At 46.5% G+C, this 72,089-nt stretch overlaps 2 protein-coding genes and 1 long non-coding RNA gene across 3 annotated transcripts; 1 reads left to right on the top strand and 2 right to left on the bottom strand.

Moving 5' to 3' along the window:
• Window positions 1-11,675: 11,675 nt before the first annotated feature.
• LOC135392052 (uncharacterized) lies at window positions 11,676-12,750 on the top strand. Its single transcript, XM_064622690.1, is given in 2 exon segments — window positions 11,676-12,329; window positions 12,331-12,750. Coding segments are annotated over 2 exon segments (1,074 nt in total).
• Window positions 12,751-23,225: 10,475 nt separating this feature from the next.
• LOC135374356 (uncharacterized) lies at window positions 23,226-24,449 on the bottom strand. The gene is made up of 3 exons (XR_010416857.1): window positions 24,423-24,449; window positions 23,579-23,671; window positions 23,226-23,271 (listed from the first exon to the last, which is right to left on the bottom strand). It is a non-coding gene; the product is annotated as an uncharacterized LOC135374356 (long non-coding RNA).
• A 17,505-nt stretch (window positions 24,450-41,954) lies between these two features.
• LOC135392046 (uncharacterized) lies at window positions 41,955-42,849 on the bottom strand. The gene is made up of 2 exons (XM_064622675.1): window positions 42,313-42,849; window positions 41,955-42,230 (listed from the first exon to the last, which is right to left on the bottom strand). Exons 1-2 carry the CDS (start codon window positions 42,847-42,849, stop codon window positions 41,955-41,957), a joined length of 813 nt encoding a protein of 270 aa, XP_064478745.1.
• Between the last annotated feature and the right edge of the window lie 29,240 nt (window positions 42,850-72,089).

Here is a 72,089-nt window from a genome sequence, read left to right as displayed (position 1 = left end):
CAAGGCATAAATCTCTGACATTGCAAGTTTAAAAGTAGCACGGTTTTGCCTTTGATTGTTTCTTACTTTCACGACAAGATGCGGGAGAATAATTTTTGCTTTATTTTGCTCCCCAGACTTAGGCTAATGTGAGACACTCAGAGGACGTTCTTGTTCCGATATAACTTAAAGAAGCATTAAAGCGGTATTTAACATGGCCAAAAACTGCTGTCATCTTGTAAAGCAGTATGTGAAAAGCATTCCCACAAAATATTTCTGTCCAAAGTTGTTTCACCATGGTGCAATTAATTTGGAAAATCGCTGCCGCGGTGACAGGCCTAAGCGCTCTAACTGCAGACCACACCCACTTTACTGTGACGTTGGTGGTAGAGAGCCCCTCATTCGTTCGCAGGAAAAACTGTCTGCTACGAACATTGCGAGCTGTTTCTTGTTGACTTCTATTCGTTATACGGTTTATGTCACGTTTTCTAAAAACAGCAAAGCATATATGCAGCCTGAGAAAATAAGATTATGATCACAAGAGTAATATATCCGTGGCTTCTGTGCAATCTCAGAATTCACAGTAGCAGAAAGCAAGCGATGACGGCGGTATTGTGGTGCCACCTGTTAGCCACTGAACCAACTGCGCGGTGAAAACGGTCAAACAGGCTTCACACTGTCGGGAAGCACAGGGTTTTCGCTGTACAAGCGCAGTTAATTTCGGGCTGCACAACTCGTTCTTCCCGTGGTGTCTGCGGTCCCAAAAAATCGTGGTTGTGTCGTAGACAGCCTTCAAGCCCTCCGTTTCTGACATCACGTAGCTGGAGAACACATGGTGTCTCCGAAGCGGTAGCAGACGCTCCGACCTGCGCGATGTTGCTCACCTCGATCATGTGATCCCAGGTCCAATGAGGAGCGTCCTCACCACTTGCGTCACATAGTGACGCGCGTGGTGGCGCTCATCACGTGCCTATTATGAAGGCGAAGGAGGGTGTTTCGTGCACGGGAGGTTCGGGGAGCTATTGCAGGCGTCCCAATTTCGCTAGGGTTGCACTAATTGTGGGAAAACTGTGTTCGGCCGCCTAACATTCCATACTGACCAGAAACAAAGTTGTGGGCCTCTAGACTGCTCCTTTAAAGCACACAGGCAGAAGAACCAACCTACACAGGTGCGGTGGAAGTCTGTGGAAAGGCATCACTGAAATGTTAGGATCGGACGTCTCAATGCCTCTATCCTTATCCCTATACTCGAATTCATAATCTCTCGTACATTCTGCGTAATCACAATCCTCATAATTGTCGCTTTCGAAGAATCTCTGTGGTGTTTCATCACTGGTGAGGCCCCTGCTTCTCCACAATCACTTCTTGTGCGAAAACGTGCTCCCGGGGAAGTACTCGAGTGTGTGGGAACCTCAACCCTGAAACCCGGGGTGGTTGAATAGCCAACACACCGTAACCCCAAAGAACACAAACACAGCAATTACGGAACGAAGAACAAGGTTTATTGGCTTACATCAGAACCTGCTTGCCGTCCGGACCACTTCCCGGATCCACACCTAGGTGACAGTCTGACAGGGTGACGGCCACACGAATGAATCCCTCACTTTTCCAGAGCGCTCGCTGTTCTTTTATCTCCAATGCTATCATCCAGATCTCTCGTGGAAGTTTCTAGGTCATCAGCGGCTGTCACAAGTACCATTGCCATCTCTCGTTAAAGGGACACTAAAATGCAAAAACAAGTTCGCTTCAAATTATGTTACACACTATTTCTTCAGCTCACGCATCAGGCATACATCGAGTGCTTTTAGTCCAGGGTTGCGGAATGGGATCACGCATTCCAATTCCATTCCAAGGAATGACGATTTGTGATAATTCAATTCCTTTCAATTCCTCGGAATGAAAAGGTATGGTCAATTCCCACTCCTGGAATGACTGGGCAACCCCATTCCATTCCTTTAATTCCACCAATGAAAGAATTTAGCACCAGTAACCATACTAGGTAGCCCAGCAGTGCTATAGAGGAGATTGGAATTACCCAGCACGGAAAAAGCACAAAGACAAGGTTATTTTCACCCTCCTCCTCCTCTTTGTTGGCATCATCATTACGGGAGTTTTCCACTAAAGTAACTGGTGCAGGTGATGTGGGGTCGCCGGCCTCACACTAGTGAAGCCAAAATCTCAATTTTATTTTTTCTTAAAACCAAGCCAAACCATTGCCCTTGACAGTGTGGCACCCAGACCATTATATTCCAATTCCGTCCCGCCTGTGAAACAAAAGCATAATTCCATTTTCCGGACAGTTTCTGCGATTCCAATTCCATTCCGGGCTCTGATAAATCTGGAATGATTCCAAAATCATTCCAACCCGGAGTGGCAACTCTTCAACCCTGTTTTAGTCCATGCTGCGAGTGTTAATTTATTTACAATTTATCTCTGATAGAGATAAATTGTAAATAATTTTGTAATAGAGATTGGTCGCTTGGTCGCAGCCATGCTTATTGTGCTATCCGCATTGACCATAACCACAATGGATCTTTCACAGAATCCTGCTCAACAAGTCATCAGACCTGACTCATTGCATCAACACAGGCCAGCCAGAACATGAAGATGTCACTCAGTGGGCTCTGAAGGAGCTGAAAGCAACATCGCCAGTCACTGCACATAATTTTGTGCCCACTCACCTGTGCTAGGACACCTACATTGACACGAGCTTCACCTTTCACAGTTTTTCAGAGGTTGGTGATCTTTCCTTTGTTTAATGGTGTAGTTCCTGGACTTTGTGAAACCGCGCATTCTTGACGTCATTTTACGACCATGGCGTGAAACTCCAAACTCTACAAAAAGAAATTAAGTTGATGGGAACTCAACCATTGTCCGCCATCCAGGATGCCAAAGAAGAATTCAAAACATACAACTCGAATGTCTCTGTCCAAATGGATTAAAGGGACCGTGAAAGGTTATTTAACGAGCATACGATCATTATCCATTAGTTCCTGTGTACTAAAGCATTCAGTCTGTGAAGTATGAAGTAGGAACTGGTTCAAGTAGCAAAAATATATGTTAACCACAGGTGTAAAAGGCAGCTGCTACGACCTGCTTCCGAGGCGAACTGGCCGTGACATCATACACAGCGCATGTTGCCAATTCGCGGATGAGCTTTTGCGAGCAAATTGCAAAATTTGCAAGCATATTTGTATACTTTACCATGGACTATGTTTTAATTTTGTATGGAGACAAGATTGTATCTAACTATGGACACAGAATCCTAGGAGAAACAACGAACGCTCGCTGTATAACGAACTACAAAAACACTGGAACTCTACTGTAGCTGCAGCTGCAGCCAAGTGCCGATGAAGTACGCGACAAAAATACTGTGCTCAGCTGACTGCTGTGAGCTAGCTGACTCGCTGTAATTTTTGCAGGCAATCACGCAGAGGCGACATATAATGTACTCTGAGAAGAATTCAGTGCCTGCATCACGAAGCAGGACAAGAAGGCAGCATGGGAGGAGATAGTGACTGTCCTCAGTGTGCGCCACCCACAGTGCTCACAACAATCCCAGAGCTTAGATGGCAATAGGAAAACTTCTTCTCGCAACCCTTCTTGCTGCATATTAGGGGGGGGGGCTATCGTGAAAAATCGGATTTAACCCGAAAACAAAGAACCCCTACCTCATTGCTGGTAGTGATGTGGGAAATGAAATAACAAGCCCCTTCCCAATAAAGATTTTACTATGTCATATTTTAAAGTATTATTGTGTCCTATATTAAAGTCCTATGGTGTCCAATGAGGTCAAAAGAGCTTTCAGGGCAGAGCATTGGTGGGCTGGATTTGACCAGGGACCAAGCAATTTTGAATGTGAGAAGTGAAGGAGGCTTGCGCATACAGTGAGCACATGTGTTACGTGGGTTTCAAGAACCTTCACATTGCTCGGTAATGAACTACTTGTGCACCACCTCTGAGCAAAAATGTCATTTGGAATGAAAAATCTGTTTCAATGTAACCCTAATGTAATGTAGTGCACCCTATCGGCAACCACGATGATGCTGGGTGCACGATTATAAAGCGTGAACCGCATGGCCCGAAAAGTGTTCTTTCTAAACCGAATTCAGGACCAAACTTTTTCTGAAGACAGAATTGCGGGCCGGATTTGGCCCGATGTGGCCCAGACAGATTTCTCCTCCGAAATGGGAAGTTACACGAACCGAAAAAGTAGGCAGCATCCAATGTTTATTCAGCCGGAAGGAGACCCATAGCAACGATGACGTAGCAATTGGATGGGCTGTTGTTGCCCTGTGTGCGACTTCTATCCCCACGACTGCAGGGATTATCTCATTGAGCTGGATGGTTGAAGGGCGATGTGCCCCAACGTCAGAAGTCCTCGGCCTAAATTTGGCTCGCTATTTAGTAGCATGCGGTGATGCACAGAAAGAGTTCGGTCTCAATTTCGGTTTGTGCTGTTTTTGGATAGTTTTTCGTGCCACGTGGTTCAGCCTCAGACTTGTGCCCGTTACTCGAAGAAAGTAATTTGTGTGCCTCAGAAAAAAAAAGAACAAACAAGGAAAGGTTCAACAGTGGAATAGCTGAGATAACAACAAAAACAAAAACGCCTAGGATAAGGAGATCTGTATGTGTACTGTATTTATCACAAGGGAAGACGTTGACCTGATTGTGGAAGAGCATTGCGTGGAACTTCTCCATGACTCAATAAACCTCCAAATCTTCAGGTACCATCACACTGGTGTAGGAAGGGATTAGAGAGAGAGACCCTGAAATTCCAGAACGTCATTACAATGACCTCCGCTTGCTATAGTAGAACAGCAACAGCCCAACAAAGGCTGACAGCAACAGGGGCTTGACTTGGGGCAGAACATCTAAAAGATAAGCTAATACCTGCCGGAAAAGTAATCAATTACTGAGTAATCGATTACTCAGAAAAGTAATTGATTACTCGAAACATTACTTTGACAGTAAAGTAACTGATTATTCGAAAAATTGCTCAGAAAAAGTAATTGATTACAAGTAACGCAATTACTAGTAACGCGTTACGCACAAGTCTGTTCAGCCTTAACAATGCACGCATTAAACCAGTCTGCTGCAAACCTTCGCACCATGTAGTTGTCCAGTTCTTGCTCCGCTCCACGCTGAACGAACCTCTACACGTGTACCAGTTTGCTATAAGCCCACAAATGTGAAATCCTTTCATCATCACGTTTTTGCAGGGTTATTTGTGGCCCTTGTGCTTCCAACACAATGAAGGTGGCTCCTATTTACAGGATGTGGAGGTGATGTCCAGCCACCGTCTGTTATGGCACAGGCGGGGAGGACTCCCCGATCATCATGGGTGTTCAGGACAGTATGGGCAGCCACAGGTAAGTACACTCATTACAAGCATTGGTACTAAACAGTGCCTAGCAGTTTGAAAACACACATTTTGTGACACAGACGCATGTGTCACGATAAAATATATGTTCTACAAGAGTACCAATATAGCATACTGGTGCCACAGAATAGCCGCATTCTGCTGCTGCTTTTCCTCAAACAGTTGAAATGTAGCCGAAAAAAATCAATCCTTTTATGAGAACACTTCAAAACAAGGAATATGAGTGCTACGTGTACTACATACATGATCATACCCAAGAAGAGTCACCATTTTGGAAACAGGCAGGTACCACTCAATCGTCAGGAAAATCGTTACAGCTCATGGAATGTATGCGCTACTGCAACTAAATGGCAGTAGGAGATAATGTAACTACACTCAGTGACATATGAGCACTCGAAACTCCCAAGATGCACATGGAAGTACGCATTAGACGTGCAGCAGAAAACGCGTAACATCTGTTCCTATTCCCTGTCAGGGGAATGCATTTCCAGTTGCCATTCTAGCATATTGAACTGCCTGGTTGTCTTTGGAAGCTCTGCAAATCTTAAGGGGCAGGGCTCTTACTTTCTAGGTTCTTTTCTTCTGTTCTGGGGTTCTTTGCAGGTCCTCCTGGGGGATTTTTTGTGAGCGTCACTGGTCCTTCTTCCATTAAAGGTACAATGGACATATCATTGTAAAGCCTCTGCATATTTATTTGCTCGAGTTTCTTGGCAGAAACAAAGATATCTCAGTAAGGACAGTTGATAGCTCTGCCACGAAAAGTCCACACTGAGAGCATGTTCATAAGCAGTGGCATACAGTGTGCTGTACAACTCGTGACATGCTCTGGTTTCAGAACATCTACATGTTCCACTTTTTGTTGTCTTTCCCACATGTTTATTAGTGGTGCCAGCACAGAGAGACTGTCTAGGAATTCATCTCCTGTCACTTCTGAGGCCAGTTGTGCTTGCTATCGCCTGCTGTAGTTGAATCTCTTGGGCCATTTTTTTACTGTGACATAGCTCTCTTCTTGTTTCTCCAAGCTGCTCGAAGTAGTGGTCACGTGGTATTAAGCATGGATAGAGTCGGACTTTTTCGGGTAAAACCCGATATCACCCGAATTTACCCCCGAATGACTGACTAGGCAATCGGGTTTAACCCGAAAACTACCGGTCAGGACCCGCCATCGCGCAGCAGTCCTCGGAAACAGTGGCAGAAGCAAGCGCCGCCTTGGCGCCGAAAACGCCTTCATTGCGCATGTGCGTCGTAGCGCGGGCTCTGTTTTGTTTTTTGTTTTATTGTGCGGAGGAGACGCGCGCGTTCGGTAGGGCGTAGTTTCGTTTCTGTGCGGCGTTTCATTCTTCGTGTCATGGGCCGGAAAAGAAAGAGTCTTGAAGACTGGACAGCGCAGTACGAGGACTTAAAGATCGTGAAGAAAGGTGACGGCGAAGATGTGCTCGCCTGCCGGTTCTGCCATTTAGTGCTTCCATCAGATCCGTCAAAGAAGCCCTATGATAGGATTAAGGAACACCTCGCATCCGCAAGGCATGGCACGCTCAAAAGGAAAGTTGATGGAGAGCAGACACTATTTGATGTCTGCTATCGCCAGCTGGACAGGGAGAAAAGTTCAGAAGGAGCCATCCACGAGTTCGTGCTCGCGATAGCGAAAAGCGGAATCAGCCGTGAACACGCTGATGGACCACTCGGCGAATTTGTCCGGAAATACTGCCCTGCTGCAAGAACTATGCCAGCAAGCCACCAGCTCCGTCGTAAACAACTGCTGGAGGTGTTCGATAAGCACATTGAAGACATTCGAGATGACGTCAAAGACTCAAAATTAAGTTTTATCGTTGACGAGTCACCTGATATAATGGGATACCCGACTGTGAATACGCTAATCTGTTTCTACAGCCACCAGAAACAGCAAAAGGTCGTCTACCTCGTAGACGTAAAGCGACTGAAGCTATGCAACGCATATGCCGTCGCAAATGTGCTTCGCGAAGTGTTGACATCCCTAGGCAAGTCGTGGACAGACGTGATAGCGATTTCAAGTGATTCTGCGCAGTACATGCAAAGGATGGTGAAAGATGTGAACGACAGGGAAGCGGTAAAGATTCTGCACATAAAGGATGTGCCTCACTTGATACACGTCGCTGTCGGAAATGCGATCGCTTCAGAATGCGTCAGGGACCTCCAGCAGGTTGTCTTGAAGTTCGGCGCCCTATTCAAGCACAGCAACCGACTCTACCAGGACTACCAGGAGTTGTGTAGCTCCAATGGCATCCCACTCCCTGATATGAAAAAACCACCAGCAATCGTACCGCAGCGGTGGTACAGCTTTTACAGATCACTGAAGGTGACACTCGAGATGTGGGACTGCCTCACAGAGCTTGTGGAAGCACACAGTGGTGGTAACGCAAAGGTGGAGAAACTGAGAAGCCTGTTGACTGGCAAAAAGCAGGAGCTATATGGAGCAGGTGTCCTAGTTCTTGAAGTGCTCGAACCCATAACAAAAATTCAACGAGAGCTGGAGAGTGGGGAGGTGTTGCTCTCACAGTACAACCATCTTGCCAATGTAAGACTTCAGGAAGTCCTTGCTGGCATTAAAGCCAACATTGGCACCAGTGACAAGGCCCGCCTCGTGCTGGGAATGTTGCCGAAGGATGTGAGAACCACTGTCAAGGCAGCTTGCCATACATTTTGCAACCACATCCTGAACAAGTGGAAAGATACCACAAGCAGGAACCTATCGGGCACTGCAGAAATGCCATCCCAGTTGGAAATGTGGCGAAAGGCTGCCGTGTTAGACAAGGCCTTCACAGCATCTATGACGAGGGGCTTTGATTCCTACAAAGAACTGTTTTGCCTGGTAACAGATTGTGGCGATCAGCTCAAGTCTGAGTTTGAACAATATATGCTGGAAGACCCTCCGACAAATGATGACTTCGTAGTGCTCAACTATTGGAAGTCTGCATCATCTAGGTATCCAACCCTTGCATCTGCAGCTCTGTCGTTACTTTGCATCCCAAATGGAAGCTGTGATGTGGAACGAAGCTTCAGCAGGATGCGGTACATGCAGACGCCACAAAGAACTGTGATGGATGACGAACATCTGAAGGCCCAGCTGATATTACTGGTCAACAGCTGCTGAATACCTTATCAGTGGTTTTGTTATCACTATAAGTTGCAAAAAGTTAATGTGCAATAGTGGACTTGCAGTGGAGCATCATTACTGTAAAGGATTTTGTCTTTCACAACTTTTTGCATACTGCATTGAGCCTTTCATTTGTAACCACCCACACAACAGCAGCATTACAAAAATTTGTAATAAATAAAGAGTCTTGCACGCAGCTGTTTGGGTGTTACCCATTTACTCTGACATTTTTTAGTTTTGGCAATTTGTAAAGATAATGTTTTTGTTGTTGTTTTTTTCACCCGAAAAGTACCCGAATAAACATATTTCGCCCGATTTCACCATGTTTCCTTGTTCACAAAAAAAAAAACGATTTCCCCCCCCCGAATTTTGACAAAAATAAAACCCGAGAAAGTCCGACCCTAAGCATGGATCACACACGTGTCTAGATCCTGATCACAGCACAGTGTGAAAATTTGTTTTCAAGGAAGGCGCGCTGACAGTTTTCAGTGGAAATGAGTAGAGTGAAGCCTGTACTACAGCACTGCACAGTTGTATTCTTAGACCCAGGTCCGGCCAAGCCCAGTTTCTGTTTGATGTGCCCTCCCTGGCATGGCCCAATTAATTCACACCTGGCCCCGGCTTGGCCCAAGCCAGAATTATTTCTAAATTTCCAGGCCCAAGCGACATTACCGAGACCAGGCTGCCCATGGGGCAGCCTTTGATTAGATGGTACACCCTATCGTATAAGGTGAAGTGTGTCTGGTTGAGATAAAATCGAAGGAGAATCATTATCTCCTCTACGGTGAGGGAAGTGTGGGCTGAAAGGGAGTTGTCTTTTAATTAGCCGTGATTCCGCCACTGTCGTCGTCAGCTTCCTGGGGACGTTTGTTGGAACACGGGGCATAGTTTTGACTTCAACAATGCAGTGACCTTGGCACACGAACAATGGTAGGGACCCAGAAAGCTTCTGGAGTCTTGGCAAGTGCGCATTAGCCCTTCAACCTGTAACAAAAACCGTGGCTCCCTTCATGAACTGTACTCCCGTCTCCTTAAATAGCGACTGTTTTTTGACTCTCGCATTCAGTCTGGCACTGATAACGTCTGTCGTATGACTGACGAAACGTCTTATTAAACACTTGTTAGTTGTTACGTTGAGTCGGCGCTTTTCTTTATTTTGTAAGTAATGTGTTTTCTGAGAGGTCGGAACTACCATTAACACAGCGGCTGGAGTCGCGTTGCCAAACAAATTCAAAACTGAAACCCAAATGAACGAGGTATTTCCTCCTTGCAGTTATTATATTCATTCTGCTGTGTTAGTATACAGGTAATCTTTTTTGGCAGTTGTAGGCTTCCTCGTACACGATTTTTGTCGTCCAGCAACCTGAAGTATTGATTTTGGGCTGTGAAAATAATGGCCAGTCCATGAGCAGGATGTAACATGTTGTATATGATGAGTGAACATAGAGAGTACAGTATGCTATCGTAACGGCCTGCTTGCACAAAGCTTTTTGAGTGCAACAGCACATCATATGCACTTGGAATAGGTTTTCTCAGCCGTAGCACAGAAAATATATTCACGAGACAATCCTGGCTCAACATACCAGTGAGGACTTATTCGAAATTTTGTCCGTTCAAGAGTTTGGTTCTTAGCCGCAAAACAACAGTGGTCGAAACTAGACGACCTGCCTGTGATGGTTTCCAGAGCGCAGTAGCTCCCATATTCATTAGACGGAAAGTTGTGCACCCAACTTGGAGGGCTTCAAGTGCTTCCTTGTGTATTGTTGCATGAAAGTGGCTTAAAGCAACCATTGGGTGGCAAGATGACGCCGTGGTGTACCACCTGCAGACAAGGTCGAAAAACCATGCTGTCATTTTTGCTTCATGGGCAAAACTCCCTGCTCTATCAAATAACGGATTGCAGGAGGAGCCTCACGGAACATCTGCACAGCAATGCTCACTTTCATTTTACTGAAGTGTCCGCTGCTGATGTGGATGTCTCAGAGCCTATTCTGAGGTAATTGCAACTGTCATATGAAAGAACTGCTGCAACGTCACTTATGGTAACAGTTGCCCCAGGAGTGTTATGATCCTTTGCTGTCCCTTCTCCTAGAGCAAATGTTTCCTCATGAAGCAGTTGACTAGGAATGTTCTTCAGAACATGTGTGGATCAGCCCTCAAGAGAAGTTGCCTGCCTTCAAGATGTGGGTGTACAATTGAGCAGACAGTTTCTGAATATCTGTGGCTCCAAAATCCGAGCCAGCGCCACACTGCATGGTTAGCTGCGCCTACGTCGCTTGTCACGACTAGTACTCTCAAGGATATGCTAAAGCACAGTTCAATCAACTGGAAGACAAGATCTTTCAACATGCTTGCGTCGAGTGACCATCCAGTGAAGTGATAAGCAATCACTTGCTTCCGCCCTGAATTCAACCCACCAATCATAAATATGAGGGCATGGTTGATCACATCCACATTTGATTCTGGCAGAGCACCACAGGTCCGAGATACAGCGAAAATGTTCTGAACTCCGTTGCTTTCCAACGGTCCAGTTCCTCTACCCCTCTAGGCTTGCGTTGGAAGAAGGAAGGGAAGTTTTTGGCACACGCCCTGAGGTGGTTGCTGAGCAAGGCATGCTGACTTGCACTTAGGCAGTGTGGACGGATTCCTTGAACCCAGATGACAAGAAGCTTACGCATGACACCTAAACAAACAAGATGCATATAGTCTGCTGGGAATAGTTCAATGATGTCGCAATCCAGTGACAAAAAAGGCGATTCTCCTGTGTGATGTTCCGGCTGGTCTTGATTGCGAAAGGATAGGTTGTCACGTTTCGGTGCGTTCAGTTCCGGGAAAGTTACTCTTCTGTTGTTGTACACTCCTTTCTGCGTACACTTCTCACAAGCATAGTAACCGGTATGACTTAAGGTCCGTTCGATTAGGGCTGCACTGCTTGAACCAGTTCTCGGCAGTGTGGGGGTGTTCTGAGCCCGTGCAGGCTCAGTGCAACACCAGCGCCGCCAGAAAACGAATGTCGAAGTGTCAATGTCGTGCAGGCCTGTGTGCGGGTGGTACGGGTCATAAGTGAGGCCCAGTTTACGTTTAGTTGTTTGTCTTTTCTGGCGTGATTGTTGCAGAGAGGCTTCTGTTTGTGGACTGAAGCAAGAAGCCATGAACACCTCGGCAATTGTTCAAGCCACTATGGAGCTAGCGGACTCCGACAGCGAAGAGTACGACGAGCTAGTGACGATGATGGCGGTAAGCCTCGTAAGAAAGGACAGGAATCGGATACCGAAGTACTATGAGACTGTCGTGGGTCGCTACTTCGGCTTGGAATGCAAGCGACTTTTTTGACTCTCTAGAGATACGTTTTAATCGCTTGTCGCTCACTTTCGTGCGTCGTCTTATTTTCCCGACGGCCCTGGATGACGACCGCAAATCAGGGCCGAGAAAACCTGCCTCATTCTTCTAAGTTACATCGGCAGCCAATGCAGCATGTACTCTGTTGCCGACCGTTTTGACGTTTCGGAATCATCGGTGCACATGTGCGTGTACAGAGTGCACAACTTTTTGCAAAGCATCAGCGCAGGTGTCATCTGTTTGCCCGACCAACAAGAATGGATTAAGGCTGGCTTTCTGGCAAACAGTATGGGCAAAGGGCCACGGAAAACTGTAGGATGTGTGGACGGATGTCATATTGAAATTAACAAGCCGGCAGAGTCCCCACAGTCATACTACAATCGTAAGAAGTGGCCCTCACTCCTTCTACAAGGTGTGTGCGACGACAGAAAGCAATTTATTGACGTTTTCATTGGGTTCCTGGGTTCGGCACATGATGCCAGAGTGCTTCGTGAAAAGCCCACTCTTTGAAAATGCTCCAGCAAAATGCAGCAATGGCTACCTCTTAGGTGACTCAGCATACCCACTCCAGCCGTGGCTGCTGACACCGTATCGTGACAATGAAGGTAGCTTCCCCACCTGGAAGAAGCGGTTTAACAAGTGCCATTCACAGCAGTGAGTGGCCGTAGAGAACACGTATGGCCTGTTGAAGCAACGCTTCAGGACGTTGTATCTTGTTGACGCTGCTAGCATAAAGCAGTGCTGTTTGACCATCATGGGCGCATGTGTTTTGCGCAACATCTGTAATCAGGAACATGACTTTTTGATGAACAAGAAGTGTCCACACACGAAGAAGTTGGAAATGACGAGGAAACCAACATCCAAGTTGAAGTATTGTGAGAGCCTGCACAAGTCAATAGCACAGAACCAGTGCTAGAATATAAAGGAGACCCAAATCCTAACTCTGACATTTCAGTCAATGTTTCTGTTCTACGGGGTGTCTCAGTTAAATCCACGGGCTTGAAATACAAAGAGAGCACCAAAAGAAAAAACAAGCAGTACTTTTTGCTACTTTAGTAAGAAGCAGGTACTACGTCACAAGTAGAGCCCGTTTCTTACTCAAGTAACAAAAAGTGGCACTCATTTTTTTCTTTTATCGCTTTCGTTGCATTTCAAGCCCGTGGATTTCACCGAGACACCCTGTATACAGGGTATCCCAGTAAAAGTGGACCAGCGCGCTTCACAAACACAGCGACAAAACAAAACTGGAGGCTATATTTACGATACTTGAGTAAGAAACAGGTTGTACTAATTATGTAGCACCTGTTACTTACTCAAGTAGCATAAAGGTAGCCTCCAGTTTTCTTTCGTCGCTCACTTTGTCAAGCGCGCTGGTCTGCTTTCGCTGGGACACACTGTATGTTCTGTGCCTTTCGGCTTTTGTAACATCCAATAATTGCTTTTTGCACTGTAAATCCTGTTGTTATTAACTCTGTTTCGATATGTACATAACCTACATGAATAAGCTCTAGGGTAATTGTGTGTGTTCTTTTCGATGGCTGAGACAAGGCGTTCCAGCAGCATTTTCCTGTCAAAGCGTTCTGCTCGGTCCCTCTGATCTTTTTCAAACGCTTGCAGAAGGGCGTCAAAAGGTGTTCTGTCTCTTCGTCGCCTCCTCTTACAACTTCCTCCGTCATTTCCTTCTAGAGGAGCTTTACGTGGTGTCTCTGGTTCCGGTGGCGGGGTGCCGGAGCTTTCTTCGGTGTCTGTGGGATTGCTGGAATTGGAGTGGACTGTGAGCTTTGAAACCTCAACACAGCATCAATAGACCGTTTTTGGGTTAAACACGATTTTTCCCTGAATTTGCACCCCGAATTGTCGGGTCTGCTTAGGGTTAAACCCGATTTCTACTCATAAAACTGCATCTAAGCTAGGCCTCTCAAGGCAGTGCCTCCACAGCTGCGGAACTCTATGCCATCCTTTTCTTTCTACAACACATTGCTGATTTTACACCCCGGGAATGGGCAGTCTTTACAGACTCCAAATCTGCACTTCAAGCAATTGAAAATTCCGGCATACGAGGCCCATCCGCACCCCTAGTCACAGACGTGTTAATGGCTTACCACACTATCTACGCCGCAGGCCACAGGCTAGTTCTCCAGTGGGTTCCAGCCCATTGTGGTGTCGTGGGGAATGAGCAGGCCGACCGCGCCGCAGAAGCAGCACTCTCGTATCGGAAACGGACCCGTATTTTCTGCTGAGAGGAGACCGCCGTTCAATTCTGCAACGCCTAGTGACACCCCTGGCTTCCCGCCAACGGACAACTGACATTCTTCCCCCCTCTATGTTGAACAGAGTTGATCCCACGCTCACTTTCCGCATGCCACGAAACGCCTCTCGTCAAGATGCTGCATTAATCCACCGAATGCGCCTCGATGTGGCCTTTACAGCTCAGTGGCGTTACCGCTTGAGACAAGTTGACTCTCCCACCTGCTGCCGCTGTGGTGCTCTTGAGGATCTGGAGCATATTCTTCTTCATTGCCCTCACTACGAACCTTCCCGAACCACACTCTCAGAGTCTCTTCGTCAGCTGGGCTCTCGCCCTTTCTCCCTATCGAAATTGCTTGGTCCCTGGCCCAATCCAGCCCAGCAACGCTCTGCGCTCAAAGCTCTTCTGACATTCCTGGACACCATCGGATTTCGATCGTTATTGTGAAGGGGCTCGTTATTTTATTCCCCCCATTCCATCCAGCATCGGGGTAGAGTATCGCCTGTGGCGATGAAACTCCCCATTCTCCAAGGTCGCAAATAAAGTTGTTGTTGTTCAAGGCAGTGACATTTTAATTTTTCACAAAATACACGGTTGACCTCTACTGCTGACACGGTGGATAAACACTAAAACGGAACGTTTATTCTGCAATAGGAGATATGCGAAATAGCGCCATCTGTCGAGTGCGCCGCTCCCGACCGCCATGGCTAAGGCGGATCTCTCACGAGCTGCAGCGCGGCTTGAGGGGATTCCGCTAAAGAGGAATCCACGGCCGCAATTTTTGAAGCACGGCTTCTCGGTGGAGTACAGAACATTTCGGCGGAATGTACGAATGACAAACTGTTCAGAACTCTAGTCTCAGCAGCAGAAATAGTCCTACAGTTTTGCGATCGATTCCATTTTCAGCCAGATCTCACACGGCATTTATCATCGACGTTCGGCATTTGCATTTACTTTGTTTTCTGCAATACTTCACTTTTTAGTTTTAGCTGATATTGTGATGGTAAGATTAAATGCGATACTGGTCTTATAAAAGGGAATATTTTGATGCAGGAGTTTTTCATACCATTTGCCGCACCGTGCCGGGCAAATTCTTTCTTAATGTTTTGAGATTGTGGTAACCACGCCACGGTTGTAGTGCTGCTGCATTTGGTAGTTGTGATATATAATTAGACGGTATAGTACTAAGTTAAGTTTCAGATTTAGATGCTGGAAGGTATCTGGTTCTATCATTGCTGCTTGCTCTCCTTAAGCCACGACTTGACCCGTTTGTCGAGCATGTGACTTCATGACCAACATTTATTTGTTATTTAATAAATCAATATTTGATCGACATAAATGCCATGATTCTGAACCTGTAATAAGAGTGGTTTTATCCTACGTAGTTCAACTACAACAAGTGATCTTCCTTAACACACACACAAACACAGATAAGATTTAAAAGCAAATATTCATAGATAATGTCCTATTCTCGCGTTCTGGCCTATTTAGTGGCTTGACTAATTTCTTTTCTTACTTTCCCTTGTGCACGAGAAACTGGAACACAGTAGAGAACACATGTAGAGACCGCAAATTATTGTGCACATGCTTATTTGGAGTTAGGATGTACGTCAAGAGAGCGCACTAGGTACATATGCAAAACAATATTCCAATCTATCACATTTGACAATTCACCTGCGGGTTATGATATAATTCACCATAAGTTCAGTGATTTTACAAAAAGAGTCAAATCAGGATCACTCATGTAACATTATTTGTCTGCATCTCAGGTTCTGCATCATTGGTGCATAAACGAGCGGCAAATGTCCGATTCTAAAGTGACTGCATACTCGTATTAATTCTGAATGATCGAGAATGTTAAGCTTTACTCGTTAAGCCTTAGTCTGGTCCGATAGTAGCCTCAACTACAGGATACTATTTCAGGTTTTTTCTTCATGTCATTTTCTTCCTAGTGCTCAGTTCATTCCTAGTGCACAGCGATTCATGAATACGCACCCTTTTGTCGTTTTATTCCTCTCTGCTACAGTTTCGCGCAGCAGTGCGGTGACACCTTCATCATTACTAAATAACATTGTGTTTTGTTCTTCAGAGTTTCGACGTACGCAGTCCTTTTCACGACAAAAAGTTGTGGTAATCAGACGATTCTTTACTAAGCAGAACGAAAAGCTTGCATTGTCGTTTACACTATGCTGCTGCCTTGCTGCACAACAAACTTTTACTAACGCAGTGGTACATGAGGCGCTTACACATAGGATGACAACAGAAGCCCTTTTTAGCTGCCACTATTCAGTCAAACTTACTCAGGGGCAACGCAAACCGTGTACACGGAACAGCGGGGCCATGCTTTCCAAGCATCGCCTCGACGAAAATGGCGCGAGCGCGTTTCCGCTAACGGGCAAGAGAGGGCGCTTCATTTCGCATATCTCCTATAAAGCCCAATTTCTCACTAAATTCGCTCTGATGGTAATAATTCAGCTGATATTTGCATGAATTTTTGACATTAAGTTATTGACCAGTTTTTTTACCTCCAATTTAAAAAAAAACAGCCCCTACTGATTTGCCCCTACTGAGATAGTGTGGCACTTACCGGAATCCACCCTTTTTTCCAACTAGCTCTTTGAGTTCCTTGTAGTTTCCTATCAGAAACCGGGTCTTTGGTGCTGTCCACAGCTCTGATTCTGTTGCTCCATGGGAAGACCCTTGCTCTTCACTACTTGGAGGTGCAGCTGCAGCCTGCACAGGTATCGTCGGGGTGGACATGTACGCAGCCTGCTTAGTGCCCGTGAAAAGGACACAGAGGACGGTCCCATCTACAGTTAGGAATGCAGAAAACGCAGTGGATATAGGGTCACAACCGATGTTGGGAATTTAAATCCGGATTTAGCTCCATCCAAAGGCGTGTGGATTTGATCTGGGATTTGTTTAAAAACAACAGCAACAGGATTTGAATTTGGATTGAAACATGTTTTGACAGGGGATTTACATTTTGATTGAATCACGTTCTCAACGGAGGTGGCTGTGAATTCCTTCAACCTCCTCCATAGAAAGGCTTCAATTTTGAAGCCAGCGAAATTCCAAATTGCAAAGTTAGCAGTCAGTCAGGTCTGAAGCTGATATTAACTACGTTCTTACGCGGGCACACACATTTAGATGAATGAAATGTTTGGAGAGATTGCATTTGGAGAGAATGACTGAACTGTGCACCATACAGTCGTTGTAACTTTAAATATCTGTTCGCGTTACAGTTGTTGTAACTCTAGTTACCGTTGTTAGGAAAACACTAAACATGCAACTGACACTGGCAGCCACGTGTGTGACATACATGGCCAAACAGCACAATGCACAGCAAGCCACGTATCCAGTGAATTGCGGTCTTCCGTCTACGGCAAAACAAAAAGCTTTTCACAAACACGTATTTGTCGATATTCGCGTACTAACTGTGCATTGTGCTGTATTGCGATGTCTTCCCCGTCAACGTACCTGGTGCTTTGTAGGCATAATAGTTGTTCCCGTTGTGCAGAAGGGAGCCATCGCTGTTAATAACTGGCGTGAGCGAAGTTTCCACGCCATTCAGGTTAACGACAATACTTTGCGAACAGTTGTCCGCCGCCATTTTCCAACTGCTGCACCTGCTGCACTACCTCTCGAGAAAGTGCAACAGTTCGCTGCACCAGAGGTGAACTAGGCCTGCACTTTTTCTAAACGAACGCGAAAGTGCAGGGGGCGCCTGGGTGCACTGGCGAAACGAACGGGCGAGTGCAGCACCACCATGAGCTGGTTCAGGCAGTGCAAGTGAATTAACGGACCTTTAATTTGCTTCAAAAACCTCCTGGCTGGAGCATCACATATTATCGCTGTCAAATGCACGGTTATGTGAGCACCCTTGTGAGGGAAGCCCTCTTGAAGCAGCAGAGAGAGTTCATAGAGAAATGGGCGTACAAAATTGTTCACGTTCTTAGGCTTTCCAGTGCCGCAGTATAGGCTTACGATGAACGGGTCATCATTCTCAGAATCAGTTACCCTGCACAATATGGGCCCGAAGCATTTACTGGATCCTTTGAATAATGGCAAACCATCCACATTGGCTTGTAACTGTATGTCTCTGGGAATTTTAGTTGTCAAATTCCACTTTCCTTTGATTCCATTAAGAAGGCCAAAATGCATGAAGGACCCATCTTCTGCAGCACTTGCTTTCCTTTCTCTGTGGAGTAAGCTACGACAGTCTTTTGGAACGTCATGTCCATGACGTCGAAAAATCGCCATTATAGCGTTAAACATTACATGTGAAGGGTGGAACTCGGAGTAGAACTTCCGCAGGTCTGCATAGAGGTATGGGCTAGATGTACGTGTGGGATGTCCCTCTGTACATGGTGGTAGCATTTCCCCACATGGCAGCTCTGCTGTTCCTCCGTGTGCTTGTGGTGAATATGGAGTTGATGGAGGGGATGTATGTCCTCGTGGTGGTGTCTGGCGATGCGCCTCAAATGACGCACTGTCGAAAGGAGAATCGGTGCCCTCCGCAAATGAGCGTTAACATCTTGCTTCGAAATCTTCGTTCTTGGTAGGGAAGGAGCTAGTTTTTTTGTTCTGCGCGGTCTGTTTCAGGGCGAAAAGTACGTATTAACCGATATTAAGGCTGCGGGCAGCTACAGCTTAAGCGGGTAACAAATACAGTAATCCCTCGTTACAACGAAGTCGCTTTACTCGAATTATCACTTTATTCGAAGTTCCCCTGTGCCCCGTATAAAGCGCATGCAGTTCTAACCGGGTCATTCGAAGCATACTGTCGCCCGACTCCACATTTTACGAAGCGCGAGCCGGCCCGTATGCCGCCAGCTCCCGCAGGACTCGCGGAGCGGTGGAGATGCTGGGCGCTGGGCAGTGTTCTCTGCGACCGTTCTTACCCTCGTAGAGAAGAGGCGAAAGTTTCACACCCTCTCCTCTTTTTTGCACGGAAAGGGTAGCACGCGCGTTCCACTGTTTCCACTTCGCTCGATCGGCGTCTTGCTCTCCGCGCAGTTCCCGCGTTTTCCAATGGCTCCACTGAAGATCCTGCGGAAGTGTAAGTCGCACTAATTAGAGAAGTTGAAAAGGCTACTATGCCTTTTGTGGAAGGAGCTGGCGGCAGCTAAGATAGGAGATTGCTTTGCGCACGCCGGATTTTCTAGGGGTCGTGTGCACGATGAACAAGAGCAAGCCCCAGACATAGAGGACTGCGACGGTCTCCACAGGCGAGCGCATGAGCTCGTCGGACAGGAGGCGGACTACGACTTCTCTTCGTTTGCACTTGAAGATGCGGACGTACCCGTCGTCTGCCCTACCAGGGACGAAGATATTGTGAACACTGTGATAGGATGCCGATGCGAAAGTGACGATAGTTCGGATGATGAGCTCCGGAAAGTTCCAACGCGGGACATGCTCCGTTTGATCCGCAATAAAATTGAGAGCGGCGGTGGTGACGACGGCCTCATGCGGTGCGTGCACAGACTTGAGCAGGCCCTCCTGACGCCCAACAAGGCCGCGTGTCAGACGCAGCTCACCTCTTTTTTGTAATGAAATAAAAGTGCTACCATACTGACAACTTCCCAAGGTATGTGTCTTTTGGGATACCGTTGTTTGCGTGCAGTTCGGGCACCACTGGCAGCATTTTTAGCCGTTCCCGCATTTATCGAAATATATTCACATTCTTTTGTGTCTGCTGCACACTATATAAGTTTGTGGCTTCGCTGAACTTTGTGAAGATGAACTCAGGCACGTATCGTGAAAAATACTCAAGTGGAGTGGTGTCATTTTCATCTGTGACAAATCCGTCAGTAAAGTGATGGTCCTGCTGGGGCTGGTAGTTTTCCTTTTTCCATTTGACGCTCGTTTTTACTGGCTAGTCTGGCACGTCCTCAGTCGAAGCATGGGATGCAAGGTGTGGTGTGCAATACGAGCGAACAAGCAGCAACATCAGTGTCGACATGTTGCTGAACAATATCGTCATCTTCATCGTTTCCGTCTTCAATGTCTGAGATATCGCCAGCTGAAATCTTCATGAGAAGCTGTTCAGCGTGGGAAGCGGACTCCTTGTGATTCTTCTTCTTGTAAAATGTTGAACAAGGAATTGAAGCATTACCTGAAGGGCAAAAACAAGAGAGGCTGAGACTTAGTGCCGCTGGCACGCTATGTATGCAATTGGGGTCCATACTGATTCTATTACATCTTTACACAGATTCCAACTTCCTGCATCAAATAGTTATATCAACAGGATCTCTAAACATTACTAATCTGCCCGCAGTAAGCCTTATAGAAATTGAGAAGCCGGGCTTACCTGGACAGCCGCTTGAAGACGACGCCATGATTGCTGTTTTGCATTGTGCTTGGCTTTCAATCTCAGAGATGGTGCTGTTGGACTGATGGCGGCAGGATTAAATGTCCACAATTGCGTACAAGGCGTCAAACTGGCCAGACAAGTGCATGGGGCCTTTCAAAACGAAACTAAAGCCAATATACACAAATGTGTACGTGACATTCGAAAGGGATAATGCTGCCGTGGTGGAGCTCGCATGTGCTAAAACAGCCTGTGAAAATCTCTTCCAGGCTAGTAATGAACTTAAAAAGATACACTGATGGATAGAGAAGGCCACCAAAATCGCAAGCTTTGCTTTGAATGTTGCTGTATTCAGAGACTTTCCGTCAGAAGCAGCAGGTACCGGTTTATCAATGCAGATGCAACACTTTGTTTTCAGCACACACTTCTTTGCTACGTAGCCTGCTACGTAATAAATAAGTCCTGAGTCACTTCTTTGGATGTTGTACGGATATCCTGGAGTACCCAAGTTATCACCATCAGGTGCATCTCCAGCTTCGAGATTTAGTTGGGCGACGTCAATCAAAAGTTTCTCCTTACAAGAACGTGCTGCCTTTCACACTACTCAGAAATGAGTTGATCATGTCCTCTCCAACATTTGACCCAGTTACACTCTTTGCCAGATTGTAATAAGTGAGGAAATTCACAGTGGTCAGGAACTGTTGTGGTGTTGGATGGACATTGCACCCAGGTGACCGTCTGACAATCCCGAAGAAGTTCTAAATTTTATCCTGGCTCAAGTGGGATGACATTATGTACGAGTACGCAAGCTTTGGGTTGAGGTAACTAGGGAGTTCTAGAGTACCGGTGATTGTTAGTCTGAGTCCTTCAGCCGTTGAAGCACTCAAGAATAGTTCCTTCTTTGCAGTCCTTTCCCATTCAGTCAAGTAGTCTAAGAAAGCTGCAAGCTCGTGCTGTGCTGATGAATGCACCTTCAGCGCTGCTTTCGGAAAGCGAGATGTCGTCACCATAATGAGAGATCTCATACTCCTACAAAACAGAGCTGTGACTAGTTCAAGACTGCACAGTAACATTGTTCTAATTCCAAATTCTCTTTCAATAATAGCTTCAGACACTAAAGCCACTGTACAGATCACAGTGGGTCCTGTCAAAACTGCAAACTGTAATCCTGCTGCATATCTGCTGCAGTCAAAAACAGCAGAATACAGCAGAAGCGCTGTGAATTCAGATGCTCTGCTGTAGGCAGCAGCTCTACAGGAAATCACTGTATCTCTGCTCACAGCTCACACTGTATCTCTGTCCACACACTCTGCTACACAGCAATGCTGCCACATTTTGCTGCATTTTTGCCATAAACAGCAGTCCTATAGCACATTAATGTATTTCTTCTGTACACAGCAGTGGTCCCACATTTTGCTGCATTTTTGTCATGAACAGCAGTCCTATAGCATATTAATGTATTTTTGCTGTACACGGCAGTGATGCCACATTTTGCTGCATTTTTGCCATAAACAGCAACCCTGCAGCATATTGGTGTATTCCTGCTGCAATACAGCAGTCCTAGAGCATTTTACTTATTCCTGATGAAAACAATGACCCTGCAGCAGCTTATTCTTCATTTTCAGTTTTTTTTATTCAAATGCTGAATCTTGTCACAAACAATACGGTTGAAAGCTGAGTCAGTCATTGCTTCTTGCCTCGTGGCTCGCTTGCTGTTCGCATGTCGAACGTATTCATGGTAGGCACCTAGAAACAGCAGAAATTATAGTGACAAAACAAGTAAGATTGCTGCAAGTCACTTGTAATATCGACTGCAAGATGCATACCACGTGCCGCTGCCAGCTTCATTGGGCTGAGTGCAGGCTTTGCTTCCCCTCCCTGCCGGTTGCATTTCACTTGCTGTCTGTCTGCGATGTGAGAAGTGACGTCCATACCTGGGCTGGTAGCACCACTCCATGGCCAATATGTACCTGCAGTGAAAGCAAATGCCAGTGGAATGCTGATTGTAACTAAAATGTGACTCAATATAACTTCAAATAAGATGCTTTACCTCATCCTCGACTGCAGCAAACAGCTGTGGCTGTGCAGAACCTGTAAAGAAGGTTCGTTATTAAGATGTCCATTGTTATGGTCAAGGTCAAAGTTAAAACCTATCTATACCAGCCAGGTTATTCTTCTCAATATTCTCCATTTGTAAGGCTCTGTTGAGCTTCCGTAGCTCCTCTACTTCCTTCTTCAGCTTTCGGTACTTTCGCACTATTATTTTGTGCTTTTTATAGAGTGATGCATCGGATGAACTCGCACCCTAGAAAATAACAATATCACAATGAAACACCTGTACTATGACACCATTTGTCGCAATGCTAAAGCATGTGCCACATGTATTCCCAACAAAAATGACAACACAACAGATTTCTGAAATTTAGATACACACACCTTGTGGCTGTCGTTCTTCTTCTTTGGCTCATTTTGAGCAGCCATCTGAAAGTTTTCGCTGTCCTGCAAATTCACAGAAAACACATGTATTGCTCAGAAGATAGTCTTGTGAAATGTAGAGAAAGGAGAAACGGCAGGGGGTGCAGGCCAATGGGTATATGAAAAAGTACATAAATTAGCAGAGGCACAGGAAAGAAAACACAAACTACATGCTCATTTCATTAATGTGTCATCTGTTTTCACATGTGTACAGTGGTAAATCACTTAAGAGATAAAGCACAACACATAAAAGACAACACCATGATATCCTTACATAGTAACCTGCTGCAGCAGGAGATAATTCTTCCCCAGATGCACTGCTTATACTGGTCTGCCTGACATATCCTTCTGCATTCCTTTGACCCTGTTGTGTCAGCGGTGTAATTTGTCAATCTAATGACCTGAAAGATGCCTCAATCAATAGACTTCTTCAGGACAAGAGCCAACGAGAATGTAGCCAGTCAGGTGGATTACAAAACTAAACCCCGAACTTTTCATGACCGACGTAGAGTGATTAATAGTTTTGTGCAGCTTTACAGAATTGCTACATGAAGCAGCGTACATAGAAGCATTTCTGGTACCGCTGGCAGAATATTTTTTGCTGGCGTATAAAATTATTAGTATCACTTAACTGGCTTAATGAACGTGACTATAGAGCGCCAGCGGTGATCAAATGCAAAAGCTTTGTAATATGATCACTATGCTCACCAGGTCCTGATTTGCCAGTTCCCTGCGCTTCTCGTTCATGATATTCTGCCACGTACGTGTCCTATTCGCTGTGGATCGCAACAAGTCCTGTGCCTATAAAAAGGATAAAAGGCTGAAAGTGAAACACTTATCACAACACAACCTGCAGACAGACGTGGAGCTGCTTGAATTTTGTGTCAATAGCATCACAGCAGCATGAAATAATCAATAACAAGCAAATATGACCTATATAAAATCACACCCTTCAGGGTATTCTGAACAAAGTGTATTTACCATACCCCAGTACACCGCACTTCGGCTTTACTCTAAAAGTTCAATGGAACGAAGTATCCGAGCGATTATGATAAAAAGTACATATTTGGCACCGTTTCGGTTCACATTCGCAAGTTCTTATGCAAGAACAACAGATTGTCCAATGAGTCTGGCTTTAAGCACGTTCGACGCTCTCGAAAAATGTAACTATCGGCTCTAAACTGAGAAAGCGAGCCTTGCAAGTTTGGAAAAGGCACCAGTTTTACAAAATATTGCACGATGTCATATACGTGGCACCTCCCAAGGACAGGTGTGCCGCAAATAACAGCTTCGGTGGATTAGTCTTTGCCCCGTTAGCATGCTGATCCCAGATTGTGGGTTCACGTATTAAAGAACATTTAGGTGAGCAAAGGCATTGACGCACACAGGCTACTATGGTGTCGCTCCAGCTCACTTGTTACGCAACGTAAACCAAGATTATTATGTAACACGAACCATGAAACGGTTCTCAGTATGTCGACAGCCTTCAACACGCATTCGGCGGCTAGACACAGAATCACATGACTCAGAACTCAACGAGTGAAAAACTTACCAAAGGTAACCTACAGGTGGATTGTCCTTCCTAGAGCTGGAATCCAGGGTGGTGCGAGCTGGGCTGTCTCAGCGCGAATATATACGTTGTGTGCACGACCGTTGTGTGTGGTCCTTCTTGGTTCCGCTTTGAAAGCCTTTACAAAGGCTGTTTGAAACGCAAGCAAGAGTTAATCGATCTCATACTCCAAGACCCCAAACAAAAACACGGAAAGGTCGTGACAGCGACAATGCCTTCGTGGTAAAGCGGACACACACACTGAAGCAAGTTCCCGTGATTCCACGCGAGCCTCGAAGGCAAGCTCTCGAACTCACGACGTGCCAGATCACTAAATCCCTATTCAGTGGCTTTTGACGACAGCAGGCAGAAGGTACTACTCCTTTGAGTTTTTTTTTATGTGTGTGTGTAACTCGTTCGCCCTGCCTCCAAATTTACCTTCCCAAATTTTAACAAAAAGGAATGAAATTCTTCGTTGGCCGAAGAGAAATAATTGTTTCACTTGCAAAAAGGTCAAATATGGGGACAATGTAGCAGTTCAAAGAAAAAACAAGTGGGTATTTCTTCTGTTATACGACGATTTTTTGCCCAGTTAGTTTTCAGGGTTATTTTGTTTTTGCCTTAAGTGACAGTGATGCAAATTGGGGTGGGGGTGGGAGGAGGTAAAATTGAGGTTTACCCCAAAAATGCAAGGCCCTAATCATGTGGTGTGTGAGTCAATGTAGATTTGAAGTTGCAAGGAAAAAAAATTGCTAGATCGCATCCCAGCTCCACTGGCAATTTGGAATCACTCATGGTTCGACATATTGTTTGCCTACGTTTATGATATTTTTGCAGATGCAGTTCCCCGGACGAGTTTGTTGTTCCGCAGATTCAGGTTTTGTTACATCTTTTGCCTCACAAGATGGCGTATATGGAGGCCAGCTTGTGGATGGATTCAGTAATGTAAAAGCCTGCGTCTGGGTGCACAGAATTGTGGTGTTTGGGTCGTCCCTCTGTGTGCCGAGACCCAGGATTTTACATTATCGAGGCTATTGACTCATTTGCCTGATTTTTGTGTCTGTGACACCCAAGGTCTGTGGCTAGTCATTGTGAGCATTACCGACTACAGTAAATTAGAGTAGGTAAATGGTCCCTCATTGTTTGACATTTACGAGCTGTTCTGGCCATTTAATTACACGACACAAGCTATCTTAAGTGGGCGAGGCAGCATGCTGTTAGATGCTGCGTCATTACTCACCGTCCCGTCGTCCGGAAAGTGTGCACCCATCACCCGGCAGTGTTGCTGCAATAGCCCTCTCCCGCAATTAAGGTGATCCCCACCCCTAGATGAGATCGTCCGGTTTTCCTGAATAATGGCAGTCTCGTCCTCCAGCAGAAGCGGCTCATCTGCATGCTCTTCATCACTTGCGTCCACTGTCCTCTGCGTGGACTCGAGAAGCACCTAGATTTGTGGAAAATACAGGAGAATGTTTGTGCATGCTTCAGGTCTATGCATAGATCGAGAAGTTACCCGTCAAAATGAACTCGTTACAAGTTAAGTTACTGTGTGAAAAATGTAGCTAAGTTAATAACGAAGTTCTTCTGCTTAAGATGTAACTCGCAGTTACGGAGTTACTTAAAAAAAGAACGAGTTACTTCAGACACAAAAGAGCACTACACAAGTGCAGCACGCGTGAGCGAGCAGTTGAGTTAGACCTTGAGTTGCCTGCAGAGGAGTGCAACACGCTTAGATCGATTTCGTTTATGTTCAACAGTTCGAACGCTTTACATCTTACTCTATGTGGGCGCAGATCGGTTCAGCTTCATTTCAATGGCAGCGGTTCCTACTTCCTGAATAAAATACTGTCATTGATTGAATATCACGTTTTATGGCATAAAATGCCATGAAAGAACCGGAGAGAAAGCAAGAAAATATGTGGACGTGAGTGAAAAGCGAATTAAAAGTAACTTGGAACTTACTTTAAGTTACTTTGGCAAAGTTACCTGAAAAAGGAACGAGTTCCTCTGAAAGTTACGGCGGCGGAAAAGTACCGAGTTGAGTGACAAGTTAGAAAAAAAAACTTAGTTACAGTAACGAGTTACTTGTAACGAGTTACCTCGAACTCTGGGTCTATGCACGACAAAAATGGCTCCGAAAGATCTGGGAACGTGCTCACACCGAAACCACGCGTACAATAAAGATTTTTCTTTTTTTTTTTGTATTCGTGTGCTTGGCGCATATGTGCGGCTTTGCACGACAATTTCATTATTAGCTACTATGACAATGCGATAAAGCGTAATAAAAATGGTAGCGGAGGAAGAGCACAGTTTTGCGAATAACTACAACTGCTATCTGCATTGCTGTGCTATAAGGACAAGGCTGATCTACGCATGTAGTGCGATATAATGTACTCAACCTCGTGCCAGCGGTAGGTGACATCTATTCCGACCCGCTTTTACGGGGAGAAACGTCACGCGTGTTAAGCTAATTAATAGAAATTGGTATTTAAGGTAAGATGATAGGATGTTAGCCCAGTACCCGGACAGCTGGAGACTTAGACGGAACTGGCGGTGATCCCTGCGGGAAGTTTGGGTCACCAGTTTGGGAATCTCGGGTTTCCGCCAACAAGGAATCCCATCCGTTTGAAGCGCATCCAGGTTGATACGTACGCCTGGTCGGGGTGCCGTCGCCAGACATCTTTCGGTCGACTTTACGTTGTTCACGTGCAAAGGCTGACCGCAAGAAATTCCATTTCGCCTTCGCAGCGGCAACTACAGACAACGAACGACGTCGTTCGTAGTGCTGATAGACACCACTGGTACAGCTGTGTAAACAATCGCTTGCCTTTGACGCCGAGCTCAGTTGCAATTTCCACAAAATTTCTTTCGCGAACGTCTTTCTTGTAGTAGTCTTTGTGCCTTATTTGCCACAGGGGTGGCCGGTTCTCCACCTAAGAAATGAGGCCAGGTTCCATGTGCGAAGGAAAAGAGCTCCCCATTTTTAACACACGCGCAACACAATGTAGCTGACACTTAAGTCGTGCAAAATAACTCGCGTGCATCACGATGTCGTTGACACTGGCTCATGAGCACAAAAAACTGTCGCGACGAATACGCCCGTTTATCCGACTTGTCCATCTCCGTTTTTCGGCAGTGCCCAAGTACATCGCCGTGTGTTTGACAACATGTTGTCAAACCTAGTCAGAGCGCTTGTTTGTATGAAGACACGGTCACACTGGTTATACATATGTGTTTTAAAACATATTTTGCCGGTGTATATATGCAGTGCAACATTCCCTAAACATATATGATCATACAGTGTGACCAACACTGTATTATCATACACGTTTAGGGAATGTTTGTTATACACTTTCGTCATACATGTATGACGGGATGCTCGTGTATAATGTATAACCAGTGTGACTCCGGCCTTAGCCTTAACCCAAGAGCAAGTGTCAACACGGCCGAGTTATATGGGGTCTTCTTAGCACTCGATAGAATATCGAGTGAAAACAAAAAGAAAGCTGTGATTTACACAGATTCAAGGAGTCTAATGATGGCAATGAAAACAAAAGAGCAAAACAAAAATGCTCTTTTCCATAATCTATTTGTGCATCTTCACAAGCTCTCTGAAAAAGGGCTTGACGTACACTTTTGCTGGGTCCCCAGCCACGTTGGGATTGCTGGAAATGAGCTAGCTGATGCGGCGGCCAAGGCAGCATCACTGTCTCGTCCACACACTATGCAAATCCCTGTTCAGGACTACAGGCTAGCTCTAAAAAAGGCTCCCGTATCACAGTGGCAGCTGACATGGGATACAGAAAATAATAACAAGTTGCATTTTGTAAAGCCGGCAAGAGTGAGAGAGTTCCTGTCACGGAAATCGATTCTTTGAAGTCACACTTTCCAGACTAAGAATAGGACACAAGCACCTAACACATCAGCATCTACTTCTTAGACAACCGCAGCCAGAGTGCCAATACTGTCACAAGCCTTGAACAGTAATTCACATTTTAATAGCATGTCCAGCATATGAGCAGTATCGTTTGACCCACTTTCCACCATTCTATCTTGCATTAGCATTGCATTGCATTCCATTTCATCCCACGCTTTTGCTTGGCAATGAGCCCATAGTACCTCACGTGAATGTTTTAAGGTTTTTAGATTGCATTAAGATCTTAGAGTATGTAAGTCTTTTACTCATCATTCGTATTTTACTCTTTATGAGACACCTCTAGAGATAAGTTTTACATATATGCGTACATTTTAATGTTTTCCTGATTTTAAACAAATCACTCATTACATAATTCATGATTTTTTTTTCATCACTGACTTGGCGCTCTTTGGCCTAAGTAGCCCCTTCGTCAAAAACCTCAAACTACATACATACATACATTGCTCACCGTTACTTACGGGTGAACTCCACACCTGCGGAGCTTCTCAGAGTCCCTCCGGACAGAGGAACGTGCATGACTCCATCGCCAGAGCAGTGATTGAACTACTGTACCTACTATTTGCACCAAACAGCTCCAAAAAGCAGATCCTGCTGCACTCTGAAAAAAAAGAAAGAAAAGAAGGTGTCGTCCCGACTCCTTTAAGAGAGTAAACAAGTTGTCCTCCAGAACGCTCCCTTTAGGAGTAAAAGTGAATGTTACACCCGCCAGAAGGAGTGAAAAACAAGGTGTCTCCCAGACTCCTTTAAGGGAGTAAACAGTTTGTCCCCTATAACACTCCCTTTGGAAGTAAATGTTATACCCACAAGGAGGAGTGTTACATTACACCATCTCCAGGGGGTACACATGACAACACTGAGAGGAGGCATCCTTGCACCATTCAAGGAGGTCAGTTCAGCGCCCTGGTTTTGCATGTGCGTTACTCCCTTCGGAAGTTTCAAAACCGACTCAACATTATGCTCACACAGGTGTAACCAGTATCCCCAGTGGAGGGGTTGTATTAATGCCCTGTGGAAGTATGAATTCAGCACTGCAGGGGAGTGATTACACCACCCCCCACCTGCTTATGAAACTTCTACTTGAGGAGTGACTGTAATAATATGCAGCGGAGTTCCGTGTTGACCATAAAAGGGTGTGTTTGAATAGCTCTCCAGTGGAGTTAATTGTACACACACTGGTGGAGTAACAGGAATGCCATGCAGTGGAATTATATGAAACCCACAAGAAGGAGTTCACAAAGTATTCCCCTGTGGAGTTAATTATATTCTCCCTGAGGGATTAACTACAATGCTAAACAGTGGAGTCCCAACAAACCCGCCAGGTGGTGTAACCTAGTCCAGGCCCTTTCTGTGTATATGTGATGTAAATGACGACATCTGGACAACTGCAAATGTGATAAAGAAACATACAAGCATTTATTGATGCGGTTCAATCTATGGCACAGTTGAATGTCGACACTTACGCCATGTATGATGCCACCAGGCACTTCTTTCAGCAATTCCGGCAGGACCGTCCACACAGCTCCAGCTGTACACTCTGAAATTGGGCCATGTTGAGAGCAACAGCCATGGCATTTTCACTATGCTTGATTACCCCGTCGTCAGCAGTTCCTACATGTGCAGGAAACTCCTTTAGGAACCTCGGTGCGTGCTTGCATCTCAATGCTGCGGATATGATAGCTCCGCCGTACTTCTCCACGGACCACTCCATCCTACTGTGTACTTGGCAGTTTGTGAGCCGATGAAACTCCCTGTGCATCTAATGAATGGAAGCATTCTGATAAGAACATTACAGAGTATGGGAGCACCTAGAGTGTGGCGAACCGATGCAGCTTGCCTCATGCTCCAAAGCCAGTGCCAGATATTCGGTGAGCACCTGAGCGATCGAGAGGACCTTCTCGCACTGGAGGTCCTCTTCACGGCATCCGTGACAAGCTCGGAAAGTCTGCGATCGCGTTGCTTGTGCATTTCTCTGACCATAAAAAGTTTGTGCGCTGCCAACGTAGCGTCGTCTTCAACTTGCTCTGAGGCAGGCCCCTGGAGCTGATGATGACAAAATAACAGTCATCAGCGATCAGACTTGTACATGGTAGTCATAAACAGTAATTGAACCTCTGTATCCAATAAGGGGATAAGTCGAAAAATCTCAAACCGAGAAAGGGGGCCTGATCTGTTTGTCCGTCCCATTGACAAACATACATTTCCCGTTTCTTACTCTCCTGTAGCGGGCCAATAAATTGCAATACCATCCTAAATTTTCTTTGGCAGGTACATACTGGTATGTAGATGTCACTGCAGCAAAAATAGTAAAAAGGGGATAGGTCGACTTATCCCCTTATTGCATACAGAGGCTCAGTTCATCACAGTCACTACTACACTTATCAGAAGGCCAATCCTCTTGCCAGCGCAAATTACTCGACTAATGTAATCAACTGCGTGATAAAAACAAAATTGTGTCCGACGTGACGTCAAACATGCAGACGAACCGGTCGTGCGGCAGGAAAAGATGACTGTAACGAGCACCCTCAGAAAACAGAAACATAGAAAACTAATGGTTTAAACGTGGCAATTAACAAATCGTGGTAACCATTACAACTATTGCAGCGATTATCGAGTCTACTGCAGAAGTTACCTCATTACCAAACTATAAGTGAATAGGGCAAATGTTACCCATAATAAACTGACTATCGATAGTGATTACTACAGGTGCCACCGAAATTGACCTGCAAGGCACGGAAATTCCATAGTGGGTGGATTAATTTTGGACCCGTAATTGTTAGCGCTTAACCCTATTTTTTTTCGCATTTGTACCTCGATTCAGGGTTCGCCTGTTTCGGGTAAAAACCTGAATGCTATATACCCAAGAAACTGCATCTAAAACAGACACCTACGCAAGCACATACCAGTAATCTTTCACGAAGTACACAGCGCGATTACACCCCAAATTAAGTGTGGTGGTAAATTTTCCACCTGAATGCTCGAATTTTTTTACGTGAAGGCATTGGCCTGATTTTTACAACGTAGATTTGAAAAAAATAGAACCTATAAACTTTGTGGTCTAGTTAACTCTAATGGCCCCTGGATTAATATCAGCGGGAAAGCCTGTAGTAACGTAACTACTGGTCATGCATTATCTAAGACGAAATGTTACGTAGCGGCCAATGCATCCGTCCCTGACATTGCTGTCGTCTCAGTATTTACAATCCATGTGCCAATCGAAGCACGCAACATTCGAATTGAGTACGTGTAAATAAAACATCACTGTCTGGCGGATGCAACTTCTTGGTGACGCATGCGTAAGTCCCTGCATCTTCCGCCGTCTTCCTCTTGCCATATTTTTCGCGTGCCGTCTTCACCATTGCAATGTAACTCAACGATTTTCTCTGGTTCTTTGTCCTGCTCTTTAGCCGTCTCCACCAAGAGTTATGCGAAAGTAGACATAAAATTGAGCGCAATAAGTTAAAAAAAAGATTCCGAGGTCTCTCGACCAAATGAACCAAGATGTTTCTTAGCAGCGAAGAACAGGAGCAATAAGTGTCTGGCTCGAGTCTGTAGGATGTCATTTTGTTCTCGGACACAATGCGCTTCACAAACAGAACAATAAAAGGGATCTGTATGCTGCCTTCCTGCCACTTGAATTACAAACAGCAGCTACATCAAGCGTAGGGCCGGTTTGAAAACTCAGGTAGCAGGAAAGTAGCACAAAGTGTCCCTTTATTACTCTTTCAAAAAATCAAAAAGATCATGCTATATGCTCGATCCACATGCATTCATCACTTGTCTAAAAATCGTGGTAATCCGATACTGTATGTTCCGTACAGCTAGTACGCATTTTTTAGAAAATTCTTTAGTCAAAAGCAGAAATTACGTGCCATGGAGAACCTTGTCATAGCCCTTACATGTATACGTGCTGCTACTAATGCATGTTTTTCTTACTTATTGCGCGATGTTTGCTCCAAAAGGGACTGCTGGAATTGCAATGTAAGTGAAAACGGAATGAAAGTTATGCGGTTGCTTTTTCTGTTGTGGTGACAGGTCTCGATATAGTCATTCCATAGCACGAGCCGAGCCAACAGCTCCCCATAGAGCCCATAGTTTGTGATAATGCACACAACATTGGACAAATGAAAATACGATGTAATGTATTTCGGTCTGCCAATCAGGAGCCTCTTTGGCTCGCCTTTTCGCCGGCCCTGGATACCATCGACGTATGCTGATTTTTTACACATTACACCCAGTTATTCGGTATTCTCAAAATAAGTCAACCAACTTCTGGGTAAAATAGACATCTTTTTGACATAATACACATACGCCCACTGTGTTCCGCTTAGTGACACATCCTATCAAAATTCCAACTTGCAAAGCGATGCACACTCCTAATAATGAGTGAGTGTCATTAGCGGCGCACTATTTCTCACACGTAATTTCACGATTTGGTGCACGTACTCCTGTATTCGCTGGTACCACATGCTAAATGTGATGGCGCTCGAAAATGTTTTCACACTCCAACTCTTTCAAATCCTGAAGCCCAGAGAAACTGTAAGAAATGATACTTCTAGCTGTATGTTCTAATAATTTATAGTGTGGGAAAAACATCCCACTCGGGGGTTCCAAACCTTTGCCAGTGGCCCGAAAGGAGAGAGGCCAAGCCATTGAAAACATAACACAATAAACATGCTATTTTACATTATGGCTGCAAACAATATCTGAGAAGTCCCAAACGATGCCCTAGAAGTACTCCTTCTGAAGTCTACCAAAAACCTTCAGTTTCTGCCGTGCTCGGCTCAGCTGTCCGATCCTGCCTCTTGTCTGCAGGTGACCGCCGCTGGAAGCGTTCTTGCCTTGCCAGCTGTGCTCTTGGCACGTGCCTCTCTTTCTCTTCATTGTTGTCTTCCCACACACTTAACACAACGCATCCCCGCAATGTAAAATTTAGTGTGTTGTCCTTTCTCTAAATGAATATGTTTGGAACGTTTTCAATTCTTGCGGGATACCATGGTACTGCTTTACGCAATCTTATGCCGACAGCAAACTTGTTACGTGGAACAGCGCTTAGACCATATCCATGGAAATTAGGAGTCTGTATACTCTGCCCCATGGACTAAAAGCTCCAAGAGCAGCTACAGGCAGCTTCTTGTCACTTCCATCACTCACAGAGACATTTCCCGAAGCTTCCGGAACCCTCAGGGCAGACATTGGCCGTCATGGAAGGGAGACCAGAGGATCACGTGGCATGTATTGCTATGGGTCTTGACCCATGTACCCTCTGTGTTTTTCTTCAGGCATGAGTAACACAAAATATATAGTCATTTATACCCGCCACTGAACAAACCTCAACTGAAATTGATAACACCTGTAGCACACAATTCTGCTTACGCAGGCTGTGTACCATCTAGTAGTTGCGTTTGGTGCCTTTGATAACAGTGGAATTGTGCCAGCGATATTCTCAGTACTGCCTAACCGCTGTGAACCCTTCAGGGATCCTGTACAGTCTAAGCCCGCTCACCTGAGAAGTTTATACTCAGAAGACTCATTGGGAGGCAGCATTGAAAAGCTGATAGAGAAACCAAACAATTTGAAGTCAGTGAGGATGTAATCAAAATGGTCGAGGCCTCAGCAAGGCACCGAAGTAGCTGACTGAAATGGTTTGTGAACAGGGCAGGAAGGATGACAGCTTCCATAATGAAACGTGTGTGTTACACACGAGTGTTAGATACCCTAGCATCTCACTACTGAAGTCTATATGCTACCCAGAAAGACAGCAACCTGTGACATGGGGCCTACGACATGAGCATGATGCACTTAAAGCGTATGAAGCGAGCGAAGCAAGGAACTTCAAGTGCTCTAGACTAGTGCTCCACTTGAATGCTATGTTGCCCTTTCTTGTATCAACTCCAGACTGCACGTACTGTGCCAATGGTACCGTGGAGATCAAGTGCCCATACCTTCTTTGCGACTCAGAAGTACTGGATGCTGAGAGGTTACCACCTGACTTCTGCCTCTATTGTGTCAATGGCATTCTGACGCTAAAAAACAGCACACCTACTACTAGGGTTGCCACCAGGCCGGTTACTTGGGCGCTCTGCCGGTTGCCGGTAGGAAGGTGATACCGGCAGCATTTTGCCGGTATTTGTGGCTCAAGACCTTTCATAAGGGCTTTTACGAGATTTTCCCTTCAACATTCCACTACAGCTTGAATAAATCTGGAACACAGACCCAGCTCCGCAGTCACCAGTCGTTTTCTTAGTTAGTCATTCATATTATTATTCATTGCTATTATTATTATCATTGTTATTTCTAGCATCAGTGACACAGCAACACACAGGAACCTGTGTTTCCTCGTATTATCTCTCTATGTGTGTGTGCTCGTCCACCCCTCACCCACTTTCCCTTTTCCACGAGCCTTTCCTCCTTTCCCTCTATTCCGCCTCCTCTCCCTAAGCCGGTATTTTTCACTAGGAAGGGTGGCAACCCTACATACTGCTACCAAGTAAAACAACTTTATTGCGAGATGATCAATGGGGACTTTCATCTCCAGGGGCGATACTCTGCCCCATTGGTGGTGATGATGCGGGGAATGAAATAATGAAGACCCCTTAAAGGGGCACTAAAATGCATAAACAAGTTCATTTCAACTTACGTTACATTACGCTACATTAATTTCGTACTTGTTATCATAATTAGAAGCTTCGATTCCGTTACGGAGGTACAGTCAAAATTATATCTGACTCTTTCTTGCTTCGGTGCTAAGCCGTGAACGTTGTTTCAGCTCGTGCATCAGTGCTTTTGGTCCATGCTGTGCGTAGGGTTGCCACCAGGCCGGTATTATACCGACACGGCCGGTTATTTGTGCGCTCCGCCGGTTGCCGGTAGGGAGGTGATGCCGGCAGCCTTTTGCCGGTATTTGTGGCTCGAGACCTTTCATAAGGGCTTTTCCATTCAACATTCCACTACAGCTTGCATAAATCTGGAGCACAGACCCAACTCCGCAGTCACCAGTCGTTTTCTTAGTTATTCATTATTATTATTATTATTCATTGTTAGTGTGTGTGCTAGCTGTGTGTGCCACGCCACAGAGCAGTCCAGGAGAATAATGTAATGCGCTTTGAGAAGCGGGCTGGCGTCGTTGCCTGAAGGACCCGTTGAGAAATGTTGCCAGTGGAACATTCGCGAGAACTGTTGTGGGCTACAACTCAACGAATCGGTATCGAAAAATGCAACAGTGCGCATCATGCCGCGCGTATTCGAAACACTACGATCAGACACGTTCCGAATCCACACGCACAGGATACATGCGCGCGCTTCTCCCGTTGTCTCATTGGGTGCCGCCAACCTTTGCCTCCTGGGGATCCCATTCGCTGCCGCCAAAGACGGCTCTGCTTTCATTGCGGTTTTGCTCTGTAGCGCCATGTGAACTAATTTTGCTTGCATTATACTACAGTGAAACCTCCCTATGTTGGACACCCGCGGTGCAGCCGAAGCGTGTCCTACTTATAGAGATGTCCGACTTACAGAATATGAGGGAAACAAAAAATGCAAAAGATCACAGCTGTGTTCCCAGAAATGTCCCCCTTCTTCAATTCATGGTCATTAGTGGTACCTGGTGGTGGTGCCTGGTGGTAGTGGTACCTCTACCAACTCTTCACTGATAATTATTACTGATTTTGGTAGATTCAATTCCTTTCAGATTCCACTCAATCGCATTACCTCTGGAGCTTTTCGAGCAGCGAGGGCTTGTCTCTGAAGCGTCAGCCGCTTTTCATTGCTTTGGTGGTGAAAGCCATAGAGATAATATAGTAGGATTCTAGATAACGGAGTTCGCGCACGACCTATAGGCTCCTCCTGATACCACCCGTGCGCCGCCAAACTTTTGACATGGACAATGTTATCCAACGAGTTTTCCCCGCCCAAATACGGCGGAGCTTCGCAGTTTGTGAGCCACACTGGGATGTCACATGACATGAGAGCAGCCGCTGCCCGGAATCCGCAGCGATGTTATAAGAATCACTAGTGTGGGTCGGTCTGGGCAAGTTTTAAGGCAAACAAAGTACTTTTTAGCGTTCACGGAAACGTTGCTCTGCGATTACGAGACTGATATCGCATCGAGAAATGCTGTGGATCATATTTGTGAGGGACACGGGCGCCGCGAACGTTGCTATGTACGGCGGGCGTGAAGGAGGAATCGCCCATGTCGAGGTTCGAAAAATTCAATTATCTCACGTGGGTACTACAGGGCACTGAGAGCTTGAATACAGAGAATGGACGCAACATGCCGTGCAGTCCGTGCTTGTTTCCCGCCGTGGCCACAGATCATGTTACGATGCTACAGCTGGAATGTGGATCTTCATTGTAGACTGAGGCGTAATCTCAAGTTGGCGTGATGTCGAGGAAACCACACTGTGCAAGACGGGAACTGGATAAAGGTGCCCAAGATTTCTCTATTATATTGCACATGTACCCATATGCACTGCAGATAAGCTATATGTAATACAGTAGAACCTCTTTATAGTAACTCCTCTTGTAGTAAAACTCTGCTTATAGTAAATGAGAACTGCGGTCCCGATAGAATCCCATACATTCAATGGCACACCTGATATAATAAAACTCCTGATCTAGTAAAATTTGATCATGGTCCCAGAGAGTTTACGACAAAGGGGTTCTACTGTACATAACACGATACAAAATTCAGGGAATACCAGAAGAGTGTCAAAATACAAAGGAAGGGACTCGGAGCCTGTGTATCAATAGAACAGCATAAATACAAATTGGACGTACAGGGTGTTTGCTCTAGCGTGTCCAGAAATTATATTAAAAGCGAGCGACAAAAGAAAGGCAAGCGGCACTTTTCTGCTACTTGACTAAGAAACAGGCACTGCTTCATTAGTAGCACTTGTTTCTTAGTCAAGTAGTTGAAAAGTTGCGGTCGTTTCACTTTTATCGCTCGCTTTAAATAAAATTTCTGTACACGTTAGAGGGAACACCCTGTATACATAAATATAGTAATGTAACCACTCGTACAAGCAGAAAACTGCCTCACAATGTAACTAGTGAGGCACTTAAAACATTGTATCAACATGGAAATACTAAAACATAGAATATTTACAAGAATGTGCGGAAATTGCCAAATGTCCTTCATAGTTGCACAGCACACCTACTGGTTACGAAACAAAATCTGTTTCGTGAGCATTTGCCTTACTTGAACACCACGATTTGCCACAGTAACCCTGCGTGCATGTTCCCTCAGCCTGATGTTTGTGTATCTCTGTAGTGTTACCTTTGCAAGAGAGATAATGAGAGAGATATGGCTGGGCTCATCAGCATAGTGCTTACACCTCGGCAACTTTTCACCATGTTTAGCAATGAAATACTTGAATAATTTCATGACAATGTTGGTTACTGTGAGCTCTGTGCACTTGGACTGCTCAAGCCGGAATATTTCTTCAGCACAACAAAGCAGCCGTTGTACAAAGGAAGATGGCTTCAACAGACCACCATTGTCCCTAAGGATGATCAGAGGGCTTGACGTGTCATCATCAAGAAGGGTATCAAGGCACACATCACATGTGAGCTTTGCTGACACTGTTCTGACAACAAAACCCCAATGTACGCTACAACGTCCTCGCTGAATCTGCTTAGACCGCAAGTTCTGCTATGCTCTTTAGTGTTAAGGCAGGGCTTATCACGGACATGCCACGACCGTGCTGGGTGATCGGCACGCCAGAGGAAAAGTGTAGCGTCATTAACCTTGAGGATAGCTTGATCATCTTTTCCTTCTGTTGTGTTATGGAGGAGCTCCGCAACGGTGCCTTGAACCCAGTCACTACGGGGCTATGTGAATTTAGTATGTCGAACGACCTAGAAAAAAAAAGGAAAGGATGTCAGGAAAGTAGCTATCAGAAAGGGTGGAAGTTCCTTACTGATCCACATCTGTGATGAACATCACAGTGCCTTCGCTGCCCTCAAAATCTGTAATTCCGAGCAGTCTGCAGAAGTCGAGCGCTTTGCTCACTGACGAGCTGATGGTCTGAGCAGCCAGTCTAACCTTCATAATTTGGCGGCGGAACTCAACATGGTGCTCTAGTTAGCTTGTTGGCGGCACGAAGTCCTTCGGCCTCTTGGGACTTCGGTAGCTTTTCCATGAAATCCCGCCTGATGGTCTGGGAATAGAGAAAATTTGTTCGACTTGTGTGTGCTGCATTGTACAGATATACAGATATTGTTAAATCTCACCCCATAGTAGCTACTGTGCAGCACTTTGTGGTCTCCCACTAGATTTCGAAGCAGCTTGAGGCCATGGGCCGCATCGAAGACTAGATGGGCTCTCTTCTCGTTGTCACAGGGGTGTGGGAAATGCGTCTTGAAGTCCTCTGTGCTGTCGACATGTATTCGACACCCCAGGAGGCGTCCCATCATTACGTTTGACGACAAGCCGTCGCACACTACTGCTACAACCTCTAGACCGCAGCCGTTATTGTTGTTATGGCTTCTGTCAGGAGGTTTCTAAGCATTTCGCCCGATAGTCCTTCGTTGAGAAAGTACCCAAAGGGTATCTTCCATGGTGATGCCACACCCACTACCAGGAACGCAAGTGCATCATCCGCCAGTGGTGCGTCATCAGTTTCGTGTGGAGTGTGGGCCTCCCCGAAATCTACAAACCCAATGAGGCGTCCTGTGGCTTTGTCGACTTCACATTTTTTTCTTATGCTCATCCCGTCGAGCATAATAGAACACAGCTTGTCCCTTCGCTCACTGTTCTGGTGTTTGGATTTCAGATGATCAAGCACCTCTTTAGTGAATCCCGGCCACACTCCTACGACCTTTGACCACTGACGAAGAGTGTCAACTGCTGGCATAGGAAACATTTTTGCCACATAGTTGTAGGCCCGGGGGGAATAGAAGTTTTGAATAGAATAGAAGCAGGATTTGCTGTATCTGATTTTGCACTTCGCGCAGCTAACCGGCATTTTCGGCTGTCTGCGAACATGGACGACGTACGGCGACAGTACCAAGACGAAGGCGGGGAGGGGAAACCGAAACCATTCGTTTCTCATGCACACAAAAGTGACAGGCGAATGACAAAAAACAGGCAGATGATTATTGGCAAGCTCTTATTGCGTCTTTATTCTTGTAATGTACATGCCAAACACATCGCACACACCGTATGGAGCACGTCACACAATAAAAACGTCCGCTAAACTTAGCGGAGGGACACCCGAGAGGAAAGCAACAGACTCCATGCCAAAAGTATGGCGGCGGCGCTGTGGTAACACTTCTCCGGGGTAGTCCGACCCCCGTGGCGAAAGCAGTCCCGAGAACGCCCCGGAAACGCAGGTAAAATTCCGGCACGAGACCGTCCGAGCCAGGCGCACGGCCGCGCGGAAAGGAAGCGAGCGCTGCTCGCAGCTCCCCGAGCGTGACGTCACCAACGGCAACATTCGGCTCCTCGCGCGGAGGGAGAAGGGGGAATCCCCTTGTGCTGGCTGCGTCTGCGGTGTAGAGGCGTCGGTAGAAGTCTGCGCATGCGTCGACCACAGCTGACGGCTCGTCGGCGATGTGGCCGGCGCGGTCGATGACACTGGTGATGGGGGTGGCCTCTTGGCCGAGGCGGCAGCGGAGTAACGTGCGCGAGCAAAAGGCTTCGCGCTCCCACTGTTCCGTGCGTTGCGAAGCTTCAAAGTGGTCCCATTGCTGGCGTAGGAGAGTACAGCTTGGGACAAAAGTTTACGGAACACCGGGGTGTCGCATTTCTCCAATGGACCGACAACCTAGCAGCAAAAAGGAGTGGACATACATATTGAACGATGGATAGAATAGCCCGCCACCCGTTTCCTATTCGATCGCTTCGTGATAGCTAGCAGGAAAGCGCTCCGACGAAGAAATACGCAGGTGCCGTGTTCCGTAAACTTTTGTCCCAAGCTGTACGTAGCTTGGTGCGGAGCCTCTGGATGCCTTCGGGCATGCCCGGGCCACCAGACCTAGGCTTGGAGAGAAGCACAATCGCTTCACCGATGGCGATGATGTCTTTCGTGCTAGCTTTCGGCCCCCAGTGGTAACTAGAGCCACTAAATTTAGTGAAATCTTTAGTGAAATTTAGTGAAAAATTGAGCCGTGAAATCAGCCGTTACCACTAGAGCCGCTAAATTTAGTGGCTCTAGTGGTAACGGCTGATTTCACGGCTCGTTTTAGTGCGTCCCACGATGATGGTACAGTGGCTAGATAGGGGCAGTGTGGTGACCGCGCATGCGAAAGGGGCTCCGCCGTGGAAGACGGTCGCTAGGTGGCGCCCATGCGAGGATCACTGCTGCTCAGCTGCTACGCCTCCCTTGCAGTGCACGGCAATTGCTCATTTGTAACACGTAATTTCGTTTTTGTTGCTCATAGTAGACGTTCACATATATTCTCGATATCAGCAATGATAATGTCTCCGTGGTAAGTTAAGTAGGTTTACAGAAGCGGCAAATTCTCGGCAGCAACACCTTTCCGACTGTCGACTTTGAATCGCTGTGTTAAACATCCGTCTTTCCTGGGCGCCGTGACTGTGCCTCTCAAAGATCGTGCCACTAATGAGCTGCATTTGAATGAATTTCAAGGCACAGTATATATCAACATAAGCAAAAAAGCATCCATTTATTGATTTATTGTCGTACAGCTTGCTCTAGACCCGGCCAAGTTTGGACATCTTGAGACGTTTTCTCCTTTCTTCTCTATTTCTGTTCAGGGACTTTACATAGAAATGGAGCCGTGTTAGAACATAAAATTTGATTATCCTGTTAGTCAGCTCTGTGTGGTGCACCTCACAGCCAACTCTTGTTACTGGGCTAGCCTGGAGTTGTGATAACACTTCCATGACTGCTTCACTGTGGATCTTGCACTTGCTCATGGCCATTGTAAAGGAGTTTTCTATTGTTTCAATCAGGTTATAAAGCTGATCTGAAGCATACAGAAGACCCCCATGATCAAAATGCTTTACATACATATCAGCACCATCAGTCCTGTCCTGTTTGGCCAACAGCAGGTCAGCACAGCGTTCGCACTGATGTGCTGACATACATTTGCGAGCAGCATAGCCTGCAACATACATTATAAGCTGAGCGTCACTTCGTTCCACTATCATCTCGTCATGTCTTGGTGACTCACACAGTCCATCCAGAACTTCTCGAGCTTCTTCAAGATTGCCGATATCTAGGGCAGCGTCAAGCCTCTGCTGCTTTAATGCACTACTGTCGCCTGAGGACACATCTAGCAATGCACTAATGGTTTCGGCTGGGGAATTCCCTGTGGTGGGTGGCCTTGCCAAGTTGTAGAAGCTCAGGCAGTTGATGGAAATCAGAAACTGTGACGGTGTTGGGTGCACATTGCATCCTGATGACTGCCTTACGATACCGAATATGTTCTCAAGGCGGTCCTGGCTCACAGCAGATGTCATTAGGTACTTAAAGCCGAGCTTGATTCGTCACATATTCCAGGAGTGAAATAGTGCTACAGATCGTGACCTGCAAGCCACACCATGTGCTTTCACTTAGAAATCCACCTCCATTCTTGGCTGCAAAGTTCAAAGACTTCAGGAACTCAACTTTTGTCGAGTCCAGTCGTAGAGCCTTTCAAGGTTCTCGCGAAGTCATGATCTCAGTGAGCTGTCTCATACGATCTATGAAGGTTTCTGTGCCTTTCAGTGGTCCATATTGCTGTTCAACGACATCCTTGTACAAGTGAAGGCCACGTAGCACCTCCCCACTGAAAAGATGAAAAGCAAGGTTGACCTTCATCTTCTCAAAGTTGTTCGGGCGGAGGTGCGAATGGGTGATCCGGGGCATGGCCTTCAAACAAATGGCGCGGTTGTCCTCCTTCCATGCAGCTTCCACATGCTCTATGAAGACCTGCATTTACAGACAGTTCGTTAGGAAACTTTGGAAGACATTGATAGCATACTGAGCAACTGCGCAAGAAATGAGTACGTACCCTGCCTTTAGGAGTGCAGAACCCAGCTTTCACCAGCATGTTCCTCACACATTTTATCAGGTGAGGGAAGTCAGAGATGAATTGAAGACTTCTTTCAGCCGACACTGGATGCTGCACCTTGCACTTGACACCCCCCGGCTTGATACCAACTCCAAAAGATTTCCACATTTGTCTGTTCCATGCTGCTCCGTCCGATGTGATAAAGTCCACATGGAGTCCTGCTTCGTCACACAGTATCACTGCCTCAAGCACAATCTTGGCAAGCAGGTCTGCTTTTACATTGTTTCGTGAAGCAAACACACCAATTGCCTGCGTCCATGAACCTGCTAGTGGCTGAAACAGTACAACCAGGCCGTGGTCGCACAGTTCATTTTTCTGGTCTGGTGGCGTAAATTCACCCATGTCAACAAATCCCTGGATATGGCCAAACGACTGCACAGTCAGGTGCTCCGACAGCTTTAACTCATCGATGACAAGGCCGCCATGCCTCTGGAAGGTGTCCATTGTCTTCGTTTTCACAGGCAGGGCATTGAACATCGTTTTGTTGAATCCAAAGCCACTTCTGTATGCTTTCAGGTACTTGTGCAGGCATGACCTGCTGGGTAGCACTAGTATTTTTTGGCTACGGATGTGGTTGTATAGCTTTGGATTCTCGTGCGCATCATTATACATTCAAGAATCCACTCGTTTTCGTACACCATGCCACGAGTAGATTTCCTCTTCGCGGCTTTGAAACAATGAATGACACTTAGTTGTTGTTTCACAGGAAGCATCTTCACCCTGTCCAAGACAAGCTTTTCAGGTACACTGGCAGTTGCTTCTTTTCATAGCACGAACCTCATGCTTTAGGGATGCAACTTTTGCTTTTAGTCGTCGCACCTTCTTGAAACTGTTTCGTAGCTTGCTTGCTGCCGTGGGAACTTTTTGCAGCGCCCTATGCTTTTTCTTGGACTTCTGAGTCAATAAAAGCTTTCTGAGATATTTACAGCAAAGGCAGTGGGCCTTGGTATTTTGTGCTCTTCCTTTGCACTTTTTGCTGAACACAATGCCGTCCTGAACTGTTGCGCCCTTGCAAGCTTCAACTTGGAGAGGCAGGAAATCTTCTCTCCTACCTGACCCCATGCATTCACTAATACCGTTTACAGTTCCCAGGTATTCTTCTGCTTCCTTGTGACCTGCTATCGACACGTCTGCAATTTTCACGTTTTTCAAGTAGGCTGTTCCTGTGATCTGTCCAGTTTCACGACTCTTTGAAAATAGCACGACTTTCTGCAGTGTCATAACATGACTTGGAAGGTTACACAGTGCATAAGCAATGATGTGTGGATAGTCCTCAAATCGATACGGGGGACTAATACATGTTGGGCACAACCAGTTTTCCGAATCGATCAATGAAGTCGCTGACGCCACACGCATCTGATGGATCGTCCAGAAGTGGCGGGACCTCTGGAACCTCATTGATATCACTAGTCACAGAGAAATCAGTGGCTGTGCTACTTCGTATCAGTAGTAGTCTTTTCTTTGGTGCAGGTTTCGTGAGATACTTGGGAAGATTCGGAAATACAGTTGGCAGTGCGTCATCCGTTAGTTTCGGTTTGTCACGCGAGATGGTGACAACCTCGTTGTTTATAATGTTCGTGAAATGACGAACTACATACTGACTGTTGAAGTGCAGTTCGCAAATCGCAGAGTTGGGTTGAAGCTCAACGTCACCACGTGGCACTGCGCGTTTCCACTTGTCGAACATTGCCGGATCCTGGGGTACGCTGAACAGGCTGCGCTTTTCCTTGCATGATCTGTAGCCGCTGTTGCAACCAGGAAGGAAACAGTGATTATCCCGCCTGCGTGATGACGGTGGAGTATTCTCTTTGTCCCATGTTCGTTTACGTTTCATCTCGAGCACTGCTGCCGAAACTTACGAAGTTGCAGGGATACTGTGCTCAGCGCCCCCTGGGCATGACGTCACTGTCTTCCAAGGCGTGGACCGCCGCTCCAACGGGAGTTGCGAGCCGGTCACCACACTGCCCTTATCTAGCCACTGTAATGATGGGGTGAGCGGCCCCTGTAAAAAGGGCCATATGGCTTGTTCGATTTTCGCGCGTGAGTATTTCTCGTCCAGAAGCTTCGGATTGAGCCTCCAACATCCCATGCCCTGTGGTCTGCGAAGTGCACCACCCAAAGATAGCACCAACATGGAGTGGTCACTGTGGGCTCACTGTTGGGCGTCAATGCGTGCCTGATTCACTGGGATGTTGCGTGAGATGTAAAAGCGGTCGATGCGCGTAGCCGCACCCCTGCCACTCCACGTAAAACCTGGCGAAGCGGGGTGCAGTGTCCGCCACACAGTGGGGTATGAGAAGTGGGGTATGAGAATAATGCCCACCCCCTGCCTCCCGGCAAAGCCGAGACTCCAATACGATTTGGTACCGTGGCGTTTATCGAATAGCCGCATTTGGCGTGGAGAGCTAAAAAGGTTTCCTGAACACAAATGATGTGAGTATGTAAGGCGCGCGCCTCATTTAAAATTTCGAGCTGTTTGGCCCTTACGTTAAAAGAAACAATATTTAAACTACCGGCCATAAAAAGAAAAGCGGGACAGTGAAAATCATATTGCGAGTACAGCAGGGGCTAGATTTTATTCGCGCGAAGAGCAGGTTTCAGTATCTGAACCCGGACGGCGCTTGATTCTAACGCGCCTGCGCTTCCGCGACGACTTCGTGTTGAGTGACTGCGCTGCTTCCTGGGCAGAAGCGGGAGGCTCGACCACGGTGGGTGCAGCGTCCTCTGTTTCCTTGGCGACGACGGCTTCCACAGCTGCGGGGGCAGGCGGCTCCGGTTCCACCGTAGCTTTCTCGGCGCTCACAGGGGCGGGAGCAGGTGGCTCCACCGCATTCTCCACGGCCGACACGGCAGCTGACGCATCGAGTGAGAGAAGCACGGGGAAGTCCTCAGTGCTGGTACCGCTTGGCAGGGCGGCGGGTTCCACGGCGCTTTGGGTCTCCTCTGGCGTCTTCTCACGGGTAGGATCCATGGGGGCGGACAATTCGTCCAACTCAGGGGCTACACAGGGTTGGGGGATTGCTCCTCCTCCTCCACGGGCAGATCGGGAACGGCCGCACGCGCGTAGCCTGCTACCGACGCAAATGTGCGCCGACGGCACTGACTAACTGCGTGGTCCGCCCCACAGCGCAGGCAGGCAGCGGAACACACCCCATCGAACGCACTTCACGGTCGCACATTGGACCGCTATGTGACCCTCCAACGAGCAGCGCCTGCAAAAGCGACGCACGGCCGTGATTCATGATTGATTGGTTATTTAAACGCACGGTCCATTGCACGATGTGCAACAAGTTCGGCACAGGCTTGGCCATATCCATGACAACACGGAGATGGCCCGTGCGCCATCTGAACCTCTTGTGGATTACCTCGGTCACCTCGTGAACAGTGCCAAATCCCGTGAGGAAGTTGCGCACATGTCCTCGAGGCGAGGTCCAGTGGGATGTACATGATGAATACTTCCTTCATCCGGGACCCCATGAAGTGGAGCTTCACTTCCTTGCCCTTTATTGATAACAGGGGGTCCTCCAGGATTTTTGTCACTCATGACGCCTATGAACAGGAACACGGCGAAGTGAAATGAGTGGAAGCGATATGACGTAGAGCCATAGAGCGACTGGTCAAAGCTTGACGTCCCGCCTACTTCATGGAGCTGCCACCCCTTGGCACCACGGTCAGCAGGGGCCTCAAAAATGGGATATTTCGAAAACTCTGTGGCATAAAAAAATTAGAGGATGTGGGAGGTGGGACTTTGCATACGACGTGCATGGAGGGAGGCGTACAGACCCTGCCAAAGACGAAGTTATATCCGTGTGGTTTCTCAACCCCTTTAGTGCAGCAACAACCTCTTTAATACTGAAGTGCATGCGCTGGCCATTGAATGGGGTGTCGCAGCCAACTGTTTGCGGGAACTGCTTTTCGTGGAAACGTCGGGCCTCATTGGCCATGCCTGCGGCTGCTTCCAGCCTGTCTCCCTCATATGATATCGGGGAGCTCATTATCCCCGTCGCCCGCCCTGCTGCTTTTGCAAGCAGCTGTCGGGAGCACGGACACCTCCAGTTCCAAATCGTCGCGCGCAAGGTGGTACCGAGGCCCTTTCCAGCGATCCTCCCAGAGCAGCCGGAAATGTTCATTCGGCTGTGCATTACTCACTCCGGCCTGTGACGACTCTCCTCTTTCGAGGGCTAGGGGATGCCTCTGCAGGCACTCCATTTCTTGCCTTTTCGTTGCTGCCTTTTCCCGCCCCCATCTCTGGAGGCACTTTATAATTTTTCTAGTAGTGGGCGAAACAAGAAAAGATCTTGCTCACTTTCGATAAGTGGGGTTTGAACATTCCAGACTTGCGCATCTTTGTTTTTGCCCACCAGGCAATCCATGACTGACTCCCCACACGGGCACAACACATCCATGTGTGTCATCCCCGTCTTTGTCCTTTTTAGCGTTTTCTTCATGGCGTCATATTAGGACTATTTTGCAAGATTCACCAATTAACCAGTGTGCGATAACGCATATGTGCTATTGACAGCGACTCGCATCTCTGTGAGCTTTGTGCACTTCATCAACCTTCGTCTAACACCAATGAAAATATTTCAGCATTTATTTTGTGCAAGCGTGCAATAATAAGGAGCAGTAAAATAAGCTGCTGTACTGTCGAAATGAGTTTTCCAAGCTTTTTTAGATGCTGTGTTTTTTGTTTTTTCTTCATGTCTCCTCTGCTTGCACAGCTGTCTCATTCACATTGATATGTAATTGTTGATTAAACAAACCATCATCTCCTCTCTGTGATCATCACGTGGAAATGAAAACTTTGCGCTCTCGAGCATGTTGTCCACTGTGACTTCACACGCATTCCTGCAAGTAGCATGTTCCTGAAATTCTGCCTCAGCTGCTTCGAATAAGTGTTCCTACTGTGGTGAAGAAGGCCACCCCTTGTCTTGCAGTCTACAAGAGCACTGTCGGGTAGCACCTGTGCTTCTGCTTCGGATGTGAGGCTCTGACGACACGTTGTGCATTCTGTCATCCCAAGTGGCTTCCGGCACATGAAGCCGGCGAGGTAGTAAACGACACAGTCGACAAGTTCGTCTTTGTAGAAATTAAATGCCTCCTTTGAGTACTTAGGACCGTACAAACTTAGAGCAACTAAGTCCTCTCCATTAGCTTTCATGACTACTTTAATAATTCTTCCCTCTGTATCTCTTTCCCATTTTACCTTTAATATTTTTTACTGTACACGACGATAATGCCTACGCCTCTAGAATTGCGTGTTCCAAAATTCCAGTAGGATTTTACTGCGATTTTTGTCCAAGTTCACAATTTATTCTTGTTTGAAGAGATGACTTTCTTGTATGAATATAATTGAAACTCCGAAGAATTGCGCCAAACCAATAATTTCGTGGGCGATTATTTTCTTTCCGACCATTCTGGTGTCACAAGGCAGACGACATCCATTAGGGCGATATAGTCAGTATCTGGAAACAAATAACGTTGCTAATGCAGTCTGTTGAACGCTAACACAAACACCTTATCCCTGCCTTTCCGTTGCCAGTGTCAACACGAACGCTGTCAACCCCTGATGCTGCCACACAAACTGTCCCTGACTGAAACATGCATGATCTGCGACACTCATGACGGCTTAGTGCGCGATTGATCATGCAGAGTGAAAATAAGCTTCCAAGCTTACCTGCGTTCGTTAGGATAGTGAAGATTCAGCGGTGGTCAGTCTGAAGCGTTTACTATTCATGCTCAAGTGTTACGCGCGTCCCAAACTGGGTGATCACCTTTTGCGCGTGCCTACATGCATGTGAAATTAGTTCGCGTTCTTAACAAATGTCAGCGACGTGCCCAGAGTCAGCCTTCATCATCATAATAGCGCATTGCACAAGCAGCAAACATTTTCTTGACGCTTAAATACCAAATGTTAACATCCCACAAAACGAAAATGAAGTGAAGTAAGTTGCGTCTCACCGCTACGTCCGAGACGCTCTGCTACCTCTCCATACACCTTTTCTTTTAGCTCCTTCTGGTGATAGCAGGGACGCTGAACGTTCCAGAGTAACGTCTTTGTCTCCATTGTAGATATCAAAGTTTTCTCATCTTCCGTTGTGAACTCCATAGCTGAGGGCAACACGACGCTTGCAGCGAAACAGCGAAACCTTTCCAAAAGACAATGGTTTTCGCGAACAGAACACACCTCTGTTGCCTCCGTCAGAGGCGCTGAATGTTTAAAAAATGATCGCAACAACCACAACATAGATTTTTCATAAAATATTATCCGTTCGCGCAGTGGATGCCGTATGTCGGTCATCGTATTTTTGAGCAACGATCAAACTGCTGATGACACGTCGTCAGACACTGTCTGCCTGCCAATTTTGTCATCGAAATCTGTCACACTGAAGCGACGTTTTGTCGACTTGCGTCTACCGCTGTTGGTCGGCGCATTGTGACAGGTGTGCTTGGCAATACAACGTATGGTGGCAATGTCTGTCTTCCGTGGGTGTCGGCGGCGTGTCAGTGTCGGCGTCGTGTCTGTTCAGTGTGACAGCACCTTTACGGAACACGCTATACCCAGATCGTAACTAACTGTAATTAAGTAACTGAACTAAGAGCCACCCAATTCTGGAGCAGGTGAAGTTCTTGAAAGGAAAAAAATGAAAGAAAATGGCAGACATTTATTGCAGGTAACACATATGCGTACACTGAACCACGCACACTTGTGAGCATATTGCTAACTGATACACTTGCATACATTATGAACTCGTATACCTATTGTAATATATACCTGTAATGGTTGGTATACCTATAGTAATGAGAAGATATTTTAGTCCACCAGGCTCCGTACCACCTCAAGGGTATCGCAGGGCAGTGGTGGGTGATCGAGAAGAAGGAGAGAGATAGGATAGAAAAAGTGGGAGAGGGGGTTCCACTATCCAGCACGACCAGTGCCTTGGGCCCGGGCTCGACTTGTTCAGCGGTGATTTTTATTGTTTTACTGAGAAGTAGGTACAGGTCACTTTGGGAGTGGATACGTAGGGCACAATGGCCGTGTGAAGATACAATCAGTAGAAAACATTGAAAGTATAAGAAAGTACATGAAAAAGGCAATGATTACGGTGAGTATAAAAAGTGAATCTACAATGAGTAGAACGCAATGGAAGTATAAGAAGGTATATAAAAAATGCAGTGATTAGAATGGCTACACGGTGGGTACAAAAAGGTGAATATGCCAAACTGGATACAAAAAATACAAGTGGATACAATGAATAGAATGACTACGCAGTGAGTACAGTGAGCTGAATATACAAAAAAGGAATTGCAAAAGGAATACACAAGGAATTAGTCTTTTGACAGCAGTCTAAAGGTCGCACATCATCACCATCACCGTTGTGTTCTTCTTTGCACTATTACTGCCACTGCACTATGCTTGTGTAGGGTCGCCGTTGGCGCGTCCCCCAACATCCACACTTTTTTGGTTGTGGGTCCTGTAATTTCCTTGTTGCTTCTGGTCTTCCCTGCTTCACTGCGTTGTTTCGTGGTTGCCGCAGAGTCGACTCCCAGTTGTGTCTGTTGTTTTCTTGGTGGGTTTCAGGCTTCAGTGTCGTAGTTGTCTCTGTTTCGGTTTCGGAGTGGCTTATCGGTTTCGGAGTCATAGTCGGGGTCCGGTCGTCGAGCCTCTCACGGGGTCGTCCGGTGTGGTTACCGCCGGTGTTGGTCGGTCTGGTCGGCCTCTCGGTTCGAGCAGTGAGGGGGCCGAGGGGTTGGTGTTTTATGGTTTCTCTGAGCTTGTTCTGCTCCGGGGTCGGATTGCGTGGTAATGTTGAGTGTCTCTGAACGTGTCCGGATTGGGGGGGTCGAGTACTTTGTCCCGTTCGCCCAGGTAGCTGGGTTTTTTGTGCGGGCCAAAGACACGTCATCTCAGTGAATTATTACGTGGGCGTTGCTTGGTGGTTTATCGGTTTGTCGGTGATGGGTTGATGTTGGTGGAGATGTGTTCTGCCATCTCTCGGACGAGGTCCAGGCCGGAGGGGCACTGTAAGATGTTGTGTAGGTTATCGGGGGTAATTTGGGTATTGATGGCGCGCGCCATTTTGCTTGTGAAGGGCAGGGTTTCTATGCATTGGGTTAGGTAGTGTAGGACGTCCGCATTTGGATCGCCGCATTTACATTTTCGTGTGGGATCGATGTTGCGTTTCTTAAAGTATGCTGGGAAATTGCCGTGCCTGGTAAGCATCTGGCTTAGGAAGTAGGAAGGGGAAAAAATGAGGTGGGCATATTGAATTCGCGGGAGCCATTTTTTGATAACGCGGTCTTGGTTTTCGGTTTCCCAGCTTTGTTGCCATGTTTCCATGTTTTTTGTTCCCTCCAGAGCAGTTTGCTGAGGTACCGTTTACTGTAGGGAACATGGACTTTTGTTTGTAGTGTGCAGGCCTTGTTTGCTAGTTTGTCAGCGATTTCATTCCCGGTAATGCCCGTGTGGGCGGGGACGTGTGCGAAATGTGTGGATTGGGTGTGTGCAGTTTGTAAGGTGTGGATTTTGAATTTCAGTTGCTTGATTCGTGGATTGTTGTGGTAGGGGTTATCGAGGGCTTGTAGCACAGATAGGCTGTCAGAGTACAGGGTGATGTCTCCTTGTGGCTGATTTATGATAATGCTGTCAATGGCCCTGTCGATGGCGAGAAGCATCGCGTCGGAGATGCTACAGTTTTCTGTTAGGCGGAACTTCTAGGAGCGTATGTGTTCATCCTGCTTAAAAACACAAAAGGCTGCTCTCACTTGCTGTTCTTGTTTTGACCCATCTGTGAAGATGGTAATGTTGTTGTAGGTGGTTTTATGGGGTCTGGTGAGTGGAATAGAGATGAGTAGGGCGGGGTGGGTGACCTCCTTTCCCTCAGGGAATTCCATATCACAGGGCGAGAGGGTGTTTTCGTTGATTTGGATGATGTTTTTCTTTTGGAGTAGTTGGAAGCTTTTATACTCCATGGTAGTCTGGACGGCGATGGGCAAGGTGTTGCATAGTGCTGGGAGGGCTTCGTTCGGGGTAGTCCGGTATGCTTTCGCAAGTTTTAGTAGAGGGATGCGTTGAATTGCCTGGAGCCGTCGTTGTAGGTGTGGGTGTCCACCACGCGGGGGCTCCATAAAGGATGGTTCTCTCTATGATGGTTTTGTAGTAAAATTTAAAGAGGTTGGGGCGGTCCCGTGGGGGGTGGAGTTGATTTGGGAGAGTTGGATTGTTGTTGTGGTAACTTTGCCACGTATGTCTTCCAGGTGTGGTAGGAATGTGAGTTTGTGGTCATAGCGGACTCCAAGTATTTTCATTTCTTTGACATTTTTTAGGTTTTGCCTGGCTGAAGATGGGAAGACGTTTTGAGATAGAGTTGCCATGTTCGATAGTGAGGCATTGTGATTTTTTAATGTTAAATTTAAGGTCGTGTGCAGTGGCCCATAGATTGACCTCTTCTTGGAAGGGGTTGCCCACTTCCTCTATTTCCCAGCGGGTTTTGCCGTTAATGGCCATTGTTAGGTCATCTGCATATGCATATATTGTGCATTTTCTGTGTGGGGTTGTGTTCAAAATGGAGTTGACCACCACGTTCCATAGTAGGGGGCTGAGAGGGGAGCCCTGGGGGCATCCCCTGTGGCTCTCTTTTACTATGTAGGTGGTGTTGGATGTCATGATATGGGTTCTATTTGCAAGAAAGTTGGAGATAAGTAGTTTAAGGTTGTGAGGTGCGTCTATTTTCGTAAGTGCTTGTCGTATTTGGTGGTGTTCTAGTGCGTTGAAAGCGCCTTGAACATCTAGGGTAATGAGTGTGGTGTGTTGTACCTTTTGCCGTGCTTCCCGTATGTTGTAAGTTATGTCATGTAGCATCATGGTGGTGGATTTTCCGCCTACAAATCCGTATTGCTGTGGATGTAGGGCGTTGTTGTGCTGGACATAGTAGTAGAGTCGTTGGTAGATAATTCTTTCGTAGATTCTTGCTAAGATGGGAAGGATGGTGATTGGCCGGTATGAGGTAGGGTCGGTAGGATTTTTTCCATTTTTCAGGAGCCATTTGATGCGCCCTTTTTTCCTGTCAAGTGGGTATATGCCCCTGCAGAGGCAGGTGTCCATTAGTAGGAGTATAAAGTTTGGGTGGTGCGTAATTAGGCAGGTGGCAATTTCATGGGTGATACCGTCGTGTCCGGTGGAGGTATTGGTCTTGGTCTGGCAGAGGGCTTCTTTGAGTTCGTGTAGTGTGATGTCGTGACCTGGGGGGTGAGTTGTGTGTTGTGGCGTCAGTGTTGGGTTGTTTTCCACTTCTGGTCCATTAGAGGTGGGAGGGAGGGGGGAGGGGATATGGTGTTGGAGGGTATGAGGGGGGTTGGGTGGGGGGTCACCGAAGATGGTACTGTGTAGAAGTTCAAGGGTCTTCCTTACGGATGTTGTGGGTGTCCCGGTTTTGTTGATGAGTGCATTAATGTTAGGTGTCAGGTGTGAGTCCTCTCAGACTTTTTTGTACGCTTCCCCATAGGGGTTTTTTGGTGTTAGCTTGGCGCAGAGGTTCTCCCAGGCACATGCTTTTGCCTGTATAAGGGCTTTCTTGTATGTTGCTGCCATACGTTTGTACGGAATTAGTATGGGAGGGTTGGGTTGTGTTCGCCATTCCCATTGTACTTGACGCCGCAGTCTTCTGGCTTCCCTTCTGATGTCGTCTAGTTGGGGGGTCCCCCAAGGGTTGACCGTGTGATGGGGTGTTATCCTACGGATAGCTTGTTGCTTGTAGGTAGTGTTGTAGGTAGTGATTTTTTTGCGGAGAGCGTACACAGCTGCGTCGGGGTTGAGTGATTCTTTGGTATATTTGTTTGTTATCATTTTGAACCATCCATCTGTTGCCAGGCGATCCATCGTCTCTTGCGTGCTTTTTTTGGTAGTTTTGAAAATATAGGGGCTGGGAGGGTTGAAAATTTCAAAAGAAATGTATTTGTGGTCGCTGCAGGACTGTGTGTTCAGTACTTGCCAGTTTAAGTAATTATGGGCGTGGATTTCTCTGACTATAGTGATGTCGATCCACGAGGTTCCTCGTGGTCTGTCGAATGTGTGTGTGGGGGGGGGAGTGTGGGTTATTAAGAGGCCTGAGGTCGTTGAGCAGCATGAACTCAATGAGCTCATCGCCCCTGGGGTCTGCGGTTGTTCCTCCCCACGCCGGGTTTTTGGCGTTGAAGTCTCCCAGTAGGACAACATGGACATGGGGTTTGCAGTCTAGGTGGGATTCAATTTCGATGAGGGTGGTCATGTCTTTACTGGGGGCCAGGTAGGTGTTAACGAGAAGGATAGTTGTTGTTTTGTTTTGGATTGTGATGACGTGGGTGGTGTCTGTGGTGTGCACGGGAAGTATGTCATATGCGTCCGTGCAGACCAGGTCAGTGCGATGAGGGTGTATTTGGCCTTGACTAGTGTTTCGTCGTTGGCCAGGAGTCTATAGTATGGTTCCTGAATAGCAACAGTATTGGGGCGTTCTCGCTGTAGAGTCTGGAGAGCATTAGCGTAGCTGCCCTTGCTCCATTGAGATTAATTTGCAAGAATTTTAGTCCTAGGTTGTTGTTCTGTCTGTTCATTGTGAGGGTTATGGGGTTCTTATGCACGCGTTGAATGTGTAGGGGAATTGGGGCTGTTGTTGTGACTGGAGGCGTGCTCGGGCTTTGGCGTCCTGGTACACTGGGCATTCCTTGTCAAAGAAATGGTGTGCAGCGTTGTACCGGGTTCCTTGGTGGATATTGGACCCCTGGCATGCTCTACATGCTGGGGATTTCGTGCATGCGTCTTCGTGGTGTTCCCCGCAATTTGCACATCGGTCGTGTTGGTCTTCACAGTACTTTCTGGTGTGCCCATATCTGAGGCACTGTGCGCACCGCCTGATGTTCAGGGCCTCTGCGACCGGGCAGCGAGTCCATCCCATTTTAATTCTCCCGAGGTCTAGGAGAGGGCGGTAGAGGCGATGTGGGATTGCCACGAAAGCTGTCTGCCGTCCGCTCCGTTCCTGTCGGATTTTTTTCACCTGGATGTCGTTTTGCTCTTCGGCGGTTTGCCTTTTAATTTCCTCTTTGAGGGTGTCGGTCGACGTGTCCATGTGTATGTCCGTGATTTTGACCTGCGGGAAGACGTCGTTACCAAGGCGGATGGTGGCCATCTCCCTAAGGGTCTTCTCCGTCTCAGTGTCTAGAGATGGCCTCCAGGTCCTGTAGGCATGGTGATTCGGCTATAATTGTCTCAAAGCGGAGGATCCTTAGGAAGGTATTTTTTACGTCTTTGCCAATGGTTTCATTTCTTTTCTCCGTTTGTACTACAGCGAGTGGTGAGACTCCCTCTTTGGACCTGATGGTGGCCGTTAGCAACTTTGGAGGGGCTTGTGGGGGGGCAGCTCTTGCGGCCAGGTTGGCGTATGTTGGCTGTTGGAGCTTTAGGGTTTCCATCTCTGTTCGGGCACTCTCCACCTCCTCCTTCAACTCTTCGATTCTCCTGCGCAGTTCCAGCCTCCTGCCCGCCTCTTTCATTAAGGTCATCTCCAAGAAGCGGATGATTTCGGCATACTCAAAGAAGATGTCTCTGCTCACCCTCTTTATGTCCCCTGGTATGGAGCACGCCACATCCATGTATGTTTCTTGCAGGTGTTTGATTCTTTCATAGATTTCTGTTTTTTGGGCTTCGTGGGGTGCTGGTGAGCCCATTTCGCTTCTCATACCGGTCGGGGGGTTGTAGTGGCAAACACCTCCGATTCCTCCGGGTTCTCATTGAGGTGAGCGACTGTGGCTTCTGAGGCCACCTCGAGGTCTTTGAGGAGCCGTTTATTATCTTGGTACAGATTGGCCAGGAGTTCCTCATATTGGTCGAAGGCTTCCTGAACCTGGTTCCTTTGTCCAGCTTTGACCATTTTGGCATAGATTTCCTGCCGTTTCTTGGAGCTCCTCAAGGCCTTCCACTGGGGGGAGGTACTTTGTTTGCGTGGGGAGGCACACTTTGGAGTCTCGGGGCTCCTTTGCCACGGGGGTCTCTGGGTATGTGTTGGTGCTCTGTGATGCGTCTGGCATAGCACTGGTGTTCATCCTGTATATCTGTCGTTCTTACGAGGTTGAATTGCACCGGTTACATCAATTTGCACGGTTCCCTGCTTCTCTCGGTGTGCTGTGATGTTATTGGAGGCCTTTGGCGGTGGTTTGCCCCTTGTCGTTACTGTTTCAGGGTCCCTTTAAAGGTCTTTGTTCTCTGATTTGGTAGATGCCTAGTTGTTGCCTTTGTTCATACGTGGTTTTAGATTTCTTGTTAGTGGCGTTGCGCTCTTTTGTTTGGAATCATTTGTCCGCTTCTGAGGACAAATTTTTTGGTCGAGTGCAGGAAAGCAAAATTCCGGTTTTAATTCCGTATCTTCTGCCTTGGTGGTTCTATTTCAGTGAGGTTTTCATTTTCGTGGTTATGGGGTTGCGCTCTTTCGAATGGTGTCTTGGTTGAGCACTTGAGTGAAAAGTGCAAAACTTGCAAAAATGCAAATTTTCAATAAAAATCAATAACTCCTGGCAGGTTGGTCAGGGAGGCTCGTGGTTTTCTATCCCATGGTGGTGGGGTTGAGTTCTATTGGATGCTACCCTTGGTTGGTCTCCCGCGGTAGTTTGGTTCACCTCGTGGATTGTCCTTTTGTCGTCATAAAGTTCAAGATTCTTGGATAAAATCAATAACTCTTGAACGGCTGGTCAGAGGAGGACGCGGTTTTCACTTGCGTGGTTGCGGGGCTGGGTCCTTTTGTTTGGTGCGTTTAGGTTGTGGCTCCCGGTAACTTAGTCCGCCTCGTGGGTGGTCCCTTTGTTGCTGGTTTCCGAAATTTTGGAAAAAATCAATAATTCCTGAACGGCTGTACACAGAAGGGCGCGGTTTGCAGCGCTGTGTCTAGAATGTTGAGCTCTTTCGTTCTAGGTTATGGTCACTTCGAACCCATGATCTTTTTGGACCACGTGGGTTAAGCCTATTTCGGCTTTTTACAGGTTTTTTGGGGAAAAAGCGGATTGAGTTGAAGAAAAACTTATAGTTTGTTCTTGGGTTCTTTACACACAGTAATCCAAGGTTTTGCACCACTCACATTGGTACAGTCCGAGTTCTTGGAGATTAAGCATAACTATAGAGATTTTTCAGCATTTTACACAGATGGCTCAAAAACAAAAAATGGACTAACTGCCGCTGCCGTACAACAAGAAAACAATATTCGTTCAATCCGCATAAACCCAAGGGCGAGCGTGTACACAGCTGAAATGTACGGGTCCAGGAAGAAATGCCCCCGGAAAAATTGTTCCCGGAAAAAATGTTCCCTGGAAAAAATGTCCCCTGAGGAAAATTCACTTTTGGTACGCGTTGACTGGTTGACTTCGGACGTTGATTTTTTACTAGGACGGTGTGAACGTTTGGAGTTTTGAGCACTAAAACGAGTAATCGTATATCCTATTCCATTTCCGAATGAAATATGGAATGTGTGTTTGTGTCTGTCCTTTCGTGTTCCCTAGTCTCGGGGTTTTACATTATGCATCATCTTCACCAGCTCGCTTGCTTCCTAGCCATTTTTTCATTGGAATTCAATGTTCGAGTTCCAAATCGAATTGATGCCTCTACTAAACCGAATATATTTGAATAGTCCCGAAGGTGTACATGTAAGGCCGGCATCTCCTTTTTGTGTGAATAAACATATCCCCCCCGGCACATGTAGGGAAAAAAAGAGTAAGCGCTATACTTAAGCATACATATACCGTACTTGTTTGTATTCCAATATATGTTGTATATGTATCCAATTACGGTTATCCAACGTGTCGCTTAATTTATTCGTATTAAATTCCATTTGAAAATGACTACTCACACATAGCATTTCTTTGCCTAGGGAGTCGCTGTGGGTCAGTTTTGGTGAATTTACTTCGTTGTGTCTTGCAACAAAGCGGCCTGTGCAGTCATGGGGCTCCGGAGATAGCTAGAGGAGACCGCTAGACATATTGAAATACATTTTTGCCTGTCAGTTTTGTTGTCCCCCCGCATTTTATTTCCCTTTTTACACATCACCCTGCACGTCGATCCGCGCTCTTCTAAAACAGTACTTGACATGCTCGAGGCCATTCTGAATGACATCTTCTCTCCTCATTTGTTGAAACTGGACGGCGTATTACTTTGTGTGACGCTTCACATTTGTGCTAATTAGTAGAGAAAATGTTTTTCCGTGTTAGCGCCGCGAAGCAACTGTTGCTGTACGCGGTGTACAGGCGTGGACAGAGGACAGCAGGAGGGAGGGTGACAGGGGGTTAGTATGCGTCCTGGGCCGACTTCAGGGCTAAGTGTGCCGATATTCGTCAGGCGTCTGCACGTGACCTCAGGTGACTCCAGGCGCCTTCAGGCGTCTTCAAGTGACTTTAGGTTACTAATGACGTCTTCAGGTAACTTGAAATTACTGCCAACGCCATCATATGACAGAAGATGTCTTCTGGTGACTTGACGTGACGTCATACGGCTGCAGGTCAGCTCAGACATCTTCATGCGACCTCAATTGCCTTTAGACCTCCTTATGTCACTTCGAGTGACTTCAGGGGACCCCAGACGTGCTTAACCCCAAACGTGTTCAGGTTGACTCCAGCTCATTCCAAGTGACTCCCAGTAAATTCTGGTGACTCTTGACATCCTCATGTGTCTTTAGTTAACTTCACATGACACCCGACGTCATCAACTGACTCCAGATGCGTTCGGGTGTCTTCAGGTGACTGCAATCGTCTTCAGGGGACCGCAGGCTTCAGACGTAGTCAAAACTTACAAACGCGACAGTCAGCGCAATATAGAACAAGTATTTGACTATGGCAAAGAGCATTCGGGCAAATGGGAGTGTTTGGTTGACACAGAGCTACCGCAGAAAGAAATGCGTTCTTTCTCATATTCTAAAGTGCGCATTCGATAAGCCCTAGCGAATAATTATTCCCAAAACAGGTTCTGTACGAACATTGCTTGCGTTGGTTTCTAAATCTCTCGTCCTATTAGCTCACAAGAACTGGAATAGCATGTCCAACCAGGAATCCCTAATCCTCAAGCTGTAGACTATAAGATTCCAGAAGCATGGGATCTTTGGAATTGCCCGTTTCGACATCAGTGAGATATATCTCAGAAATAACTTGAACACTTCCACAAAATGTATTATTCTCTCGTCTGGGATGCGAACCGCGGATCACTCGCACGGTGACGTCTATACTAGACCACTTCGTCCCGCCCACTTCTCTCGTATTCTTCTTTAGTGAGTAGCGTTCATTATTTTAATATACTAGACCCCTTCGAAGAATCATACATCTGCCCTACTGGAGCAATTTCGCGAGTGTTTTCGAAGGGAGCTACTACTTGGCGTTGACTCCAGGGCTCCGAAGCCAACGCATTTTGTGAAAGGTCGCGTAAAATTTTGCAGCTTAAAGACATGTATGTTGCATGAAGTGCGGTTCTCCTTGTGTCTGTATTCTTTGCAATGTGGCACCAAATCCTTTCCTGGCAGATCCGTTTTGAAACTCGAATCACCGTCGTCGTTTCTCTCAGAAAATTCCCAATTTGTTCCAGTTTGATCGGTGCTTGGGTAGCCTAGTGGTTTAAGGCACGCACGTCCTGGAGACTACTGGGTCGGTAAGCCTCCTCAACATGTGGTGGTTGAGGCTAAGGGTGAATTTAAGTGGTCCGCGATTTGCCAGACCCCTTACTCTCTGACCACTTACCCCTCTCCGACTAAGGAAATTCGGCGATGTGCACGTGGTACTACACAGTTAGTTGCCACTCCCAAGCGATGTTTTTGAACTCTGTTGCTAAGTGATGCCAGTAGTTTTGCAGCTGAAGAAGTACGAAACGACTGTCCAGGAGGCTATATTGAGATTTCGTCAAAACGAGGCCCTTCTAAGGACAAAAGGATTAGGGCAGAACAAGAAAACTTCCATTATATTTTTGTTGTAAAAAATTTCGTCTGGTTCAGGATTTGAACCCTTGATCTCCAAGAAGGTCAATTTTACATTTTTTTATTATTATATCAGCAGTTCAATAAGCATGTGCAGCAGAGCATCCTGATACACTTTGACTCAAAGAGATTTAAAGTAGAACCTCATAAGTGAAAAATTACAAACGCGACAGCCAGCACAACAGAGAAAAATATTAGGCTATGGCAATGAGCGTTCGGGCTATTGGGAGAATACAGGAGGAATGTGCATGAGGGCGAGGTAATTTTTGGCTCACCTGTCCAGGATCCCGAGAAGCTTCATCAAGTGACTTCGAGCAACTTTAGGTTACTCCTGACAACTTCAGGTGACTTCAGATGACACCAAACGTCTTCAGGTGACTTGAAGTGACCTTGGCTCGCTCCGGACGTCTTTGAGCTGACCCCTGACGTGTTGCGGTGACTACAGCCGACGTCAAGTGACTCCAGCTGACTTGAAGTAAGTTACTTTGAGTATCTTTAGCTCCCTCCTGGCATCTACAGCTACCTCGAGGTAACCTTTAGGTGACTACAGATGTCTTCAGGTGCCCTCAGACATCTTCAGGTGACTTCAAAAGACTTTAGGCGTCTGCACGTGACCTCAGGTGACTCCAGGCGTCTTCAGGCGTCTTCAAGTGACTTTAGGTTACTAATGACGTCTTCAGGTAACTTGAAGTTACTGCCAACGCCATCATATGACACAAGATGTCTTCAGGTGACTTGACGTGACGTCATACGGCTGCAGGTCAGATCAGACATCTTCATGCGACCTCAATTGCCTTTAGACGTCCTCATGTCACTTCGAGTGACTTCAGGTGACTCCAGACGTGCTTAACGCCAAACGTGTTCAGGTTGACTCCAGCTCATTCCAAGTGGCTCCCAGTAAATTCTGGTGACTCTTGACATCCTCATGTCCTTTAGTTAACTTCACATGACACCCGACGTCTTCAACTGACTCCAGATGCGTTCGGGTGTCTTCAGGTGACTGCAGTCGTCTTCAGGGGACCGCAGGCTTCAGACGTAGTCAAAACTTACAAACGCGACAGTAAGCGCAATATAGAACAAGTATTTGGCTATGGCAAAGAGCATTCGGGCAAATGGGAGTGTTTGGTTGACACAGAGCTAGCGTAGAAAGAAATGCGTTCTTTCTCATATTCTAAAGTACGCATCCGATAAGCCCTAGCGAATAATTATTCCCAAAACAGGTTCTGTACGAACATTGCTTGCGTTGGTTTCTAAATCTCTCGTCGTATTAGCTCACAAGAACTGGAATAGCATGTCCAACCAGCAATCCCTAATCCTCAAGCTGTAGACTATAAGATTCCAGAAGCATGGGATATTTGGAATTGCCCGTTTCGACATCAGTGAGATATATCTCAGAAATAACTTGAACACTTCCACAAAATGTATTATTCTCTCGTCTGGGATGCGAACCGCGGATCACTCGCACGCTAACGTCTATACTAGACCACTTCGTCCCGCCCACTTCTCTCGTATTCTTCTTTAGTGAGTAGCGTTCATTATTTTAATATACTAGACCCCTTCGAAGAATCATACATCTGCCCTACTGGAGCAATTTCGCGAGTGTTTTCGAAGGGAGCTACTACTTGGCGTTGACCAGGGCTCCGAAGCCAACGCATTTTGTGAAAGGTCGCGTAAAATTTTGCAGCTTAAAGACATGCATGTTGCATCAAGTGCGGTTCTCCTTGTGTCTGTATTCTTTGCAATGTGGCACCAAATCCTTTCCTGGCAGATCCGTTTTGAAACTCGAAACACCGTCGTCGTTTCTCTCAGAAAATTCCCAATTTGTTCCAGTTTGACCGGTGCTTGGGTAGCCTAGTGGCTTAAGGCACGCACGTCCTGGAGACTACTGGTTTGGTAAGCTTCCTAAACTTGTGGTGGTTGAGGCTATGGGTGAATTTAAGTGGTCCGCGATTTGCCAGACCCCTTACTCTCTGACCACCTACCCCTCTCCGACTAAGGAAATTCGGTGATGTGCACGTGGTACTACACAGTTAGTTGCCACTCCCAAGCGATGTTTTTGAACTCTGTTGCTAAGTGATGCCAGTAGTTTTGCAGCTGAAGAAGTACGAAACGACTGTTCAGGAGGCTATATTGAGATTTCGTCAAAACGAGGCCCTCCTAGGGACAAAAGGATTAGGGCAGAACAAGAAAATTTCCATTATATTTTTGTTGTAAAAAATTTCGTCTGGTACAGGATTTGAACCCTTGATCTCCAAAGAAGGTCAATTTTACATTTTTTGATTATCATATCAGCAGTTCAATAAGCATGTGCAGCAGAGCATCCTGATACACTTTGACTCAAAGAGATTTAAAGTAGAAACCTCATAAGTGAAAAATTACAAACGCGACAGCCAGCACAACAGAGAAAAATATTAGGCTATGGCAATCAGCGTTGGGACTATTGGGAGAATACAGGAGGAACGTGCATGAGGGCGAGGTAATTTTTGGATCACCTGTCCAGGATCCCGAGAAGCTTCATCAAGTGACTTCGAGCAGCTTTAGGTGACTCCTGACAACTTCAGGTGACTTCAGTTGACACCAAACGTCTTCAGGTGACTTGAAGTGACCTTGGCTCGCTCTGGACCTCTTTGAGCTGACCCCTGACCTGTTGCGGTGACTACAGCCGACGTCAAGTGACTCCAGCTGACTTGAAGTAAGTTACTTTGAGTATCTTTAGCTCCCTCCTGGCATCTACAGCTACCTCGACGTAACCTTTAGGTGACTACAGATGTCTTCAGGTGCCCCCAGACATCTTCAGGTGACTTCAAAAGACTTAGGCGTCTGCACGTGACCTCAGGTGACTCCAGGCGTCTTCAGGCGTCTTCAAGTGACTTTAGGTTACTAATGACGTCTTCAGGTAACTTGAAGTTACTGCCAACGCCATCATATGACACAAGATGTCTTCAGGTGACTTGACGTGACGTCATACGGCTGCAGGTCTGATCAGACATCTTCATGCGACCTCAATTGCCTTTAGACGTCCTCATGTCACTTCGAGTGACTTCAGGTGACTCCAGACGTGCTTAACCCCAAACGTGTTCAGGTTGACTCCAGCTCATTCCAAGTGACTCCCAGTAAATACTGGTGACTCCAGGCATCCTCATGTGTCTTTACTTAACTTCACATGACACCCGACGTCTTCAACTGACTCCAGATGCGTTCGGGTGTCTTCAGGGGACCGCAGGCTTCAGACGTAGTCAAAACTTACAAACGCGACAGTCAGCGCAATATAGAACAAGTATTTAGCTATGGAAAAGAGCATTCGGGCAAATGGGAGTGTTTGGTTGACACAGAGCTAGCGTAGAAAGAAATGCGTTCTTTCTCATATTCTAAAGTGCGCATCTGATAAGCCCTAGCGAATGATTATTCCCAAAACAGGTGCGTTGGTTTCTAAATCTCTCGTCGTATTAGCTCAGAAGAACTGGAATAGCATGTCCAACCAGGAATCCCTAATCCTCAAGCTGTAGACTATGAGATTCCAGAAGCATGGGATATTTGGAATTGCCCGTTTCGACATCAGTGAGATATATCTCAGAAATAACTTGAACACTTCTACATGATGTATTATTCTCTCGTCTTTGATGTGAACCGCGGATCACTCGCACGGTAACGTCTATACTAGACCACTTCGTCCCGCCCACTTCTCTCTTATTCTTCTTTAGTGATTAGCGTTCATTATTTTAATATACTAGACCCCTTCGAAGAATCATACATCTGCCCTACTGGAGCAATTTCGCGAGTGTTTTCGAAGGGAGCTACTACTTGGCGTTGACTCCAGGGCTCCGAAGCCAACGCATTTTGTGAAAGGTCGCGTAAAATTTTGCAGCTTAAAGACATGTATGTTGCATGAGGTGCGGTTCTCCTTGTGTCTCTATTCTTTGCAATGTGGCACCAAATCCTTTCCTGGCAGATCCGTTTTGAAACTCGAAACACCGTCGTCGTTTCTCTCAGAAAATTCCTAATTTGTTCCAGTTTGACCGGTGCTTGGGTAGCCTAGTGGTTTAAGGCACGCACGTCCTGGAGACTACTGGGTCGGTAAGCTTCCTAAACTTGTGGTGGTTGAGGCTATGGGTGAATTTAAGTGGTCCGCGATTTGCCAGACCCCTTACTCTCTGACCACTTACCCCTCTCCGACTAAGGAAATTCGGCGATGTGCACGTGGTACTACACAGTTAGTTGCCACTCCCAAGCGATGTTTTTGAACTCTGTTGCTAAGTGATGCCAGTAGTTTTGCAGCTGAAGAAGTACGAAACGACTGTTCAGGAGGCCATATTGAGATTTCGTCAAAACGAGGCCCTCCTAAGGACAAAAGGATTAGGGCAGAACAAGAAAATTTCCATTAATTTTTGTTGAAAAAATTTCGTCTGGTACAGGATTTGAACCCTCGATCTCCAAAGAAGGTCAATTTTACATTTTTTTATTATCATATCAGCAGTTCAATAAGCATGTACACCAGAGCATCCTGATACACTTTGACTCAAAAAGATTTAAAGTAGAACCTCATAAATGAAAAATTACAAACGCGACAGCCAGCACAACAGAGAAAAATATTGGGCTATGGCAATGAGCGTTGGGGCCATTGGGAGAATACAGAAGGAATGTGCATGAGGGCGAGGTAATTTTTGGATCACCTGTCCAGGATCCCGAGAAGCTTCATCAAGTGACTTCGAGCAACTTTAGGTGACTCCTGACAACTTCAGGTGACTTCACATGACACCAAACGTCTTCAGGTGACTTGAAGTGACCTTGGCTCGCTCCGGACGTCTTTGAGCTGACCCCTGACGTGTTGCGGTGACTACAGCCGGCGTCAAGTGACTCCAGCTGACTTGAAGTAAGTTACTTTGAGTACCTTTAGCTCACTCCTGGCATCGACAGCTACCTCGACGTAACCTTTACATGACTAATGATGTCTTCAGGTACCCTCAGACCTCTTCAGGTGACTTCATAAGACTTAGGCGTCTGCACGTGACCTCAGGTGACTCCAGGCGTCTTCAGGCATCTTCAAGTGACTTTAGGTTACTAATGATGTCTTCAGGTAACTTGAAATTACTGCCAACGCCATCATATGACACAAGATGTCTTCAGGTGACTTGACGTGACGTCATACAGCTGCAGGCCAGATCAGACATCTTCATGCGACCTCAATTGCCTTTAGACGTCCTCATGTCACTTCGGGTGACTTCAGGTGACTCCAGACGTGCTTAACGCCAAACGTGTTCAGGTTGACTCCAGCTCATTCCAAGTGACTCCCAGTAAATTCTGGTGACCCTTGACATCCTCATGTGTCTTTAGTTAACTTCACATGACACCCGACGTCTTCAACTGACTCCAGATGCGTTCGGGTGTCTTCAGGTGACTGCAGCCGTCTTCAGGGGACCGCAGGCTTCAGACGTAGTCAAAACTTACAAACGCGACAGTCAGCGCAATATAGAAAAAGTATTTGGCTATGGCAAAGAGCATTCGGGCAACTGGGAGTGTCTGGTTGACACAGAGCTAGCGTAGAAAGAAATGCGTTCTTTCTCATATTCTAAAGTGCGCATCCGATAAGCCCTAGCGAATAATTATTCCCAAAACAGGTTCTGTACGAACATTGCTTGCGCTGGTTTCTAAATCTCTCGTCGTATTAGCTCACAAGAACTAGAATAGCATGTCCAACCAGGAATCCCTAATCCTCAAGCTGTAGACTATGAGATTCCAGAAGCATGGGACATTTGGAATTGCCCGTTTCGACATCAGTGAGATATATCTCAGAAATAACTTGAACACTTCCACAAAATGTATTATTCTCTCGTCTGGGATGCGAACCGCGGATCACTCGCACGGTAACGTCTATACTAGACCACTTCGTCCCGCCCACTTCTCTCGTATTTTTCTTTAGTGATTAGCGTTCATTATTTTAATATACTAGACCCCTTCGAAGAATCATACATCTGCTCTACTGGAGCAATTTTGCGAGTGTTTTCGAAGGGAGCTACTACTTGGCGTTGACTCCAGGGCTCCGAAGCCAACGCATTTTGTGAAAGGTCGCGTAAACTTTTGCAGCTTAAAGACATGTATGTTGCATGAAGTGCGGTTCTCCTTGTGTCTGTATTCTTTGCAATGTGGCACCAAATCCTTTCCTGGCAGATCCGTTTTGAAACTCGAAACACCGTCTTCGTTTCTCTCAAAAAATTAACAATTTGTTCCAGTTTGATCGGTGCTTGGGCAGCCTAGTGGTTTAAGGCACACACGTCCTGGAGACTACTGGGCCGGTAAGCCTCCTAACCTTGTGGTGGGTGAGGCTATGGGTGAATTTAAGAGGTCCAGGATTTGCCAGACCCCTTACTCTCTGACCACTTAACCCTCTCCCACTAGGGAAATTCGGCGATGTGCACGTATTACTACATAGTTAGTTGCCACTCCCAAGCGACGTTTTTGAACTCTGTTGCTAAGTGATGCCAGTAGCTTTGCAGCTGAAGAAGACGAAACGACTGTTCAGGAGGCTATATTGAGATTTCGTCAAAACGAGGCCCTTCTAAGAACAAAACGATTAGGGCAGAACAAGTAAATTTCCAATAATTTTTGTTGAAAAAAATTTCGTCTGGTACAGGATTTGAACCCTCGATCTCCAAAGAAGGTCAATTTTACATTTTTTTATTATCATATCAGCAGTTCAATAAGCATGTACACCAGAGCATCCTGATACACTTTGACTCAAAGAGATTTAAAGTGGAACCTCATTAGTGAAAAATCACAAACCCTCAGCCAGCACAACAGAGAAAAAAATTAGGCTATGGCAATGAGCGTTGGGGCTATTGGGAGAATACAGGAGGAACGTGCATGAGGGCGAGGTAATTTTTGGATCACCTGTCCAGGATCCCGAGAAGCTTCATCAAGTGACTTCGAGCAGCTTTAGGTGACTCCTGACAACTTCAGGTGACTTCAGATGACACCAAACGTCTTCAGGTGACTTGAAGTGACCTTGGCTCGCTCCGGACGTCTTTTAGCTGACCCCTGACGTGTTGCGGTGACTACAGCCGACGTCAAGTGACTCCAGCTGACTTGAAGTAAGTTACTTTGAGTAACTTTAGCTCCCTCCTGGCATCTACAGCTACTCGAGGTAACCTTTAGGTGACTACAGACGACTTCAGGTGCCCTCAGACATCTTCAGGTGACTTCAAAAGACTTAGGCGTCTGCACGTGACCTCAGGTGACTCCAGGCGTCTTCAGGCGTCTTCAAGTGACTTTAAGTTACTAATGACGTCTTCAGGTAACTTGAAGTTACTGCCAACGCCATCATATGACACAAGATGTCTTCAGGTGACTCTACGTGACGTCATACGGCTGCAGGTCAGATCAGACATCTTCATGCGACCTCAATTGCCTTTAGACGTCCTCATGTCACTTCGAGTGACTTCAGGTGACTCCAGACGTGCTTAACGCCAAACGTGTTCAGGTTGACTCCAGCTCATTCCAAGTGACTCCCAGTAAATTCGGTGACTCTTGACATCCTCATGTTCCTTTAGTTAACTTCACATGACACCCGACGTCTTCAACTGACTCCAGATGCGTTCGGGTGTCTTCAAGTTACTGCAGTCGCCTTCAAGGGACCGCAGGCTTCAGATGTAGTCAAAACTTACAAACGCGACAGTCAGCGCAATATAGAACAAGTATTTGGCTATGGCAAAGAGCATTCGGGCAAATGGGAGTGTTTGGTTGACAGAGAGCTAGCGTAGAAAGAAATGCGTTCTTTCTCATATTCTAAAGTGCGCATCCGATAAGCCCTAGCGAATTATTCCCAAAACAGGTTCTGTACGAACACTGCTTGCATTGGTTTCTAAATCTCTCGTCGTATTAGCTCACAAGAGCTGGAATAGCATGTCCAACCAGGAATCCCTAATCCTCAAGCTGTAGACTATGAGATTCCAGAAGCATGGGATATTTGGAATTGCCCGTTTCGACATCAGTGAGATATATCTTAGAAATAACTTGAACACTTCCACAAAATGTATTATTCTCTCGTCTTTGATGCGAACCGCGGATCACTCGCACGGTAACGTCTATACTAGACCACTTCGTCCCGCCCACTTCTCTCGTATTCTTCTTTAGTGATTAGCGTTCATTATTTAATATACTAGACCCCTTCGAAGAATCATACATCTGCCCTACTGGAGCAATTTCGCGAGTGTTTTCGAAGGGAGCTACTACTTGGCGTTGACTCCAGGGCTCCCAAGCCAACGCATTTTCTGAAAGGTCGTGTAAACTTTTGCAGCTTAAAGACATGTATGTTGCATGAAGTGCGGTTCTCCTTGTGTCTGTATTCTTTGCAATGTGGCACCAAATCCTTTCCTGGCAGATCCGTTTTGAAACTCGAAACACCGTCGTCGTTTCTCTCAGAAAATTCCAAATTTGTTCCAGATTGATCGGTGCTTGGGTAGCCTAGTGGTTTAAGGCACGCACGTCCTGAAGAGTACTGGGTCGGTAAGCCTCCTAACCTTGTGGTGGGTGAGGCTATGGGTGAATTTAAGTGGTCTGCGATTTGCCAGACCCCTTACTCTCTGACCACTTACCCCTCTCCGACTAAGGAAATTCGGCGATGTGCACGTGGTACTACACAGTTAGTTGCCACTCCCAAGCGATGTTTTTGAACTCTGTTGCTAAGTGATGCCAGTAGTTTTGCAGCTGAAGAAGTACGAAACGACTGTTCAGGAGGCTATATTGAGATTTCGTCAAAACGAGGCCCTTCTAAGAACAAAAGGATTAGGGCAGAACAAGAAAATTTCCATTAATTTTTGTTGAAAAAAATTTCGTCTGGTACAGGATTTGAACCCTTGATCTCCAAAGAAGGTCAATTTTACATTTTTTGATTATCATATCAGCAGTTCAATAAGCATGTACACCAGAGCATCCGGATACACTTTGACTCAAAGAGATTTAAAGTGGAACCTCATAAGTGAAAAATTACAAACGCGACAGCCAGCACAACAGAGAAAAATATTAGGCAGTGGCAATGAGCGTTGGGGCTATTGGGAGAATACAGGAGGAACGTGCATGAGGGCGAGGTAATTTTTGAATCACCTGTCCAGGATCCCGAGAAGCTTCATCAAGTGACTTCGAGCAGCTTTAGGTGACTCCTGACAACTTCAGGTGACTTCAGACGACACCAAACGTCTTCAGGTGACTTGAAGTGACCTTGGCTCGCTCCGGACATCTTTCAGCTGACCCCTGACGTGTTGCGGTGACTACAGCCGACGTCAAATGACTCCAGCTGACTTGAAGTAAGTTACTTTGAGTAACTTTAGCTCCCTCCTGGCATCTACAGCTACCTCGAGGTAACCTTTAGGTGACTACAGATGTCTTCAGGTGCCCTCAGACATCTTCAGGTGACTTCAAAAGACTAGGCGTCTGCACGTGACCTCAGGTGACTCCAGGCGTCTTCAGGCGTCTTCAAGTGACTTTAGGTTACTAATGACGTCTTCAGGTAACTTGAAGTTACTGCCAACGCCATCATATAACACACGATGTCTTCAGGTGACTTGACGTGACGTCATACGGCTGCAGGTCAGATCAGACATCTTCATGCGACCTCAATTCCCTTTAGACGTCCTCATGTCACTTCGAGTGACTTCAGGTGACTCCAGACGTGCTTAACGCCAAACGTGTTCAGGTTGACTCCAACTCATTCCAAGTGACTCCCAGTAAATTCTGGTGACTCTTGACATCCTCATGTTGCTTTAGTTAACTTCACATGACACCCGACGTCTTCAACTGACTCCAGATGCGTTCGGGTGTCTTCAAGTTACTCCAGTCGCCTTCAGGGGACCGCAGGCTTCAGATGTAGTCAAAACTTACAAACGCGACAGTCAGCGCAATATAGAACAAGTATTTGGCTATGGCAAAGAGCATTCGGGCAAATGGGAGTGTTTGGTTGACACAGAGCTAGCGTAGAAAGAAATGCGTTCTTTCTCATATTCTAAAGTACGCATCCGATAAGCCCTAGCGAATTATTCCCAAAACAGGTTCTGTACGAACACTACTTGCGTTGGTTTCTAAATCTCTCGTCGTATTAGCTCACAAGAGCTGGAATAGCATGTCCAACCAGGAATCCCTAATCCTCAAGCTGTAGACTATGAGATTCCAGAAGCATGGGATATTTGGAATTGCCCGTTTCGACATCAGTGAGATATATCTTAGAAATAACTTGAACACTTCCACAAAATGTATTATTCTCTCGTCTGGGATGCGAACCGCGGATCACTCGCACGGTAACGTCTATACTAGACCACTTCGTCCCGCCCACTTCTCTCGTATTCTTCTTTAGTGATTAGCGTTCATTATTTTAATATACTAGACCCCTTCGAAGAATCATACATCTGCCCTACTGGAGCAATTTCGCGAGTGTTTTCGAAGGGAGCTACTACTTGGCGTTGACTCCAGGGCTCCCAAGCCAACGCATTTTGTGAAAGGTCGCATAAACTTTTGCAGCTTAAAGACATGTATGTTGCATGAAGTGCGGTTCTCCTTGTGTCTGTATTCTTTGCAATGTGGCACCAAATCCTTTCCTGGCAGATCCGTTTTGAAACTCGAAACACCGTCGTCGTTTCTCTCAGAAAATTCCAAATTTGTTCCAGTTTGATCGGTGCTTGGGTAGCCTAGTGGTTTAAGGCACGCACGTCCTGAAGAGTACTGGGTCGGTAAGCCTCCTAACCTTGTGGTGGGTGAGGCTATGGGTGAATTTAAGTGGTCCGCGATTTGCCAGACCCCTTACTCTCTGACCACTTACCCCTCTCCGACTAAGGAAATTCGGCGATGTGCACGTGGTACTACACAGTTAGTTGCCACTCCCAAGCGATGTTTTTGAACTCTGTTGCTAAGTGATGCCAGTAGTTTTGCAGCTGAAGAAGTACGAAACGACTGTTCAGGAGGCTATATTGAGATTTCGTCAAAACGAGGCCCTTCAAAGAACGAAAGGATTAGGGCAGAACAAGAAAATTTCCATTAATTTTTGTTGAAAAAAATTTCGTCTGGTACAGGATTTGAACCCTTGATCTCCAAAGAAGGTCAATTTTACATTTTTTGATTATCATATCAGCAGTTCAATAAGCATGTACACCAGAGCATCCGGATACACTTTGACTCAAAGAGATTTAAAGTGGAACCTCATAAGTGAAAAATTACAAACGCGACAGCCAGCACAACAGAGAAAAATATTAGGCTGTGGCAATGAGCGTTGGGGCTATTGGGAGAATACAGGAGGAACGTGCATGAGGGCGAGGTAATTTTTGAATCACCTGTCCAGGATCCCGAGAAGCTTCATCAAGTGACTTCGAGCAGCTTTAGGTGACTCCTGACAACTTCAGGTGACTTCAGATGACACCAAACGTCTTCAGGTGACTTGAAGTGACCTTGGCTCGCTCCGGACGTCTTTGAGCTGACCCCTGACGTGTTGCGGTTTCCACAGCCGACGTCAAATGACTCCAGCTGACTTGAAGTAAGTTACTTTGAGTAACTTTAGCTCCCTCCTGGCATCTACAGCTACCGCGAGGTAACCTTTAGGTGACTACAGATGTCTTCAGGTGCCCTCAGACATCTTCAGGTGACTTGAAAAGACTAGGCGTCTGCACGTGACCTCAGGTGACTCCAGGCGTCTTCATGCGTCTTCAAGTGACTTTAGGTTACTAATGACGTCTTCAGGTAACTTGAAGTTAGTGCCAACGCCATCATATGACACAAGATGTCTTCAGGTGACTTGACGTGACGTCATACGGCTGCAGGTCAGATCAGACATCTTCATGCGACCTCAATTGCCTTTAGACGTCCTCATGTCACTTCGAGTGACTTCAGGTGACTCCAGACGTGCTTAACGCCAAACGTGTTCAGGTTGACTCCAGCTCATTCCAAGTGACTCCCAGTAAGTTCTGGTGACTCTTGACATCCTCATGTTCCTTTAGTTAACTTCACATGACACCCGACGTCTTCAACTGACTCCAGGTGCGTTCGGGTGTCTTCAAGTTACTGCAGTCGCCTTCAGGGGACCGCAGGCTTCAGATGTAGTCAAAACTTACAAACGCGACAGTCAGCGCAATATAGAACAAGTATTTGGCTATGGCAAAGAGCATTCGGGCAAATGGGAGTGTTTGGTTGACACAGAGCTAGCGTAGAAAGAAATGCGTTCTTTCTCATATTCTAAAGTGTGCATCCGATAAGCCCTAGCGAATAATTATTCCCAAAACAGGGTCTGTACGAACATTGCTTGCGTTGGTTTCTAAATCTCTCGTCGTATTAGCTCACAAGAACTGGAATAGCATGTCCAACCAGGAATCCCTAATCCTCAAGCTGTAGACTATGAGATTCCAGAAGCATGGGATATTTGGAATTGCCCGTTTCGACATCAGTGAGATATATCTTAGAAATAACTTGAACACTTCCACAAAATGTATTATTCTCTCGTCTGGGACGCGAACCGCGGATCACTCGCACGGTAACGTCTATACTAGACCACTTCGTCCCGCCCACTTCTCTCGTATTCTTGTTTATTGATTAGCGTTCATTATTTTAATATACTAGACCCCTTCGAAGAATCATACATCTGCCCTACTGGAGCAATTTCGCGAGTGTTTTCGAAGGGAGCTACTACTTGGCGTTGACTCCAGGGCTCCCAAGCCAACGCATTTTGTGAAAGGTCGCATAAACTTTTGCAGCTTAAAGACATGTATGTTGCATGAAGTGCGG

The sequence above is a fragment of the Ornithodoros turicata genome, chromosome 1 (assembly GCF_037126465.1).
Source record: "Ornithodoros turicata isolate Travis chromosome 1, ASM3712646v1, whole genome shotgun sequence".
In the NCBI taxonomy this organism is placed as follows: domain Eukaryota; kingdom Metazoa; phylum Arthropoda; class Arachnida; order Ixodida; family Argasidae; genus Ornithodoros; species Ornithodoros turicata.
The sequence above is the reverse complement of the archived record's forward strand: the minus strand, read 5'-3'. Positions and strand labels throughout refer to the sequence as shown.

Coding starts and splice junctions, on each gene's coding strand:
- LOC135392046 (XM_064622675.1), bottom strand. CDS start 42,849: ATGTTCAATGCCCTGCCTGTGAAAACGAAGACAATGGACACCTTCCAG. Junction 42,231..42,312: donor TCTGCACTCCTAAAGGCAGG/GTACGTACTCAT, acceptor CTGTAAATGCAG/GTCTTCATAGAGCATGTGGA.